At 39.3% G+C, this 72,089-nt stretch overlaps 1 protein-coding gene and 1 pseudogene across 1 annotated transcript; both read right to left on the reverse strand.

Moving 5' to 3' along the window:
- Positions 1-2,705: 2,705 nt before the first annotated feature.
- Positions 2,706-3,098, reverse strand: LOC149245276 (FT-interacting protein 3-like). Its single transcript, XM_089437802.1, has one exon. The coding sequence runs from the start codon at positions 3,096-3,098 to the stop codon at positions 2,706-2,708; it is 393 nt and encodes a 130-aa protein (XP_089293928.1).
- A 3,215-nt stretch (positions 3,099-6,313) lies between these two features.
- Positions 6,314-35,377, reverse strand: LOC149245277 (ornithine decarboxylase pseudogene; annotated as a pseudogene).
- Between the last annotated feature and the right edge of the window lie 36,712 nt (positions 35,378-72,089).

A 72,089-nucleotide genomic window follows, 5' to 3' on the forward strand; every position in this document is an offset into this window, starting at 1 on the left:
AGTCATATCATAGTAGCCATTCATCTCATGTTTACCCCGAGTAAGCCGATGAAAGTGGGTAGTTGTGAGAGGATGTATGTTACAATCTTTATGCATATGGTGAATTTAAAATTTAAAATCAGATATATATATATATATATATATATATATATATATATATATATATATATATATATAATTATATATATATATATATTATATATAATATATATATATATATATATATATTATATATCGTCCCCAACTTGTCGTCCCTTGGAAAATTTGTGGGTGTGTTATAGCCACACCGAAAAATTGTCCCCTCGTCCTTGTTATCCCCAAAGGAAGTGCAACATAGCTATAGTAAGTTGAATGGTATCATTCAACTAATTTAATTCCATGTCATATGAGACCAACAAAGTTATAAATTACTCTAATTACCTGATTAATAAAACCATTTAGCATACCTAAAAAGTATTAAAAAAATGATACAAGATAACTCACTAAAAGTCTATACTGGCAATTTCCCCTATAAGGTGCAAAGATACACCTAACAAATATGCAACCAAATGTCAACTAACAAGAAACCAAATATGAACTAACATGCCCATTAACATGTTGAAATACTAACTTCTCTTACAAAAAATATATAAATTAAATTATTCCAACAAACTTCAGTTAAAAATAAATAAAAAGTAAAAATGTAAATATCATAATCAAGGGTGAATACAACATTCAAACTTCAACCCAAAACACAATGACAAGTGAAAACTCAAATATCACAAACTTCATCACAAAAGAAAATGACAAGTGAAAACTCAGATATCATACTCATTTATGAAAGCAAAATAGTTTTGCATTAGTAATATCATCTTTAATGAAGTCTCCCAGCCACAAATACAAAGAACAACCCTTATATGTTTTGTAAAGTACCTTGGGTTTAAAAAAAACGATAAAGGGGCAAGATATAACCACTGTTGGACAATTGTTTCATTTTATTAGGAAACACACATATATAAACTTTAAAAATATTTTCATATGGTTACCTTATATCTATCCGTGAGCATAGTTCATTTACCACTAGACAATGTATTGACGAAGACAAGCCTAGAACTATCGAACCCTTCCCCAGAACATCCCAAGTTTTTTTCATCTTCGTTATGGCTCATGTTGATGAAGAGCTTCTCACTTGCATTGTCGTTGTTGTTCCTAAAGGGACTCCCGAGTATGCAGCTAAGGTGGACATGTGGTTGTGGGGCACTTCAAGTGGCGATATTGATAACATTGACATCTCTTCTAGTGGATCGAAAGCTGAGGTGGGCATGTGATTGCATGCATTTTAAGTGGCGATATTGACTACATTCTCATCTCTTACATCGGATCGACAAGTAGTTTAGTGCATGAAATATGTAAAATGAAATCACAAGGCATAGAACCCCGACAGCAGCGATAACGCGTCCCCTAGGAAGTAAAAAGCTTGATGACAACAATTATCCCTTTATTGACTATAAAGGCATGAAAGATTCACCTATAAATCTTTTAAAAAGCAAATCTCTATGCAATATATATTTATAAATAAGTTTATCAAATTATATACATTTCATCATTACCATTCATTATCATCATCATAAGCAATCCATATAAAGAAATTGTTTTTTCTTAAAAAAATTTAATTTTTAATATTAATTTTTTCATATATTTAAATTTTAATATCAAATATAAAAATAAAACTTTACTCTAAAGTAAAACTCCTTGAAACAAAAAGTTAAATGAACAATGATATTCTTCATAAAATAAAACTTTGGAATCCCTCTCTTGCACCCTTTTAAAGTTATGAATTATATGATTGAACTATTTTGTTTGAACCTTAAGTTACAACTGCTTCTTCTTATGATTGAACTATTTTGTTTGAACCTTAATTTACAACTGTTTCTTCTTAGTTTTGGATAATAAACAGAGACTATGGTAATCCTGTGGTGGTCTTCCACTTTCTTCTTAGTTTTGGATAATAAACCGAGACTTTGGTAATGCTGTGGTGGTCTCTCTGGTGGAAGGATCTTCTCTGTGGTTACAAATTTAAATCTCTTAAAAACCAAATAAAGAGTTACTAATCTTGTGGCATAAGCGTTTCTTCTAGATCACAAATCTAAAAAAGATCAAAAATTTCAGACATTGATCAGATTCAACCACGTTCCCACACCAAATTAACTTGTTATTAATGCAGTCAGTCCAGTTAAGAAACATAATATTGGTTTATCTTCTGAAGAGACTATGGCAGAAGCACGGGTGGCTCCTATATAGTATCCAAAGCTGGAGCTGTAATGTAGGGAAAAGAGAGCACAGCTGAAATAGCATCCATTTTCTGTGTTGAAAAATATGGTACAGTTGGCTATACAGCGCATCAACTCTCCAGCAGTTCCAGAAGGAAATTAGATTATAAGAAAATTTACAAGCTCCTCCACTACACAACATGAGGAAGTGCCAATACATTAGATTAGCTGAAGGAGAAAAGCCTTGATGACATAGTCTCGGAACAGGAATGCTGGTAATTCTGCACTGTTGCAGCTATAAAATCATAGATAGATCGTCAATTACATCGGTTAAGAAATAACATGGAAATGTAAATTAAAGAAACATACACAACTAGAATAGTATATTCGCAGAACAAAAGCTAAATTAAAAGAACAGAGGTCTAGCTTCAGCAGACATGAAAGACCAAGCTATTTTTACAACAGACTATCGGTACGAGCAGGCAATCTCCTGAAGAAATTGAGAGGAGCAGAAGGAAGCCCGTGGCGGAACCTCGGATGGCGCAGGAGATACAGAACAAAAATCACTGCAGTTTGGAAGGGCGTGGTATAGAGAACTGTGGCAGCTATCAAGCAAAATATGACAAATATGGTAGTCGCTCGTGGATCGCTCCACCTCAGAAGATTTTGAAGCCTTTCTACTTCAGTAGCCATATCCCCCGCCATGGTCTGTATTCGCCCAGCAGACTCCCGGATTCGATCGTATCGCATTCTCACAATGTTAGAGGCTTTGCTAGTGGGGAATGTGTCGAATTCTTCACCGATTTCGTCAGGATGAACCAGTCCGGCCTGGAAGAGGCTTGTGTCCATATCGAGTGAGTGACTAAAACCCTAAATTTCAGGGCCAACACTCGTTGCTCCACTGCTTGCCTGTGTTGATGGCAGGTTTCAATTCTTCGACCTAGCTTTTCCAACGCGGGTTTTGATATGAAAACGTGTGTTGAACCTCTTCTGGTAGGTTTTCTCAAAATGGAGGAGAATCTTCGTATGCTGGAAACTTCGAGAATCAACGAGCTAGATGTTGTTGGGTAGAGATATGGTTGAGCTCTCTCATTTGGAGCTCCTTAGCTTACCTTTAAGGGCCTTCCCCTTGAGATGTGTACCTTCCTCCCTCTTTTTTGGATCCCTAACTCCCTCGCCCTTCCTATAAATCAAATCCCCTCCATTCCCAAATGGTTTGTCATTGATATCCTCCATTCCTATGATGAGATTATGCCTAAATGTTGCCCATCTAACTTGGAGAAGGAGTGATTAAAGAGTATTGGCTTGGACTTGGACATCCACCAAAAGGAGGTCTCCAACATCAAGGCAATGGTTGTATGCTTCCCATTTTCTATTCATTAATATATACATCTAATGTTCACTTTCCATCAATGTCTAAATATTTATGCATTTAGCTTGATATTCCTTGATCTATCAAGTAGTCAATGTTTGATATATATTATGTATGCTCTGGTATCTCGTATTGTCCTTTGATCTCTCTTGCAAGTATTCAGATGTAAGGCATAAGCATGGAGCGAGCCTAGAAGCTAAGGGATCGAAGCCATCACCAAAGGATTGAGCAATTAGCATCATAGTGAGGTTGTAGAAATTTTGAATAATTTAACACATATTCACAGAGATTATCCTGATCATACAATTATAAGCGGAACATGTATAATACATAATCTCCTCTACGTTGATCATTAATTTACAGAAGCAGAAACATTCACAGGTACACATAGAAGCATCAATCAAACTCATTAACACAGTATGTATCTGGGGGAAAGCATCTCGCTAAAAACCCCACACTATCTGTATATTATATTCATTGAATCGTGTAACAATACATAGTACAATACTCCTCACAAGGACTCAGTACTATCTCCACATGCTACACACAATACAGCTCAGATCTGATCTCCAAATCTATTCCACTTCTTGCCTGCCTCTCCAGCTCAACACCTGCTCAAGAACTGATGAGAATGGCTTACCAAACTTGTATTTGACCTGCAAATAATCACTCACACTCTGTTGGACGTGAGCACAAACTACAATTCTTGATATTGGCCAATTCATTGTCATACTAAATCCCTCTGATTGTGCAAATCATCATGCACAACTATAGTCACACTCATTTTAAGTGGCGATATTGACTACATTCTCATCTCTTACATCGGATCGACAAGTAGTTTAGTGCATGAAATATGTAAAATGAAATCACAAGGCATAGAACCCCGGCAGCAGCGATAATGCGTCCCCTAGGAAGTGAAAAGCTTGATGACAACAATTATCCCTTTATTGACTGCAAAGGCATGAAAGATTCACCTATAAATCTTTTAAAAAGCAAATATCTATGCAATATATATTTATAAATAAGTTTATCAAATTATATACATTTCATCATTACCATTCATTGTCATCATCATAAGCAATCCATATAAAGAAATTGTTTTTTCTTAAAAAAAATTAATTTTTAATATTAATTTTTTCATATATTTAAATTTTAATATCAAATATAAAAATAAAACTTTATTCTAAAATAAAACTCGTTGAAACAAAAAGTTAAATGAACAATGATATTCTTCATAAAATAAAACTTTGGAATCCCTCTCTTGCACCCTTTTTAAGTTATGAATTATATGATTTGAAATTTAACTAAAAAATAAAATTTCGTCGAATGAACCCCCCAATGTATTTTATCAAAATTTATATTTTATAAGGGAAAGAAAATTTACATAGAATCTTTTTACTAAAATAAATAGATAAGGTGTTGAGAGTGTCATCCCCACACTAGATGGTAACACATCTCTGTTACTCTCTAGTGGATGGTTCTAGGTATACACATTCATCCATGCTTTCTAACTTGTCCATGGTATTGCTACATCAGTGAAGGGCGGGTTTTGTGACCAGGGATGCCTTAAAAAAGTGGAGTATGGGACAAGGGATGGCGTAAAAGCCATAGGAATTACATGACAAGTGACAGTTTAAAAGCTGTGAAATATTAAATTCTTTTTCATATTATCCATGGAATGAGTTTTGGGGGAAATTCTAGTGTATGTAGTTAGCACAATTTTATATTGATGAAATGTTTTTAAATGTTTTTTTACTGCTTAATTTATTTGGGTCAAGTTTTTTTTTTTCTAAGTAAAGCTAAACTATTATATTACAGCAAGAGCAGAGTTACATTGTGAAAATTACAACGGGGCCGCGGCCCTGTAAAATTTGTCCAAGGACAGACAGTAGACACCTGAGAATTCATGCCAGAATTACATAGGACACATGGACAAAGACTTAGAGCCACACTCATGTAGCTGACACATGGACAAAAACACTTGAAGAACATCGACAAAGAACAGAGATAACATAAAACCGACACAATTACATAGAGACAGAGTGACAGACTCATATATAACCGCATTGGAAGCTGACTGAGAAAAATTCTTGCTGTAAAACCTGGAGCGCGAGCTGGGCATGTCAATCTTCATCAGTGGTCTGCGGTTCATCTTCTGCCTTGCAGCATGGATAACTACATAGATGATAACTACATAGATGATATAGATTGATAACTACATAGATGATAATAAATTGTATTATCAAGTTATCTTTTGTATTAAAATTTTGTAAATATAGATTCAATTATATAAAATTACAAATGAGATTTTCAAATAATTTTGATGAGTAAAATATTTGTAAATTGTAACTTTTTAACATCACCAATCCCAAAAAATAACAAACTAAAAGCCAAAAAAAACATATCTAATAATATATAGGCACAATATTTTTATAAATTTTAAACATTCCATGAACAAATATTTCTAGAATTTTTAAATGTTCCCCCCACAAATATTTTTAGAAATTTTAAACACTCCATAGAAACAACTTACCACCAAAACAAAGCACACCAACTTACAACCAATATAAAGTACACCAACTTCTCGTGCATGACAATAGCATTTTAAGTACATACAATCCAAAACACCTAGCGAGTATAGACGTAGCACAGAAGGACGTAGATTGGACATAGATTAGAAGGACGTAGATGACTAAGATGGCATGTAGGCAGCACAATAGGTTTCAATAGCAGAAGTAGTGAAGCCATTAAAATTAGAACTGGTGGCACTAGTGTAAGCGCCCATGTTGGGAAAAACAAGCCAGTCACCCACGCCGACATCTAGCAACACGTAATTGGTGAGCACAATATCTACATCTGCACAGGTCTCTCCATACACACTTGATCGATGCATGGGTAGTCCTGTACAACGAATATTACGAGGGTGGGATTTGCAGGCCATAGGTAACACACTAGTGACTTCATATTTTCCATGGGGAAAGGCAACTCATGGAGCCATAGACCCCGTCATTAATCTAATACTCCTCACTTCACCTCTCACCCGTTTCCCTATCACTTTTGTGGCCAGAAAAAATGTGGATTCCGCAAAATATTGATCCGGTTCACCGATTACTGAGACCGCCTTTTCTTCTGGGAAATACGTCTTTAACGCAATTCGAACGGTATCCCCGATCTCTGTAAATGTCGGGCCTGTTGAAATGCAATTCCAACTGCAGCGTCGTTCAGCAAAACCACCAAACTTCCCCGCACCGCTTTTGTTGAACGGTGGTATTCTTCCAAGGGGCAGCGATCACAATCATCAATTGACACGTGTCTGGGTAGTCCTTTACAAAACCACCATTCCCCGGCGCGTAAAGATCATTTGTTTTTGTTGTGCGATATTTCCGTCAGTGGTCCGATTAACTAGGGGTAGATATACGGTTAAGGGAGCAGTTGCACATGTTTTTTTTGTTGGACCTCCGTATGACTGAAAAAACCGTATGCAAGGTTGACTGAAAAGAGGTGAAGGACAAGAAATTAATATAACACCATGCTGAAGTAATTAAGGAAATTTACTGTGGTTGGTAGATTTTAGGTGAAGTCTTTAATTTTATTTTTATTCACGGGACATGTAATATGTAATGTTTTTTGTTTTGTTTTTGTTACATATGCAATGTAATACGCACAACAGTGCAAAGAAGGAGGGAACAGGGCAGCGTGGAATCACAATTTTTATTGTGGAGAATATGTAAAATGTAATGTGCAGCAGCGTGAGTGTAAGGAGTAAAAATTTTACACACAGCAGTGTAAAATTTGAAAGCAGAAACATAGTGTTTCAGCAGTGTTAGTTTTTGGAGAAACAGAGTAAATTCTTGTTGGAACTGAAGCATTCTGGTTGTAATCCCTCTGATAGAGGAAGATTTGTTTATGTAACAGTTGTTTTCTATTAATGAATACAAGTTATTTAATGGGTGTGAATCTCTGTTCTCTGGAAACAAATTTTTAGCTTCCATGTGTTAAAAACATAACATTATTCTCTGTTCAGTTATTTTTGTTTGGAATTATCAGAAATTCCCAACATGGTATCCGAGCTTGTCCAAGCTCTTTGAAGGTGTCAAAGAAGCTAAAGGAAGGATTTCTTGCTGCAGCAGCTTCTCCAGCAGAGTGAAGATCAGTCAAGAAAGAATCCAAGGTACTTCTCAAGTTAGTTTTTGTGTTATTGCTAAGGACAATAAGCTATTTTAAATACACAGTCAAGAATTTTGAAGCATAGTTAAGAGTGCAAGAATGGCTGAGCCAGCACTAGCATGGGTATCCATAATACGCAGCTCCCACAATTTAATGGGAAAAGCTATGACTATTGGGCAATAACTATGAAAGCTTTGCTTGCTTCCCAAGACTTATGGGCATTTGTTGAGGATGGTTTTGAAGAACCAGTAGATGAAAATGAGTTTAATAACTTAAGTCAGCCAGAGAAACTTAGATCTGTTGAAGATCAATAAGAAGAAGGATTCTAAAGCCCTCTACTTTTTGTATCAAGCAGTGCATGAGAGTGTGTTTCCAAGGATAGCAGCAGCTAAGAGATCCAAAGAAGCATGGGAAACTCTCAAGATAGCCTATCAAGGCATGGAGCAAGTAAAGACAACAAAACTATAGTTGCTGAGTGTTATCACTCAGGTTGTCCTTAAGCTTTGGAAAGGATACGGCCGAGGTAACCACTAACCAACTTTGGACTGCAGGTTCTAGCCCAACTGCAGTCAAAGAGGTATCTCTCTTTCAGATTTAGCTTTGTTGATGATGATATTAGGCTAGCTATTGAGTTCAAGGGCTTTTGGTTTGTAATCTGGTGGGAAGGAGGATGCTTTCAAATAGAGAGGCAATGCATAGTGTGGTAAGTTTCAAACCATTGGGCATGGAGTCATGGGGTAAGACTGCTAGTGCGTTTTCTTGGTGACAAGAGGAATATGGAGCAAGATAGCTGCATATGAAACAACTTTCAAGGTAAAAGAGATGGGTTGGAGGCTAAGGAATGAGAGGCAACAAAGAATCTCTCAAACAAGTTAGCAAAGGGAAGATGAATGAACTCTATCTAGGAGCAGCTAAGAATTCTTAGACAACAGTCATTCATATGTGAAATAGATTAAACATGAGCCATAAAGGAATTCATATTTATGCCTAAATCAAGGAGAAAACATAAAGAGCCACAAAAACTGAGCATAGAGTGAAGCTAAGCAAATTCTAAACCAATCTTTTGTTCTGTGACTTGAGCATGTATGAAATTGATATAACAGAGGTGAGAGACACTTATTGATCCATATAGCAGCACATGAATTCCATCATCCACTCTTCAACCATTAACAACACATGAAACAGTCTATCGTCCAAGATTTTAGCAGTCTTTGATTAAAGAAAACATATCTGATACAGAGCGAGTCTCTAGAGGAGTCATACAACCAACCAACCCTTAGAACAATGCAGAGGGTGGTATATATAGAAGAAATAGCTACAGACTTCCCTTGAACAGGTGTCAAGGGGAAAAATATACCAAAAAATATCTCTGAAAACAGATCAAAAGAGATCTGTGCAATCACTATCTTTGAACCTAATCTATGCTGGAAATAAATGCATGAAACATTAGAAATAGATGCGCTGGGGAGGCTGGCATCTCAAGTCATGTAGACCAGGACTACGCATGAGGTAGCAGCCTCAAAAATGAGTGGAGAGAGGTCCTCGAGCCGTGTGCTAGCCTCATGGCCATAACTGTGCATGGGCTGAGCAGCGTCACCCCAAAATGTGGCCTCATACAATGTTTTTGCAATAAATCTGCTTTGAAATCCTTTATCTGTGCCTTCAAGTGGTCCTGCTGCCTTAAATGGCAAAAATTGCAAGCTAGTGAGCCATTACAGCTCAATGATGCTTTGTTGAATCTGCTGGGGCCCCTTTTCATTCATCTGCCTTGGAAAATCTTCACTAATACACTCTGTCGTTTCCTGATATTCTTTGGCACGCACCTGGGCTATCTTCGCTTCAAAAATGCACTTAAACTGTCAAATCAACACTTACTGACCGCTGATCGGCCCAAATATCTACTGTGAGGCCTTTTGCCGCTTTTTGGTGGTTGTCGGCCCTTGGCCGACTCAATATGCTTTAGCAACACTTAAAATCACGAACTGGATCAGTAAAGGGTCATTGAAGGCCTGCTGCGTGAAAACCTAGTATTTGGGGCAATTTGGGCCTGGAGCGATCCAAGAATGGCCTGAGAAAACCATGTTTTCTTTATACCTGGGTGGGCACGGGCACCGCACACAAAACCTTTGAAAATGGCCCATTTCCGAATAACACAAAAAATGTGCCCAAAACATGAAATTTTAATGAAAAATTGGCTTTTGGCGGGCACTCTAGCAGCCTTTAATTCCTGGCCGTTGGATCCGGAGCGGGACGATCCAACGGCTATCGCTAAATCACATCGGGGTGGACCGGGGGGCGGCACACAAACAATCGCCAAAAGCGCAGACCAAAAATGCTTATAGGCCCTTTCTTTATTTGAATCGGGTCCGGCCCATCGGCGATGTCAATCGGCGGATTTAATAAAAAAGAGTTAGCAGACCCGAAATCTATATATGCTGCAGTTTATTATATTTCGGCTCCGCCCCGTCGGAGCCTTCCCTTTTCACTGTGCAACGCCCCCTTACGGACCCGAAATCCTTTATATGCCGCGCCTTAATTTTATTTCGGCTCCGCTGGTTGGAGCCATATACATGGGGTGACCGCCGATTAAATATTGGTCGTTGATTCGGGGCCCAAAAATGGATGGTTGTGATTAATTCGACAATTCGCTATCGGTGGGGTCATGGGGCTGCCACATAGAAATGCCGAAATGTGGCTGACCCGATATGCTTTTACCAGTCCATTTTATATGCTTTCGGGTCCGGCCCATCGGCATTATGCCCCATGCCTTGAGACTTAGCCATTTCGCTTATATATGCCACTGCCCTCTCCCGATAGCGATATCGCATCGGAGGGGGATGAAATAGATCCTTTTCTCATCGGGGCCTGCATTTTATTAAAATTCAAAGGAAACATGAATTCGGAGGAGTTATATATGGTGTTTGAACATATGATTGCCCCCTCCCGATAGCGATATCGCATCGAAGGGGGACCCAAAGGACCCATTTCTCATCGGAGCCATTATTTATTCAAAAATGCAAGTCTTTTGAATTCGAAGGGGGTAACCTTTATTCTTTGGCTTGGATTCTAAGGCATCGGAAGGGGTTCGATGGCCAAAAAGGGAGGATTTTATCATTTTTTGAAGGTTTTTCATGGTTTTTGCATGGTTTGCATATTCTTATGCCTTGGAAGGAGTGCAAAGGCACTTAGGAGGAAAGTGATGTGGTTTTGAGAGGATTTTAGTGGCCAAAGAGGGTTTTATGCCTTATAAAGGCAAACCAAGGTCAAAGGGGTGACTTTTAAACATGTGAAGGGGAATTATGCAAAGGAATGAGTCCTTATGCACTTGGGAGATAGTTAGGGGGGATGAAGGGTTCTATGCATTGGAAAGTGTCCAAAATGCATGAGAAGATGGTCTGAGGGAGCAATGAGGGTTCTTGCTGAGTTTCAAATAAACTTAGCAATCCCCAAGGATGCATATCGTTATTTTTCAACCAGGGGGAGGGATAAGTATATAGGGGAGTTATATACATAGTTTTAGTAGGGGATGGGGAAATAGATAGGGAGCTACATAATAAAGTTAGTAGTTAACATGACAAAGATGAGAACAAGCGCTAAGTATGATGTCTTAGGCTACCAATGGGGGAAAAATGACTGATAGAAGAAGTGTAAGCATTCCTTGAGTGAAGCAGATCTCCACCAAGGCAAATGATATGGAGAATGATGAATCTAAGAGGTATCAAGTAGATCCTGACCTCTTTGTGGAAGTTAGTGAGTGATTTGGGGAAAGAGGAAGAAGGGGAGTTAGACATGCCTCGCTTGAAGTCCTCCAACTGAACAACTGCCTTCAACTTGTGATATGATAGATATAACACTTGACAATATGAGATGGATCACAAGCCATGATTCTGCAACCACAAAGATACCTACCCGACCTACTCACCTAGCATTTTCTCTTCTTTTTGGTTTGGGTGCACTTGAACTAGCATACCCAGCTTTTCATTCTTTCTTCTTGCTGTGCTCCTATCTACTTCTACACTTATTTCAGTCGGGGGCTCAGATTAAGCTGTTGAGCACCCTTGTTTCTCTACCTATCTACAAATATGCCAAGATTAAGCTATTTGGACAGATGTTCATTCTCTATATTCTACAACAGGAAATTGAAACCTAGGGAAGCCAAGATTAAGATGTTTGGCCTTCCCATACTTGAAAACTGATCAAAATGGATTACTCATCAAGACTGGAATAGAGCAGTGGCACTTTAGACTAGCACACTCTCAAACACACTTCTTTAGCCAACTGTAGCAAATATGGAGCATTGCAGCATGCATAGTTCGACATATTTGGCATGTAAAAATGTCGATCATGAAAGATGATTAACCTGCTGCAGCAGGAGGCTAACAGTGGCTCCACTTGGGGATGGATTTTCCTTGTGAAAAGCCAAGAGAACCACAGGTCAGACTGCCTTGATCCTCTGTAGTTGCTGTTAACTGAAAACTTCTTCTGTGCTGACTGCTAAATGACAGGAACTTTGAGATTTGAACAACACTCTCCTTCAACTGAAATATTGTGAAAAATAAAGCATCGCCTGCTTTCTTCTGTGTGCTTGATATTGCATACACTTTTTCTTGATAACTGCATTTTGAAGTACACACAAAAAGGGAACCAACTAGAGCAACTCCTCTTAATTTTGTCTTTGAACAGGCTATAGATGTAACACTAAAAACCACTCCTCTGTTTGATACCATTGACTGAAGAGCTGGTAACCTGAATGCAGCATTTTAATTGAATTCGCTGTTATAAATAACAGCGCTGCCCCTTTACCATTGAGTGTATTTTAAAATATATCATAACCTGCCTTGTGCACCCTTTGTAGTAAGTTCATAACCGGGGGCAAAATTGATGTGCTTCTCTTTGAAATTCACCTCAAAAGAACAGAGGCTTCAAATGTTGCGCTCCTTTGGCTTCTTTTCTTCGGGACTACACTCTTTTCCCAAAACCAATGCAAAGACAGAGCTTTGAAATGGGGGATTTGTGTGGGCTGCGCCTTCAAGCTTTGCTGCGCTGCTCTGCTGTGGTCAATGCTTATGGTAGGTTTTTAAAACGGAGGACCTGCGCTACTTTGCCTCCATAACTTCGTTGCTTGGTTCCAAGCAATCGGATTGCTTACACAAACATAAAAAGAGAGCGCTTATATGTACATGCATTAATATACAAATATATACATCAGAACCCTATATCCCTTAGATCACTGGGTCGAGGTAATGCTTCAGCATGCAGCCATTGACAGGGCCCTCTTCAGCTGCGCATGCATCTAGAGTTTTGAGAAAATATGTATTGTTGCCTTGAATAGCGTTGATGACAAATGGGCCTCTCCACAAAAAGTCAAAATTGGCATGCTTTCCCTTGTCTTCTCGTCGTGAGTCCCACCTTAACACTTTATCGCCAATAAAGAAATCCTCAGCCTTAGTCCTCTTGTCAAACGCCTTCTTTAGCCTTTTTTGTAGCATTTGAGCTCTGTCATACACCTGCTCTCTGGTTTGCTGAAGATGAATGGTCTAATTGATCCTTCGTTGAATATCATTTGGTTCAGCTTGAACCTCCTGCAACAGCTTGATAACAGGAATGCCTAAAGAAGATGGAAATCTAGCCTCCATGCCATATACTAGCTCATAAGGGCTCATCCCAATGGATCTCTTTGTTGAAAGTCTGTCTGCCCATAGGGCATTGGTGAGCTTTTTATGCCAGTTCTTCTTTTTTTCTTCTAAGGTCTTCTTGATAATACTTATCAGGCTCTTGTTGGATGACTCGGCTAAGCCATTACCTTGAGGGTAATAGGTTGTGGAATGGCCCAAGGTGATATAAAATTTGTGGCAAAAACTGATCATCTTTTTGGATTTGAAAGCAGCGACATTGTCAGTGATGATCTTCTCAGAGCAGCCAAATCTAGAAAGGATATTGCACTCAAGGAATTGGATAATAATGGTGTCATTGGCTTGCCTACATGGGATGGCCTCAATCCACTTAGTGAAATAATCGGTGGCTGTTAAGATCCACTTATGCTGGCTTGAGGAAGAGGGATGGATTTCTCCAATGAAGTCAAGACCCCATTGTTGAAAAGGCTTCTCGGTTGAGATGGGTTTCAGAGGCAAAGGGAGCAGCTTTTTCTTGCCTTCAAAAATTTGGCAATTGTGGCATGAGGTGGCAAACTTCTTTACATCTGCAAACAAAGTGGGCCAATAGAAACCAGCCCTTAAAATTTTATCAGCAATGGACTTCCAATATAGATGTCCTCCACAGTCCCTTGCATGGAATTCTTTCATGAAATCACTAGTTTCATTCTTGGTCAAGCAATTAAGCAATATACCTTCATGATTTTTCCAAAATAGTGCACCATCTAAGACACAAAATTTCAAAGCCTTCATTCTTAAAAATCTCTTCTTGGTCCTAGACAATCCTGGGGGAGCACACAGGTTTAACAATACAAAGCAAATATCAGCATACCATGGGGATTGAAAAAAGGTGTCACTGATCTGTGGAGTTTCCAGCTCTTGTTCATTGTCCAGTTGGTTGATGTCTAAGGCTTTAAAGTTTGTTTCGGACATCAGTTTGGCTAAACCTTGTCCCTTTATTAGCTTGGTTGGTTTTATCTCTATGTCATACTCAAGAATGTTAGTAATCCACTTGCCTCTTTTGCCTTCTAACCCCTCTTGGGTTAATATGTCTTTTACAATAGCATTTGGCACATAAGCAATCACATGTGAATATAAAATATAAATTCAGAATTCCTTGATTGCTTTAACAAGGGAATAGGCTTGCTTCTCCATGATTGGGTATTTCAGGGGGGCATCTCTTAAGGCTCGGCTGAAAAAAGCAATTGGCTTTTCAGCTCCTTGATCATCCTTTTTGCAAAAGGACAGAAGCTATAGTATTATCAGATGCGAATGAAAATATGATAAAGTCCCTATCAAATTTTGGACTTGTGAGGACTGGGGCTTGAGTTAAGGCTGATTTGATGCCCTCAAATGCTTGCTTGGCCTCTAGAGACCACTTTACCTTGGCGTCTTTCTTGAGCATGTTGTTTAGCATTCTTATTAGCTCAGCCAAGTTTGGAATAAACCTCCTTAGGAAATTGATTTTCCCAAGTAACGCTTGTAATTCTTTTATATTTCTAGGATATGGGATTTGCAATATGGCTTGGATCCTTTTCGAATCAACCCTAATACCATCCTTTGAGATGATATGTCCAAGTAATTTGCCTTCTTCAAGGCCAAAGAGAGATTTCTTGGGATTCAAGGAAATGCCATATTTCCTACATGTGATGAATATTTGCCTTAGGTGTTTGAGGTGTTCTTCATCAGATTTCGAAAATGGGGTTAAGTCATCAAGGTAGACAACTAGGAAATCATGGATTTCCTTGGCGAATGCAATTTCCATTGCCCGTTGAAATGTAGTACCAGTGTTTTTAAGTCCGAATGGCATTTTTACATACTTAAATGTTCTCCACGGTGTGGTAAAGGCTGTCTTGTCTTGGTCATCTGGGTGAACAAGTATTTGGTTAAAACCTGAGAAGCCATCTAGTAAAGAGATTCTAGATGATCCCACTACTCTCTGCAATATGTGGTCCATTTTGGGCAAAGGATAGTGGTCCTTTAGGGAGACTTGATTTAAATTTCTGAGATCTACACAAAGTCTGATCTCGCCTGACTTCTTTCTTGTGGGAACCAATTTGGAAACCCATTCAGAGAATCTGATGGGTGCAAGGATAATTTTAGGGGCGAATGTTCGCCCTTTGGCGAAATTAAGGGGTTTTAAATTTTTAGTGGGCGAATATTTTGTATCATAGTACATTTTTACAAATCACCTCAAATAGCCCACCTTATTTTAAGGGAGAGGGTAAAAAAGGTAAACTTAGCCCTTGAAATTAGGACTTACAACCTTCCATTCGCCCATTTTCAAGAATAGGTTTTATTTAAGTGAATCCATTCGCCCATTTTCAAGAATAGGTTTTATTTAAGTGAATCCTATGGGCCAAATACCATATTTATAAAAGAGGTATGGTAATAGAGTTTAGGCTTCTGTGATCCATATTAGGTTAGATAAAGATTTTGGCGTAAATCACATGAAAGTCATTTGTCGACGCGTTTCGAACCAACCAGTGTGGTTCATCGTCAGGACAAGATAAACCACACTGGTTGGTTCGAAACGCGTCGACAAATGAGGTATGGTAAATTAATAAAAATATAAATAAATGAGAGGTATGGTAAATAAATAAAACATTTTTTATATTTACTCCATAAGTCACCTTATATACATGGAAGGGTGTAAACAAATAAAAATATAAGTAAAGTGGAGGTATGGTAAATAAATAAAACGTCTTTTTATACTTACTCAAAAGGTATGGTAAATAAATAAAAATATAAATAAACTAGACGTATGTAAATAAATAAAACCTCTTTTTATATTTAGTCCATAACCCTCGTTCTATTATGAAGGCTCAAGAAAGAGGTTTTATTTAAGTGAATCCTATGAGCCAAATACCATATTTTTAAAAGAGGTATGGTAAATTAATAAAAAATATAATAAACAAAGAGGTATGGTAAACAAATAAAATTTTTTTATATTTACTCCATAAGTCACCTTATATTTACGAACACTCAAAAAATGGGTTATATTTAGGTGAAACCTATGGCCAAAATAGTATGGGACAAATACCATGGACTAGATTGCTATTAATACCATGCAAAAAACCATTATTAACGCTAATATTAGAATTAATAAAAATAAAAATGGCACATGGTATTGACCCATGGTATTCCCCAAAAGGGCACATGGTATTGAACCATGGTATTCACATGGAATGTAGCCTATTTAATGGGGGAATTAACCAACATGTAGGCTATGCTAAGATTCACTAGGACTTTACAAATTTTTATTATTTAGTGAAAGACTCGCCAAGATCTTACAAGATTTTATAATTGAGTAAAATATTCGCCATGCCTGGTGAGAGATTCGCCAAACAATTATATATACATATTATATTATTGATAAAATTGCCTTCCATTTTTCCTATATACCATGGAGATTCGCCCATTTATTATATTTATAAATTTAGGGGGCGTTCTTAAAATTTTCCCTGGATGGGTGCTATTATCCCTACTTCAAACATTCCTTTTACTTCCTTCTCAATCAGTGGGAGAAGGACAGGGTTTATTCTTCTCAGCTTTTGTTTAAATGGTTTCTGATTCGGTTTCAAGGGAATTGTGTGTTGTATTACAGAGGTATCATAGGATTTTAAATCCTCATAGCTCCAAGCAAATACATCTTGGAATTCTTTGAATAAATCAATGTACTTGGGCTTCTGATCAGGAGGCAAAGACTTAGACAGTTTGATCATTTTGGGCTTTTCTGCTGTCCCAATGTTGTGTTCTTCTATAGCAGTGTTTATAGGCTGCATTTTTGGCTTTTTGGGCACATCATTTGCATCAAACATGTCTTCTAGTGGAGTGAGGCCAGCAGGGAGAAAGTTATCTTTTAGATCAATAATCTCGGCCTCTGTTTTGGCTATTTCCTCCAAATGCATTTGTTTCAATTCCTCTATGTTTTCATTGCCAAAAACTGTTGGGCTTAGGATCTGTCTGGCTGTTACAGCTGTTACAGCCTGCTGATTTTCATTTAATGCTTGTTGTTGTAGGTCCTCCATGGTATCCTCATCAATGTTTAGGCCTGCAAATTCATGCTGTAAGGTAAGAAAATTGTTTATTTGAGCATCATCCTCGAACACTTGCCAGTCTTTAATGTTATTTGGGACAGCAGGCCTATGTTTTATTTCAGCAGTGAAATGGTGATTTGGCTCAAAGGGAAGCTTGCATGTACTAGCGAAAGTGGCTAGGATGTGAGCATGAATGTTATGATTTCTTGAAATCTTGGCAAGCTTGGATTCAGAGAATGCATTGAGTATGTTGGTAGCAGCAGTCCTATAGGCTCTCATTTTGTTGTCATTGGTAACAAAGTTACCTTTCATTTGTTGGATTACTAGGTCGGAGTCACCTAGAATAGACACTTTTGCAGCCCCCAAAGCTTTTAGCAATTTAAGGCCTAACAGGAGAGCCTCATACTCTGCCATGTTGTTGGTGCATCTGAAATTCAGTCTATATGCATGACCTTGTGCATGATTGTTATGAGAATTATGAATCCATACACCTGCCCCTGCCCCTAATTTGTTAACCGATCCGTCAAACTCTAAATACCATGTGATTTCTTGCTTGTGGGTAGTCTCAAGAGTTTGAGTCATTTTAGGATTGGGCAGATTTGAAAATTCTGTTTGGGGAAGTTCTTTTTGTATGCTGATTGCATTTGCTGTTGTGACAATTTGTTGAGTATGTGCAACCGATTCTTGATTGATATGTGCTTGCTGCTCTAAAGCCAAAGGCTTGTTATCAGTTAGAGGGCAGCTATCATCATTAAACAAAATAAAAGAATCCATGTCGGAGTGGATTGAATAAAGGGGAAAATTTTCAGGCTTGCTCTCACTACTTACCACATATTTCATAAGCACTTCTCTGTACAGTCTCTTTGGTTGCCCAAAGACAGAAATAGTAGCGTAGGAAAGGTCTAATTGAAGGGATCCTTGGAGCTTTGCTCCCGATGATCTTGATAGGAGCATACCGTACTTTGGTGGGATATCAGCCACCACTATATCCATGAGAATGGTTTTGTTGGGATATTGAACTAAGGAGACACACAAGTCTTTGATGAGGCCTAGACATTTCACTTGAATTGAGTCAAATGAGTACAGATCTTTGTAAGGTCTTGTAACGTCAAGGTTGAGTTTTTCCATAACTGCTTTGGGCATAAGATTGTGCCAGGCCCCTGAGTCAAACATAGCGTTGTGCAAAACTTTGTCATGTATATGCAGACTGATATAAAAGGGTGGAACAGGTCCATGTGTTGATTTTCCGTTAACTTCTGGACCAAATAGTAGTTCTGGGGAATCATCCAAAACATTTACATCATCTTTGTTTCCCGGGATTTGAAGTGATCTTTGAATTTATTGTCTATATACATCGTGTTTGGCGAGTTCTGAAAGAGGGACAGATATCTTGAGTTTTCCAATCTCTTCCTCTAAGTTAAATGGATTTTCCAATGGAGTCTTGCTGTTGATAATGGCAGTTTTTTCTTTTTCATTTTCATTCTCGGCAATTTGCTCTTGTTGATCGGCGTTATGGGAAATTTCTGCTTGCGGTTTTACATTTTCAAGAGTGCTTTTTGGGATGCTGTTTGAATTTTCTTTTGAGGAAGGAAGTGGCAGAGGCTTCTCAACAGAAGGCTGAGTGTCTGTTATATCTTCTACAGTCACTTGATGTGGGTTAGGGACAGTTATATCAGCTGGTTCCGTTGCAACAACTTTGTTTTTAATCTTGTTGGGCTGTTTACCTTCTTTTGTCTTGCTAGGCTTAGAGATGTCAATGGTCCTAGTTCTGAGCTTATACTCTTTGTGTACCTCATACAATGCGGTATCATGACCCTGTTTAAAATCAAAAGACTCACCGGATTTAGTTTGAAACTCATTACAGTCATGCTGATTTTGGTCTTCTTGGGACAGGAAAGTTTGGTGTTCACCCTTTAGATCCATCAGGTTCATGTGAGTATCCTCTATGGGTTCACTAGAAGTGGACCCTTCTACATAGTTATCTTGAAAAGGGGGTCTAATGTCATGGTCTGGGGTGGGCCTACCAGCATTTGTGTTCTGGGTTTTCCTAAAATTTGGGTTCCTTATGGGATTGGACTATTGTCCTTCCCATGATGCTTTTCTCTCGACATTTTCTACTCTTTCTCCCAGTCTTTGCAGGCCATTGATGATAGCATCAAGCTTTTGGTCAAATGCTGAGGGTTCTTCTTTAAAGGTGGTTCTTCTTTCCATTCTTGCTTTGTTTCTCTTGGCAATCAATTTGGCTTCTACGGTACAACAGCAACATTTTGTGTCTCTGCAAGAGTTGCAGGGGCTCTTTCTTTCAACTGATATGCCATATCAGGGTCAAAGCCATCCGGAAATTTATACAAAGCAAGGTCAGGTGGAGGTCTTAAGTTCTGTGGTATTGCATTGTAGACATTGTTGAATCTTGCACAGTACTCTAAAACAGTCTCTTGAGGGCCTCTTTTAATTGTATCATATTCAGCTAGTATGTGCAAGGGGTCTTTCTTCTTCTCCCATCTAGTAGTAAAGGATTGGTATAGCTCATCAGGAGTGGTTATGGAATTTGCAGCAAGTGATCTGAACCAAGTTCTTACATCATCGGTTAGACTCTGAACAAAAATTCTCATTCTTACACTATCATCATCGATTTATTAGCTTTCGAAATAGTCTTGCATCTTTTTGGTATGCTGAATAGCTGTGAAAGGACCGGTGGAATCAAAATGTGTGATTTTAGATTGGTAATCTTGAGGTAAAGCCCCAGCATTGGCAGGCAGTTGCAGGGGTGCATATCTATTAGCCATATTGATGGGGATAAGTGGAACAACGGGGATAAATGGTACAACCGGAGCGACTGGGATAACAGGGATAACTGGGGTAACTGGAACAGCAGTAGTGGTAGCAGTGAATGAGGGTGTGGAAGGAGTGTTTTGAGATGTGGATGATGAGGAAGGGGAAACAGGGGTTGACCGAAATAAGACCTTGACAGGAGTTGGAACAGCACTTGGCCGAGCTGTTTCAGAACTCAAGTCAGCAAAATCTTCTTGACTTTCTCGCTTCCTAAGGATCTTCGGGATTAGGTTGGGATTCTCAAAAACAGCTGGAGGGTCCAGATCTGGGTTTGACATTGTATGTCGTGGGTTCTTTTTAGGAGCCATCTTCTGAATCCTATTTCTGGTATTTTTATATGGATGTTTCAGTAATAGAAAATGACTAGTCAAAATTCGGGACAACAATCTACAATTTAAACTAGCATGAAGATTGACTGAAGCAGCGTTTATTTACTTCTGTTAATGCAAAGCAAAGAACAGTTTCAAAGGCTTCCTGGCTGGCATTCAAGCTTCATCTATAGTTTAAAGAGTCGACAACAATTGGAATTGGATAGTTTGATTTATGGTCTCAGTGAAGCTTTCTTACCTTCTTTGTGAAATCATCTAAGGAAATTCCCCAGCGGAGTCGCCATTATGTTATCACTCAGGTTGTCCTTAAGCTTCGGAAAGGATACGGCTGAGGTAACCACTAACCAACTTTGGACTACAGGTTCTAGCCCACCTGCAGTCAGAGAGGGCTCTCTCTTTCAGATTTAGCTTTGTTTATGATGATATTAGGCTAGCTATTGAGTTCAAGGGGTTTTGGTTTTAATTTGGTGGGAAGGAGGATGCTTTCAAACAGAGAGGCAATGCATAGTGTGGTAAGTTTCAAACCATTGGGCATCGAGTCATGGGGTAAGACTGCTAGTGCGTTTTCTTGGTGACAAGAGGAATATGGAGCAAGATAGTTGCATATGAAACAACTTTCAAGGTAAAAGAGATGGGTTGGAGGCTAAGGAATGAGAGGCAACAAAGAATCTCTCAAACAAGTTAGCAAAGGGAAGATGAATGAAATCTATCTAGGAGCAGCTAAGAATTCTTAGACAACAGTCATTCATATGTGAAATAGATTAAACATGAGCCATAAAGGAATTCATATTTATGCCTAAATCAAGGAGAAAACGTAAAGAGCCACAGAAAGTGAGCATAGAGTGTAGCTAAGAAAATTCTAAACCAATCTTTTGTTTTGTGACTTGAGCATGTATGAAATTGAGATAACAGAGGTGAGAGACACTTATTGATCCATATAGCAGCACAAGAATTCCATAATCCACTCTTCAACCATTAACAACACATCAAACAGTCTATCCTCCAAGCTTTTAGCAGTCTTTGATTAAAGAAAACATATCTGTTACAGAGCGAGTCTCTAGAGGAGTCATACAACCAACCAACCCTTAGAACAGTGCAAAGGGTGGTATATATAGAAGAAATAGCTACAGACTTCCCTTGAATAGGTGTCAAGGGGAAAAATATCCCAAAAAATATCTCTGAAAACAGATCAAAAGAGATCTGTGCAATCACTATCTTTGAACCTAATCTATGCTGGAAATAAATGCATGAAACATCAGAAATAGCTGCGCTGGGGCAGCTGGCATCTCAAGTCATGTAGACCAGGACTGCGCATGAGGCAGCAGCCTCAAAAATGAGTGGAGAGAGGTCCTCGAGCCGTGTGCTAGCCTCATGGCCATAACTGTGCATGGGCTGAGCAGCGCTGCCCCAAAATGTGGCCTCATACAATGTTTTTGCAATAAATTTGCTTTGAAATCCTTTATCTGTGCCTTCAAGTGGTCCTGCTGCCTTAAATGGCAAAAATTGCAAGCTGGTGAGCCATTACAGCTCAATGATGCTTTACCGAATCTGCTGGGGCCCCTTTTCCTTCATCTGCCTTGGAAAATCTTCACTGATACACTCTGTCGTTTCCTGATATTCTTTGGCACACACCTGGGCTATCTTGGCTTCAAAAATGCACTTAAACTGTCAAATCAACACTTATTGGCCGCTGATCGGCCCAAATATCTGCTGTGAGGCCTTCTGCCGCTTTTGGGTGGTTGTCGGCCCTTGGCCGACTCAATATGATTTAGGAACACTTAAAATCATGAACTGGATGAGTAAAGGGTCATTGAAGACCTGCTGCGGTGAAAACCTGCTATTTGGGGCAATTTGGGCATGGATCGATCCAAGAATGGCCTGAGAAAAGCTGTTTTCTTTATACCTGGGCAGGCACGGGCGCCGCCCACAAAACCTTTGAAAACGTCCCATTTCCGAATAACACAGAAAATGTGCCAAAAACATGAAATTTTAATGAAAAATTGGCTTTTGGTGGGCACTGTAGCAGCCTTTAAATCCTGGCCGTTGGATCCGGCGTGGGCGATCCAACTGCTATCGCTCAATTGCATCGGGGTGGACCGGGGGGCGGCACACAAACAATCGTCGAAAGCCGGACCAGAAATGATTATAGGCCCTTTCTTTATTTGAATCGGGTCCGGCCATCGGCGATGTCAATCGGCGGATTTAATAAAAAAGAGTTAGGAGACCTGAAATCTATATATGCTGCAATTTATTATATTTTGGCTCCGCCCCGTCGGAGCCTTCCCTTTTCGCTGTGCAACGCCCCCTTACGGACCCAAAATCCTTTATACGCCGCACCTTAATTTTATTTCGGCTCCACTGGTCGGAGCCATATACATGGGGTGACCGCCGATTACATATGGGCCGTTGATTTGGGGCCTAAAAATGGATGGTTGTGATTAATTCCGCAATTCACTATCGGCGGGGTCGTGGGGTTGCCACATAGAAATGTCGAAATGTGGCGGACCCGATATGCTTTTACCAGTCCATTTTATATGTTTTCGGGTCCGGCCCATCGACATTATGCCCCATGCCTTGAGACTTAGCCATTTCGCTTATATATGCCACTGCCCCCTCCCAATAGCGATATCGCATCGGAGGGGGATCAAATAGATCCTTTTCTCATCAGGGCATGCATTTTATTAAAATGCAAAGGAAACATGAATTCAGAGGAGTTATATATGGTGTTTGAACATATGATTGCCCCCTCCCGATAGCGATATCACATCGGAGGGTGACCCAAAGGACCCATTTCTCCTCGGAGCCATTATTTATTCAAAAATGCAAGTCTTTTGAATTCGGAGGGGGTAACCTTTATGCTTTTGCTTGGATTCTAAGGCATCGGAAGGGGTCCGATGGCCAAAAAGGGAGGATTTTATCATTTTTTGAAGGTTTTTCATGGTTTTTGCATGCTTTGCATATTCTTATGCCTTGGAAGGAGTGCAAAGGCACTTAGGAGGAAAGTGATGTCGTTTTGAGAGGAGTTTAGTGGCCAAAGAGGGTTTTATGCCTTATAAAGGCAAACCAAGGTCAAAGGGGTGATTTTTAAACATGTGAATGGGAATTATGCAAAGGAATGAGTCCTTATGCACTTGGGAGATAGTTAGGGGGGATGAAGGGTTCTATGCATTGGAAAGTGTCCAAAATGCATGATAAGATGGTCTGAGGGAGCAATGAGGGTTCTTGCTGAGTTTCAGATAAACTTAGCAATCCCCAAGGATGCATATCATTATTTTTCAACCAGGGGGAGGGATAAGTATATAGGGGAGTTATATACATAGTTTTAGTAGGGGAAGGGGAAATAGATAGGGAGCTACATAATAAAGTTAGTAGTTAACATGACAAAGATGAGAACAAGCGCTAAGTATGATGTCTTAGGCTACCAATGGGGGAAAATGACTGATAGAAGAAGTGTAAGCATTCCTTGAGTGAAGCAGATCTCCACCAAAGCAAATGATATGGAGAATGATGAATCTAAGAGGTATCAAGCAGATCTTGACCTCTTTGGGGAAGTTAGTGAGTGATTTGGGGAAAGAGGAAGAAGGGGAGTTAGACATGCCTCGCTTGAAGTCCTCCAACTGAACAACTGCCTTCAACTTGTGATATGATAGATATAACACTTAACAATATGAGATGGATCACAAGCCATGATTTTGCAACCACAAAGCTACCTACCCGACCTGCTCACCTAGCATTTTCTCTTCTTTTTGGTTTGGGTGCACTTGAACTAGCATACCCAGCTTTTCATTCTTTCTTCTTGCTGTGCTCCTATCTACTTCTACACTTATTTCAACCGGGGGCTCAGATTAAGCTGTTGAGCACCCTTGTTTCTCTACCTATCTACAAATCTGCCAAGATTAAGCTGTTTGGACAGATGTTCATTCTCTATATTCTACAACAGGAAATTGAAACCTAGGGAAGCCAAGATTAAGCTGTTTGGCCTTCCCATACGTGAAAACTGATCAAAATGGATTGCTCATCAAGACTGGAATAGAGCAGTGGCACTTTAGACTAGCACACTCTCAAACACACTTCTTTAGCCAACTGTAGCAAATATGGAGCATTGCAGCATGCATAGTTCGACATATTTGGCATGTAAAAATGTCGATCATGAAAGATGATTAACTTGTTGCAGTAGGAGGCTAACACTGAGAAGAGATTTTGAGAATCTTTGCATGAAGGAGTCAGATAATATTGACTCATTCTTCACACATGTGATTGGTTTGGTCACACAGATAAGGTCTCATGGAGAGATTCTTGAAGAAAGGAGGATTGTGGAGAAACTATTGAGGATCCTACCCTCAAGGTTTGATGTGATTGTCACCACCATAGAAGAGACAAAGGATCTCACAAACTTTTCAGTTGATGAACTACTTGCATCACTGATAACACATGAGTGGAGATTGAGTAGAAATGAAAACTCATCTCTAGAACATGTCGTTAATACCTAGATGTTCTTTGGAAGAGGAAGAGGTCAAGGCAGAGGAAACAAGAAAGGAAGAGGCAGCAATCCAAATCAGAACCAAGGCCAAGGCAACAGCCAACAAAGTGGACAACATCATGCTCAAGGACAAAGGTATGATAAATCCAATGTCCAATGTCACTATTGTAAAAAATATGGTCATTATGCAAACGAATGTAGGAAGAAGCAACATGATATGAGTAATAGAACTAGTGCAAATTTCACTAGAGAAAATATCAGTCAAGATAATTTGTTTTTAGCCTATAATATGGCTGAAGAAAAGAGTGAAGATGTATGGTTTCTAGACTCTAGTTGCCGTAACCATATGACAGGAAACATTGCCTTGTTTTCTATGTTAGATCAGAGTGTGAAGTCACAAGTCACACTAGGGACTGATAATAAAGTTTCTATTATGGGAAAACGAGAGGTAAATGTCTTAACAAAGAAAGGTGAAAAGAAAACCATAGCAGATGTTTATTACGTTCCTGGAATGAAATGTAACCTCTTAAGTATTGGACAGCTTGTTCAAAAAGGATACAATGTTTTCTTTGTGGATGATGTATGCACCATCATGGATAAAACACCCAGCAAACAATGTATTGCTGAAGTAAAGATGGCAAGGAATAGCATGTTCCCTCTCAAGATGAAAGCAAATTTAAAAAATGGAGAAGAAATAGCAGCAGAGACACAAGAAGCTTTCCAAAGCGAACCAAAAGATGAAAAATGGTTGTGGCACTTGAGATTTGGACATCTCAACTTTGGAGGTCTTAACATGTTGAATAGAAAAGGAATGGTAAGAGGATTACCATTGATAGAGAAACCAGACAGCCTTTGTGAATGTCACATCTTGGGGAAACAACACAGAGAAATTTTTCCATCTGGGAAAAGCATAAGGGCAAAAGCACCCTTAGAGATTGTCCACTCAAATTTATGTGGACCGATGCAGCCACTATATACTAACATTTATTGATGATTTTACTAGAAAAACTTGGGTTTATTTCCTGAAGAACAAAATTGAACTGTTTGAAAGATTTTGCAATTTCAAAGCACTGGTAGAAAACCAAAGTGAGTTGCATATCAAAGTTCTAAGAACTGATATAGGAGGTGAGTATATCTCCAAAGAATTTCTACATTTCTGTAGAGAAAATGGAATTCGTAAGCAGTTTACCATTAGGTACACTCCGCAGCAAAATGGAGTTGCCGAAAGGAAGAATAGGACAATCATGGATATGGCGAGGAGTATGTTAAAGGAAAAGCATTTGCCAAGTGATTATTGGGCTAAAGTTGTACACTGTGTAGCATACATTTTGAATATATGCCCTACAAAAGCTGTCATGAATAGAGTTCCGGAAGAAGCATGGAGTGGGACAAAGCAAGGAGTCACCCACATGAAAGTTTTTGGATGTGTGGCTTATGCACACATTCCAGATCAACTAAGGAAGAAGTTGGACAACAAAGGGGAGAAATGTATTTTCATTGGATACAGTGAGGAATCCAAAGCTTACAGGTTGTATAACCCATCCACCAAGAAGCTTATTGTGAGTAGAGATGTTCAGTTCATTGAGGAGGAAGCTTGGGATGGAAGCATAGAGAAAATAGTGAATGTTAAAAACTCTTTGTCACATGATGAAGATGATGAGGAGATGGCTGAAATACATCCCCGAACAACAACACCAACACAAGGGCAGAAAAAGACACCCTTGAGGAGAAATTAAAGTGCTTCTCCAAGCACACCACAAGGAGGAAATTCAAGTGCTTCTTCAAGCACTTGTACACCAAATGAAAGAGGTAAGAAGTTCAGAAATTTAAGTGACATTTATGAACAAGAGGCAGCAAATGAAGGTATGAACTCTTTGTTCGCTTTATATTGTCATGTTGATGACCCTGTTCATTTCGAAGAAGAAAACGAGGATAGGAAATGGATAGAAGCTAAAACAGAGGTGGAAGAAACAGTCCAGCAAATGCTCAAGGAATAGGCAGAATATGTGGCAGCTACAGCAGCATCATGTCAAGCAATTTGGATGAGAAGGATGTTAAGGAGCTTATGCCAAGAGCAAGCAAACGGAACTGTGATTTTTTGTGACAATAGCTCAGCTATTGCATTATCCAAGAATTTTGTGTTTCATAAGAGAACAAAACACATTGACACAAAGTTTCATTACATTAGGGAATTAGTAAACAATGGAGAAATTGTTTTACAACACTGCAGAACTTAGGAGGAGGTTGCAGACATTCTGACCAAACCATTGGGGCAAAAAAAGTTTTGAATTTTCGAGGAAGTGTTTGGGTATGACTGATAACCCAGTAGTTGAAACTAAAGGGGAGTGTTGAAATGTAATTCTGACTGCAGCATCGTTCAAAAAAAACCGCCAGACTTCCCCACACTGCTTTGGTTGAATGGTGGTATTCTTCCAAGGGGCAGCTATCACAATCATCAATTGACACATTTCTGGGCAGTCCTTTACAAAACCACCATTCCCTAGTGCGTAAAGATTGTTTGTTTTGGCTGTGTGATATTGCCGTCAGTGGTCCGATTAACTTGGCGCAGATCTACGCTTAAGAGAGCAGCTGCACATGCTTTTTTGTTGGACCTCCAGATGACTGACAAGACCGTATGCAAGGTTGACTGAAAAGAGGTTAAGGACAAGAATTTTTTTTTTGACATAAACGGTTAGTTGGTGTATTTATTCTCGGTAGAAATGCCTTATTGCAGGTTACAATAAATAGGCAGGACTTAGTTTTCTCTTCGGATAGGAACCAGATGGTTTCCCCCCTAGTGAGTCTGTGAATTCTTTGGACTGTTATACGATTTCTCTTCTCTATCTTTCCTGATTTACATAAGCAAACAAACTTCTCCAATAAAATACAGTAAAACATTTTAAGCTAATAGTCAAGGGATGGGATCCCAACCTTCGTCTTCATTTCTTAGCAGGAATCTGTGTGGGAGGAGAGCCGCTTTGTTGGCTTCAGCATCGACTTCTTTATTGTTGTCTCTCTTTACATGTAGAAATTCCAGGTTCTGAAAGGAGTTTATAAGAGTTCTAATTCTGTTCATCAATCTTGATAGCCTTAGATCAGCAGGCAGGTAGTTGTCTACAATGATCTTTATGATGGATTGGGAGTCCCCAAAAACAATTGCATCTTTGATACCCAGGGAAGTGAGCTGTTTGAGACCCTGAAAGAGAGCTAGTGCTTTGGCTTGGATGCTTGTATTGATGCCCACTCCCTAGGAAAATCTTAGTTCAGTTCTTCTCTCTGCAATTTTTATTACTCCACCCGCACCGGATATACCAGGATTACCTTTTGCTGCCCCATCAAAAAAGAGAGTGTATCTTTCCTTCTTGTTGCAAAACTCTAAAAATTCTACAGCCTCAAATCAAATTTTCCATTTTTTTAAGAGAGGAGGAAGTCTGAAAATATCAGTGAAATTGAGGTTAAGGTAAGCGCCCCATACAACTTCTTGGCTGCTTAAATCTTCCCTGTCAAGCTGATCACCCAAATAGTCTCTTAGATGGCATTTGATTTTTTCCCATATGATCTTGAGGTCACTTTTTTTGTCTCTGAAAATTCGCTGGTTTCTTTCCAGCCATATATGCCAACAGATGAGTTTAGGGAGGACGAGCCAGGCTTCTTTGATGTGGACATTCTGGGAGGAGCTACCTGGATGCCTTGACTTCCAATTTGCAAACAAATCTACGGAGCGATTTGGCAAGGCAAAGTCAACATTCGACGGTTTTAAGGCCTCGGTCCAAAGATCAGAAGAGAACTTGTAGCGGAGCATAAGGTGGGGGGCATTTTCCTCATCAACCCCACATAACAGGTAGCGGGATGGCCCAACATATCCTATTCTACACAGCCTGTCATTTTTGATGCCATAAGAGCCCACTGAATACGTCAATTTTTGGAATTGAAGTCCGCGACCATATCCCTTGCCAAGGCTTCGGATCAGGGGGGACGTGAGGTCGGAGGGAGAGGAGATTATAACCTTGCCCAACTATGTAGCGTCTGGATGATGGACCCAATCCCTTGATGTCAGGATTCCTGGAGTTCAATGGTGCTTTGCCTGCTAAGAGGGAGCGGAGGGAGACGAGATCGCTAGAGAGGTTGTGAGGAACCTCGATATTAATCCAATTTTTCCATTTGCCATTTTCCCATTGAGAGATATCCCACAACGACTTAAGGCCCGCTCTATCCATCCATTCTCTCAACATAAGCAGAGAGCGATCTTTAGAGAGGGGCTCACTATCCATGATGCGGTCATCCCAAATGTTGATGCGCTTACCATTTCCAGGAATCTAGTGCGCATGAATATTGATCAAGGGGGCCGCTTTTATGCACAATTTGTGGACCAACGTTCCGATTTTTTGTTTGGCTTTGTCAAGGTAGCGGGTTCTCTGTCCACCGTAATGTTTTCTCCACATCACAATCTGAGCCCAACCCGACTTTGGAGAAATTATCCTCCACAGAAGCTTTGCGCCCAAAGCAATGTTTTGCTTGCTGAAATTCTTGAAATTGAGGCCTCCTTCCATTATGGGCAGGGAGACTGTATCCCCGTTTATAACGAGAATTTTTTTCTCATTACCTTTTCCGCCTTTCCAGAAGAAGTTCCTGATATAATCCTCCATTTTTCTAATAATACCTACAGGTGCCATCATGACTGTAGCTTGGTAGATGGGAAGGCTGTTCAAGACAGCCTTGATCAGCACTGTCTTTCCAGCCAGGTTGAGCCAATTAAAGCCCCAGGTGTGAATTTTAAGCTTAAATTTTTCCAATAACGACATCCAGTCTTTGCTGAGGGCCCTTTTTTGGAAAACAGGGAGCCCCAAATATTTGAAAGAGGTCCAAGAAGTGGAGGCTGCGAAACCAAAGCAGTTGGAGATAGCTTGGAGGAATCTGGGAGAAGAATTCCAACAGTAGATGTGACATTTGCCTTTATTAATTCTGCTTCCTGAGCCTTCACAGTAAGCATCCAACACTTCTTTGAAATGATTAGCCGTGGTCAAGGAGGCAGCACCCAACAGAAGGGAGTCGTCCGCAAATAGGGCATGATTTATAGTTTTTACACCTCTTGCAATGCTCAGTCCCATTATTTCTTGATCATTCTGCTTTTTGATTAGTAGGAAACTTAAGACAAAAGCTTGGAGGACAAAGAGCAAGGGGGAGAGGGGGCACCCTTGTCTCAGCCCTCTAGTGGCTTCAAAAAAGTCAGTTGCCCTCCCATTTACCAAAGGGGCACTCCAGGGCTCACTGATACAAGCTTTGATCCAATTGATGAATTTGAGTCCAAAGCCAAATTTGTGGAGGACCTCAAACAGGAATCTGTGTCTTACCCTGTCAAAGGCACTTTCAATGTCTTGTTTAATAACCATTCCTTTCTCTTTCTCATTCAGCCTTGAATGAATAGCCTCTTGGACCAGAATAAAGTTGTCAACAATCTGCCTTCCCTGGATAAAGCCTCCCTGATTCTCGGGGATGATGTCAGGAAGAATGGTTTTTAATCTATTTGCAATTACTTTTGTTATCAACTTATAGCCTATATTGCAAAGGGAGATAGGGCAAAATCTGGAGAAAGAGTTGGCACCTTTTTCCTTAGGAATGAGGGCCAGGAAAGCTGAGTTGGTGCTTCCCCCAATTTTCTGACATGTTTGAGATTTCCTCACCATTCTGCATAAGACTTTTTCCACTATCTGCCAACAATTCTGCAAGAATCTAGCTGTGAATCCATCCGGCCTCGAGGCCTTATCTGGCTCCATTGAAAAGAGAGCGATTTTTATTTCATTGTTGATGACTTATGCTTCCAAAAACTGCTTCTTTCTGGTTGTGATCAGAGAAGGTACCTCATCCACAGAATTTAATGCAAACCCTTGTCCCTCTTCTTCATTATACAGCTTTTGGAAATGGAGGTAGGCAGCCTTTCTTATACTTTGCATGTCTTTGTGACTTATATTCTCTTCCTTGATTTCTGAGATGGAGTTGAAACATTTCAGGCTTGGGCTTCCTTGTGGAAGAAGGAGGAGTTTCTATCTCCAGCCTTGAGCCAAAGCCTACAGGATTTGATCCTCCAGTACTCTTCCTCGGCCAGACTTGCCTTGAGAAATTTTCCTTCTAGCTTGGCTTTGTTATGTAGAGTTTCTTTTGTGATTTCTTCATTTTCCGACTTCATATGGTGAATCTCAAGGCATTCTTGGATCTTTTTCCTTTCCACTGCTGGGTTAGGAAGGGATTTGACCCAAGATTTCAAAGCAGCTTTCACTCTCCTGAGCTTTTCCTCCCATACAATGAAGACAGAACCATTGACTGGTTGCTTCCAAGTATCTTTTACTAGTTGCATGAAGGTCTATTCTTTAATCCAGAGGGGAGTGAATTTAGATGGAATGGGGCCTTGATTCATGTGTGCCAGTAGCTCGAGCTTGATGGATCTGTGATCAGATACACTGCATGGAAGAATATACATTCTAGAATCTAATCCAAGGAGAAGAAAAGAACTTTGGACAAGAAAACGATCTAACCTTGCAGTGATGTGTCCCGGACCGAGTCTTTTGTTGGACCAGGTGTATTTTCCTGACGAGGGTTTTATGTCAATCAGGTCCCAGTCTGAAGCAGGTCCTCAACCCATTCTTTTGCCGGATCCCTTACAATGCTTCCTCCACGCTTTTCAGCCAGAGAGAGGGTTAGATTAAGGTCCCCTGCGATGATGACATTCTCTAAATCTTCTGAATCTGCCATATTTCTGATGGAACATACACATTGAAGAGGCAGAAGGTCTCATTTGAATCCATGTGTCACAGCTTGGTGAGCAGTCAATGGGTGTTGGCAACATATTTGATCTTTGAAACTTTATTTGCATTCCAAAGGGTGCCCAGTCCTCTTGACGCACCACGGGCTGAAACAGCTTGCCCTTCACTTCTTTTCCACAGATTTCTGACTGTATGGAGGAAGGACTTATCCTCCATTTTAGTCTCCTAGATGAGGAGTATATCAGGAGATTCAGTGCTTATCAGGCTTTTGACAGCTTCTTCTTTTGTTCTTCTCCCCATACCTCTATAGTTCCAGGAGACGATCTTCATCACTTGATTTTTGAGTGGGGAGCTCCTTTAGAGCTCTGATACTGGTTTCTGGTTATCTTCGAAATTTTTTCCAAGAGTTTCTCAAGGGTTGTTTGGCTTCCTTGTAGTTTATCTTTATAAGTCTTCTGTTCTCTTTTCTCACAAGCTGATTTTTGGCCTCTCAATGATCTTCTAGCCGAAGTGTGTGAATCCCCTATTTCACCTTCCTCTTCTGAATCCTCCGATCCTTGCTCTTCCTCGAACTCTTCTGTGGGTATCTCTTTCTGCTTGTCTGAGTTAGGTTCAACTTGCTTTGATCCTGAGGGAACCTCCATGTGGGGCGATGCTTCATTCTAAATCTCTATTTCTTGAGGGTCTTCTATTGCTGAGCTTAATATCGTATATTTGTTACCTTGTTCTTCCATGGGGCAAGCTTGAGTTCCAGGGCCTGGCTGGGGGGCTTTACTGTTTTTATTTCTGGTTCTAGGGTTTTTATGAGTGGTTTTGGTCTTTTTGACCTGTGTCCATCCTTCCTCCTTGTTTTTCTCCCCTTCACTATTCTTTGGGCAGCCACGAGCAAAGTGACCATAGACATGGCACTTTCTGCACTTAAACGAAAGTTGCTCATAATCCAACTTTTGGAGATGCACCCAATTTCCAACCTTTATCTTTATTGCCTCAGGTAAGCCCACCTCAAGATCTACTTCGACGCAGATTCGAGTGCAATCAAATAGATCTTTGCTGTTGGCTCGATCTATAAACTTTCCCAATGTATTCCCAATGTGTTTGAGGGACTCCCAATTCCAGCAGTGCATTGGAAAGTTGGGGAATCTAACCCACACTGGGAAGGCTGTGGGAACGTCGACTGTTGGATCAAAGTCATGCGTCCACTTGTTGAGATACAGCCCTTGAGGACCCATGAAATAGGGTCCATTACGGAATATCAGTTCCTTATCCTCCTTTTTGGCGAATTCAAAGAGGAAGAAAGCCTTCGCTAGAAAGTATGAAGTGACTCTGTTGTTGATCAGCGGTGCCTAGTTCCTTGCTACCTAGCTCTCCGTGGTTTTGGGGGAGGGCCAGAGTCTAGTGAACTACCCAACCAACGCTCTCTCTGCCAATGTGAAGGTGACCTTAATCGGCCCCTTAGGAGGGAGCTCAATCTCAGGAATGTCACCTAGACGTTTGACAAACTTCGCGGCTTTAGTTACTTTCTTCTTTGGGAGAGATTCCAACAATTTTATGAATGCCTCTGCATCAGAACGGTGAGGCGATGACAGTTCCATTTCACTGGCGGCTTAGCTCAGGCGGGGTGAGCTTGCCCAAGCTTCAGCTCTCATAGTCCTCGATCCAATCTAGAGGAATAAAGGGACACCGCACAGGCCGGGGGGTTAACCTGGCGAGGGAGTGCCAGAAAGGAAGAGCACCGCGCAGAGTCGGATCCGTGCAGGAAACCACCGAGGCGGCCATAGGGCCGAGGCAGGACTCGAGCGCAGCGGGTGCAGGAAAAGGATCGATAAACCGAAGGACAAGAAATTATTATAACACCATGCTGAAGTAATTAAGGAAATTTACTGTGGTTGGTAGATTTTAGGTGAAGTCTTTAATTTTATTTTTATTCACGGGACATGTAATATGTAATGTTTTTTTTTGTTTTGTTCTTGTTACATATGTAATGTAATATGCACAACAATGCGAAGAAGGAGTGAACAGGGCAGCGTGGAATCACAATTTTTATTGTGGAGAATATGTAAAATGTAATGTGCAGCAGAGTGAATGTAAGGAGTAAAAATTTTTCACATAGTAGTGTAAAATTTGAAAGCAGAAACAGAGTGTTTCAGCAGTGTTAGTTTTTGGAGAAATAGAGTAAATTCTTGTTGGAACTGAAGTGTTCTAGTTGTAATCCCTCTGATAGAGGAAGATTTGTTATATGTAACAGTTGTTTTCTATTAATGAATACAAGTTATTTAATGGGTGTGAATCTCTGTTCTCTGGAAACAAATTTTTAGCTTCCCTGTGTTAAAAACAGAGCATTATTCTCTGTTCATTTTGTTTGGAATTATCAGAAATTCCCAACAGGTCCCATCGTGAAACCACATCCAATGTTAATGTTAAGAATACCAAGTTTTGACAACCTGAGTCGGGAAGCCGAGTTGAACACTCCTCGAGTGACCCCAACCACAGCGGCATAGAGTCGAGAAGAGCGCTGCACACCACAGTCGACGTGAAACAAAATGACGGCCACAACCAGGCCCTACCACTACGCTGCCCGCAGCAACGGCTCAACTTCCTCGGGCATGGATCCGTACTTGCCACGGCCCAGCGGGCACCGCGCGGCATTGGTGTTGTTGTCGAGAACCTTTACGCTAAGCATCGACAAGCACTACGGGTGGAACTTCTTGATTTTCGTGACTTCTTCGACGGAATCGAACGTTGTTAAATTCACTTTGACATTAGCGGTGTATTTAAGTTGCATCTTCGCCTTGCAAGGATTCGCATACACGATTCGATCAGGCGAGATGCCGAGCTTCAGGATGGCTTCCTTATCCGCTCAGCTGCCACAGGCGAAGCTGGCGCAGAGTGCCGCCATGGTCGACAATTTGGGGGCCCGATTATAGTTGATAGCGTAGAAGGGTTGCACATTGGGGAGGGCCTCCTTGTTGGCTCTTCGTTAATGGTGGTGTAGAAGGTAAACGTTCCCTGTGTGTTTTGTTGCATGTGTTTAATCTAGGGATTTGTCTCTTTGTTGACACCTGCAGATTTTGGTAACAGCCAGAGGTCTCAAGTTCAAAACACACTGGGCTCGCGTTGGGGGGAGATTGTTGGCTTCCAGTTAATGGCGAAGTAGAAGGTCAACGCTCCCCATGTGTTTTGTGGCATGTGCTTAGTCTAGCGATGTGTCTGTTTACTAACACCTGTAGGTTTTGGTGTAACAACAATCGTGTCTCCAACACTACTGCCATTTCTACCACAAATTCATGATGACATTGAGGTCAAGCACGTGAAATGGGTCGTTGACACCGTCGTTGTCAATAATGGACCGCGCCATCTCGATCACCGCTTCCTGCGACGATGACCGGAGTGCTTTCCGGTTCTTGACGCTAGGGCTGGCCAGCACCCTCTCCAGTGCCGACGACGAGCTCTTCCTCTCCTTTTCTCTGGACTCCATACCTTTATTTAAGCTCGACCGCATTGCTCTAAGAAGCTCAGAAGGCATGTCGATAGACACACGCAGACAGAACAATAAAATGCAACATAAAATGATGACGCTATATAGTGGACAGACCAATTGAACACTTCAGCCACACATCATACCTAGCATTCATCTTCATTTGTAATGGAGAATTGGCAGTATTTTAAAAGTTCATCACAAAATAATAATGGATTAAGTCTTTATTTCCATAAAGTGATTTGATTGGAAAGTGGCATGGAAATTCATAGTTTTTAAATTGTGAATAAGTTTTATAGCTCATAAACCCAAAAAGACAACGAAAACAATAGAATAACTCAAAATAAATCAGACAAATTTCAATAATTATATTTAATAATAGCAATATTTAATAAATAAATAATTATATAATTTTTTACTTTAGAGTCTAGTAACTAGCTTGAAACATTGTTGCTAGTAATTTTTGGGGTTTATGACTTGTTTTTTCTCTCTTTAAATTAAATCATAAACAAGAGATTTGAACTTTGAATCTTTATATTTTATAAATTCCAAATTACCTTGATCACCAATTTAAACTACCTCTCTGAAACTTAATAACTATATAATATAATAATAATCATAAAATATTATTTAATAATAAATATTATCAATTATTATAATTAATATAAAAATAATATAATTTTATCTAAATATATTAATTAGAATAAAAATTAAAAATATAAAATATAATAAATATTACTAGTAAATAAATACATAAAATGACAAATAGTTTGGAAATGTTGAATTTACACTCTTCAATATGGAGACCATTAAACTTTGCATTTTTATTATTATTTTTTATTTCATTTTTTAAAATAGGTAGTATTAATTTTCATTTAAGTTATAAAGGGTTAATTATATTTTGGAATAGATTTTTTAAAATTTTAATATGGTTATCAATAATTATTAGGTGGATGAAAGCGATTTAACCTCCAAGAATATTATAAAATATTTTTAGTAATTGTTACAAACCAAAGGTTGATATTTATTACAAAAGTAATTATTATCTGCCTTTTCTAATGAAATTAATGAATTAAGAAAAATGTCATATAAACATGTGTCACATGGATATGATTTATGTTTTTTTGAACATGTGGTATTATTAAGCCATGGTATTGAAATATAATATTGTAACAAAGCATATCTACATATTAAGATTTTTTATAATAAAGTGGGAGTGAATCTTCATATTTAAGAATCATATATATAATATATATATATTATATATATATATTATAATATATATAATTTAAAATAAAGTTCCAATTTAATTAGTTATTATGATTTTTAAAATTTCTACAATGTGAAATTAATTCGAAAAAAAAACTTATCTCTACAATATTATGATCTTATCTATACAAAGTGATTAATCCTAAATAAAAACTTATTATCAATATGGATATCTAACAATGTGAGATGAGGTAAATTTTGATGTCTATTAGCATTAACCTACCATTAAATTTATATGGTTGTGCTAATTATAATTACATCCATAGGTGTGTGTATTTTGGAAAAGGATTTCCAAAATTTTAATTCAATTATCGATAATTATTAGGTGGATTGTAAGATTAACCTTCATCAAATATTCTTAGTAGTAGTTGAAAATGAGAAGTAAGAATTTAGCCTCTATTGAACCACATTAATAAATGTGGTTGAAAAATGGGGATAGATGCATGTCAAGCACATATATCAATTATCAATAATATTAAGAATTTATGTTATTAATGTTATTATCAATAATAAGAATATAAATATACAAACCATCTTAACAATAATTTATATTATATTATTACTATTATATTTAAAACACAGTAATTATTATATTATTAATATTATATTAAATAATAATAATTAAAAATAATATTAATAATAATAAATAAATAAAAATAATAACAACAATTATATTAATAATCATTTAATAAATAATAATGAAGTAATTATGAAATAAAAATTTAATAAAAATCAAACAACAATTTAAATATGATTAGAGAATAACCCGAGATGGGCAGAGATTAAAAACATAATCACCCAAGACCATAATCAATTTGCAACCAGATAAAGATGACAACAAGCGACTCCCGATCGGGATGTTAATGGCGGCGTATAGGATAATAAATGCAGAGCAGGTAAGGGAGCACGGCAAAGCGAGAGAGTTTCAGGTAATGATGATCAAGGAAAAGTGGATCACCGCAAGGGATATCATCTCAAGGCAAGCGAATGATAGAATTACGACGGAGGAGGATGGAACTGTCAGGATGTCAGAGATTGGACAAGAGTATGACAATATGGAGAGAAGGTGAAGATAGGTGAGTAGGGACATAGACAATAAGCGGCAAAAGAAGAAGGTAAATAAAATAGAAATTAGGTGGAGGAGATGGTGGCATAAGAAAGGTTCATGCAGCCGGTTGAGGCAAATTCATATTGAAGTGTTGAAGACAGAGCGAAGAAACAAGGAGGCCAGTGACCTGGAAGGGAGAACAGTAGTTCAAAGGAGGTCGAAAAAACGAAGAGCCAACACAGCAGAGGAGAAAAGAATGGCTACGAGGAGATGGATGAGGAGTGATGAAGAAGGAGGAAACCGAGGTCAAGGAGACAAAGCAAAAAAAAAGGGAAAGGAATAATGGAAGAAGCCACAGCTAAGGAAATCCTCACAGTTCAAGACGACTCAAAGGAGGATGTTGAAATGTTTGACTCGGACGGAGAGGAAGGAGAACCAAGGCACGTATGGAGAAGCCTAGTGGCAAACGCAGGGAGGTTTAATGTCTAGGGTAGTAGGGAAGAAGATGCCCAGGGTAACCATGAACAAGAAGGAGAAGGGGTATTCAGAAGCCCATCAGGAGAGAAAAGAAGGAGAGGCAGAGGAAGTTATAGGAGAAGGGGAGGCGCAGGAGGGAGACGCGGGCAATGCAGAAGAGGGGGAAAAGGAGGGGCTGGAAACAGGGAAGAACGCGCAACAGGATCAGTTAGGAAAACAAGGAAATCCATAGGGAAGAAAGTCCAGTTCGCCGAACGGGCCTACTATGAAAACACTAACCAAAATATCAGAAAGATTATTCAGCAGCTAGAAGAGGAGGCAATTCAGGGTCAATCAGACTCAGAATTGGAAGACTGGGAATATCTCCTCCCGGATCCAGGCAACACGTGAGGACGCATGACATTATATAAGCAGACCCTTCATGTCTACTGGATAATGAAGAGACTGCTAGCTAAGGCAATGGAGCAAGTACCCATGGAAATGGCTGAACTATCTCAGGGAATTCCAAATCTGAAGAAGGAGTTACAGAACATTCAAAACACATTGTTAATACAGGACAAGGAGATGGAAGAAATACAATAGAAGTTAAAACCCAGCAGCCCCGGTATCAAGAAAGAGATGGAGCAGCAGGCAAGCATAGCGGACCAACAGATGAAGACATGTTAATTAGAGGTTTTTAAAAATCTTTTTGAATTATAGTTAGTTAACTGTAGCTTCTTTTGTAATACAGAATGCAGACAAGAAACTATGATAATCTCTATGAATGTTTAGTTTATAAAGCAGGGACAGACAGAATCAGGACTTTTTATTTTTGGATGGCCATTAAAAACTTAAGGTGGCCAATAAACCTGGTTCCCCCTCGGGGCGGGTTGAGGTCACCACGATTATGTAGTGGTTTCAATTCGAATTAATAGAAAAGGAAGGTCTCTCCCTAGCTTACAAAAAAAAAAAAAAAAACAATTTAAATATGATTGATACGAAATTCAACTTTAAGTATTCCACGAGAAGTGAGTTATTAAACACTAGCCTCTTCAAAAACACACCAATATGGATGACAAAAATTCCACCAATTCAAATCAACAGGATAATGATCATGACCATTCTATGACCATGGATGATCATGATTGTATGCCCAAGATATTTATATTAAACCCTAGGAGTAATATTATAAACCCTATGAATAATATTTTACCATAGGAATACGAACCCTTAGATTAATAAATCCAATGGATTGATATTATAAACCCAATGGATTAATTCTAAAACCCTTGTATTTATAATATCAATACTTTGGGTTTATTATTTCTGGAGGTGACATTGAATAAATTGCAATGCAACGTAACATTACGACAACGAGTATTACATAAATTGTCATGTTGCAACAATGTTCGTCATAATGCGAAGTTGGATTGATTTTTGCACAGCCACATGCCACTAAAAATGTCATACTCAACTCTCTTTCTAATTATTTCATTATAAATCTCACATAGATCATCAATGCTATCATTTAAGCAATGCAAGGAATTAAATTGTTTATAAATTGTTATTTTAGATTTAAATGGTTTATAAATTATTATTTTTTAGTATTTTTTAGTGAGAAAAATGTTCAAAATATAATGCAAAATCTTAAAAAAAAATGAATAATAAATAATGAATTTTTGAAAAATAAATTCATATAAAATAAAATGAAACGAAATAAAAAATTTAAATTTTATAAATTCATTTACTATAATCTCATTTGAATATATTAAATTTTTTAAAATATAACAAGTGAAACATTTTAGATGGAATTTTAAATCTATAAGGAAATAGAAGGAATTAAATTGTTTATAAACTAGCACAACCACATTAATAAGTGTTGTTGATAAACATCGATAGGCCCATATCAAATACATATATCAATTATCAATAATGTTAAGAATTAATGTTATTATCAATAATAATAATATAAATATAAGAACCATATTTATACTAATTAATATTATATTAAATACTAGCTATTACTATATTATTACTATTATATTAAATAATGATAGTTATAATTATTTATAATAACAATAATAAAATAAATAAAGATATATAATAACAACAATTATATTAATAACCATTCAATAAATTATTTAATAATCATTTAATAAATAATATTGAAGTAATTTTATTATATAACCATTCAATAAATTATCTAATAATCGTTTAATAAATAATAATGAAGTAATTATGAAATAAACATTTAATAAAATTCAAACAACGATTTAAATGTAGTTCATATGAGTTTCAACTTTAAACACTCCACCATAACACAATTATTAAATGCTAGCCTCTTCCAAAACACACTGATAACAAAAGTTGCACCAATTCAAAACAACAGGATAATTATCAAGACCATTCACACTCTCCAACATCGTTGATCATGGATGATCATGATTGTAAACCCAAGGCATTTATATTAAACCGTAAGAGTAATATTATAAACCGTAGGAATAATATTATACGCTATGAATATGAACCCTTAGATTAATAAACCCAAGGGATTGATATTATAAACACTAGGGATTAATACTAATACCCTTGCTTTTATAATATCAAGCCCTTGGGTTTATTAACTTTAAGATGCCACATTGAATAAATTGCAATGCAATTTAACATTGGCATAATGAGTATTAGATAAATTGTCATGTTGCAATAACGTTTGTCATAATGCTCCCTTGGATCGATTTTTGCACAACCACATGCCACTAAAAATGTCATACGCAAATCTCTTTCGAATTATTTCGTTAGAAATCTCACATACATCATGAATGCTAACATTTAAGCAATGCAAGGGATTAAACTATTTATAAACTATTATTCTATAATATTTTTAATGAAAAAAATTAGTGCAAAATCTTAAAAACAAATGAATAATATATAATGATTTTTTCAAAAATAAATTCATATAAAAAAATGAAATGAAATAAGCATTTGTAAATTCATAAATTCATTTACTATAATCTCATTTGAATATATTAATTTTTTTAAAAATACATGTGAAACATTATTGATGGAATTTTAAATCTATAAATTTACAATTTTTAATATATGATATATTTCAAAAATTGATAATTAAATTAAAAAATAAAATCCCAATTTACAATTTACATATATATATATATATGAATTTCAAGTAATGTTATTATTTTATATTTGGGCTACATTTTTCTATCAAATTTATCTTTGAGATACAAACATTTTTTATTCAAATTTTGCATTTTAAAAAAAATAACACTAGAAGAAATTATATCACTCTAAACAATTCTTAGATTATTAAATATATCAATACTGATATTTAAAGGAAAACTAATAAGATCAACTTGCAATTAGATTTTTTTTTTTTTTCTTATTTAATGATTGCTAATTCATTTTAGATCTCAAATTCATTCATGTTATTTTACCTGATTCTACACTAATCCTACACTAAAAACTGCTACTTTTATGTGTTTTTAGTTGAAAAGTAAGGAAATATTCCTTAGAGCACTCTTTCAAATCTCGTAGAGTTTTGTCCCATAAGTTAGTCAAATCTTATCCTCCTCATTTGTGCGGGACACATATTCCTCTCGAATCCAATATCAAATGCCCAAACTTCTCATAGATGTTTTCCATGTTAAATTTGCCTCTATCACACACATCGAATACCCAAACATCTCATAGAGGTTTTCCATGTTAAATTTGTCTCTATCAGATACCAATGGCAGCGTACAAATATATGTATATTCATATACCAATAAAGAAAACAAGGAAGTAAGTTGTTGCCACAATTATAGGAAAATACGTTGTTATATATGGTATGGAAAGTTGTTACGAGGATTATAGGAATTTACAAATATATGCATGTTCAGGTACCAGTAAAGCAAACAAGGAAGTAAGTTGTTGCCATGATTATAGGGAAATACGTTGTTATATATGGTATGGAAAGTTGTTGCTAGGATTATACGAAAATAGGTTGTTATATATGGTATGGAAAACTTTGTTATTAATTGAAGAAGATGTAGCTTTCACAACTTGTAGCCCACATTCCTATATGTATGTTCAAATACTAGTAATGAAAACAAGGAAGTAAGTTGTTGCCATGATTATTGGAAAATACGTTGTTGTATATGGTGACCTAGGAAAATACCTTGTTATATATTTTCTTATATATAAATGAATGTTATAAATTTTAATGAGGAAATATCATGGAGGATTTTATTAGCATTGGAATAATCGCACATCCATAGGAAATTGGTGCTGAGGAGCCACGTTGCACAAATCTATTTTTTTTTAATTTATTAAAAGTAATGGACCATTTTGCTAAATAAAATTTGGTTATATATAAATGAATTTTATAAATAATAACGATGAACTTAACATGGAGGAAATTTTTAGAATTGGAATAATCTCAAATCCCTAGGAACTTGTTGGGCATGAAACCAACCTAATTTTGTGACTTTATTAAAAGTCAATGCAACCTAACAAAATCTATCATACACTACAATAATTGATAAGTATTAATACTAAGCATATGTTGAGCATATTCCCTTGAGAATAAATCTAGCCCTCGATTAAAAGAAAAAAAATCAACAAACCTCCTTCCATCTAAAGTTCATATATATACGCCTATTGACCAATTGTTATTTTAAATTTAAAAGGTTTATAAATTATTATGTTATAGTTTTTTTTAATGAAAAGAAAATTCAAAATATTGTGCAAAATCTTAAAAGCAAATGAATAATAGATAATGATTTTAAAAAAATACATATTTAAAAAATATAACATGTGAAACATTATTGATGGAATTTAAAATCTATAAATATACAATTTTTAATGTATGATATATTTGAAAAATTGATAATTAAATTAAAAATAAAAACCAATTTTATATTTTTACTCCATTTGTTTTAGATATAACCAATTTACAATATAATGCATTTCAAATTTTAAAAATAAAAATACATTTCAAAACATCAACCATAATTTCTAAATTTCATAATTTATTAATCATCAAGGAACTTAACATGGAACTTATTAAAATAGACAATGTACTTCATAAGTAAAATATTTCAACCCCATATTATGTAAACTATTTCAATGTCAACTAATATGTATAATGAGAAGCAATAAATTTTCATAGTGAATTTTTTTTAATAATTTCAAGCGATGTTATTCTTTTATATTTGGCCTCTATCTTTTCGTTAATTTTATCTATGAGATGCAAGCAAGTTTTTTCAAATTTTACATTTAAAAAAAAAGTACACAAGAATAAATTATATCGCTTTAAATACTTCTTAGATTTGTGATTAAAATATATCAATGCTGATCTTTAAAGAAAAATAAATAAGATCAACTTGCAATTTGAAAATTTGTTATTAAATGATTGCTAATTAATTTTAGAGCACAAATTCATTCATGTTACTTTACCTAATTCTACACTAATCCTACACAGTAAACCTGAGACAACCCAAATTCATTCCTCAGCTACTTTTATACATTTCTATTTGAAAAGTAAAAAAAATGTTCCATAGAGCACTACTTCAAATCATTAACACCTAAACCACACTCAATTACTAAATTTATAGCGAACACATAATTGATCTCATGGAGATTCATGGCATAGGCTGGTCAAACCTTGTGCTCCTCATTTGTGTGGCTACACATATTATCTCATGGAGATTCGTGGCATAGGCTGGTCAAACCTTGTGCTCCTCATTTGTGTGGCTACACATATATCAAGGGCCCGTAAGTGAGCTCGTGATCCAATATCAAATGCCCAAACTTCTCATAGAGTTTGTCCACGTTAAATTTGTCATTATAGACACCTGTGTACAAATATATGTATGTTTAGATACTAGTAAAACAAACATGGAAGTAAGTTGTTGCCATGATTATAGGAAAATGCCTTGTTATAGATAGTATCAAAAACTTTGTTATTAATCTAAGAAGACCTAGTATTCACAACTTGCAACCCACACACAATCTGAGCGATTATTGGAAAATGCCTTTTATATATGATATGAAAAACTTTGTTATTAATCTAATTAGGAGATGTAGCATTCACAAATTGCAGCCCACACACAATCTGATCTTTGAACACTAATGGATAGAATTTATTTGCACCCTATTGAAGACGTACAAAAATAATTTGTTATAGTTTTTCTTATATATAAATTGTTACACAAAAATATCGTCACCATGATTATTTACAGTCAGTATGGGTCTATCATCACTTGTACTGACCTCCTAAGAAAGTCTCAGACCTTAGCTCTTCAAGTCAAGCTTTGAAAATGAGAGAAAGACATTGAAAATCAACAAAGCTCTGGTTCCGCACTTTCTCTCAATATTGCTTGCAGTCCCGCACCTCCTGTTTACAAAAATTGTGGACCTGCCCGCTCTGTCCCTAAAGGTGTGGGTGCGGACCCCTGTGAAAGTCAAAAAGGCGCAAGTTTATTCTAAAAGACTCACTTTGGGTTAATTCTAGATGATTCTAGAAGGAATTTTTATGTGGATTGGCCGCTCTTAGGTGGTTCATGTATCCCAAAAGAGAAGGAGCTAATCCCTTGATGAGAGGAGCTATCCCTTTGAAGGAGGGATTTATCCCTTTGAAGGAGGACCTAGTAACATCCCTCCATTGCACTATAAATTCAGGCATTGGGGTGGTTGCTAGGGAGGTTAGAAGCTGAACATTTTTTAGGGTAAATGCTGGTGAAATTAAGACTTCCTAGTTGAGCTTAAGAGGAGAGATCACATACCTTTTTGGCTTCATTGGGAAGAGAGTGAAACTTGTCAAAGTAGAGGAGACTTCTTGCTGGACCCTGGGAGGAGCTTGTACAGCGTCAAGGCACAGGTTGTAAAGTTCTTCTTGATTTGAATTAATACAATAAAACTCATTTTTCTCAACAAATTGTCTCATGTCATTTGTTTCATGAATTCCTTCACTTTCATGTTAAATATGTTTTATGATATTGGATTTTCAGGTGCTATTTAATTTGTTTGCTTGTTTGTGTTTGCAGATTCGCAACAAGGGAGCTCATTTGGACCGAAGGAGCGAAGGCTTCCACAAACTTGCATTGGACCCAAGGTAGGCCTAAAACACTTGTTTGCCTTTGTCTATAAATGCATATTTAGAGAAAGATAGTGTGTGATTGGTTTGCTTGTCATTAGGTCTTCTTTAGATTCTAGGAAGGTCTATCTTGTCCGCAAGATCGACTCATTCAGTGTGACAAAATGGCGACCATACTGGGGACTTGATTTTTACTTGTTTTTACTTTGACCTGAGAAACTGTGTTTTTGTTTCTGTTTTTGGCTTGTTGTGTGTGGAATTGGGTGGAAATTGTAGATCTAGGGTTATTTTTCATTTTTCATAACTTTGGGAGAGGACCGCACCCTAGTCTTTTGACACAGTGCGTACTTATCTGCACTTTTTATTATAGCACAGAGTGGTACCGCATCTGTGTTAACTGTGGGCCTGCAGACCCTGTCAAAATTTTGAAAAACCTAAGATTTCCTCTGTTAGTCAGCTTAGTTTTTGTTTAGAAGTTATTATCCACTACCCAGACCTGCATATAACCTGTCAGAAGCTTTCCTTAGGTTGATTTCATTGGTGTTAGGGTTTTAGGTGAAATTCCTAGGAGTTTTGCTTGTTGGGTTTGTTTTTCATTTTGATCTTGTAGTAGCTCTAAGCTTAGAAGCTATAGGGACCTCAGATCACCCTGGTTTCTACCAGCCTTCTTATGAGTCTGACCATTTATGAAATCTACCCTTTTTGAGGAATCCGCTTTGTGTTTTCTTTTTACAAAACTTCGAAAAGCTTGTGTTCAAAAGTTTGGATTTTCATTTTTTAAAAATAAAACAAAATTAATTGTTTTTGACTGATTTGTGATTCTACATAAATTGGTCCTTAGTTTATATCTAGCTAAGTAAAACATCCTTAAAAAAGACATCTTGTAGGCTTTGACTTCAAATAGGTTTTTATAATTTATAGATCTCAAAGTTAGTCATTTGCATAGTTTTGAGCATTTTATAAAATAAAAAAAATCTCTTTTGGAAAAAGTTTGTTTTTGTAATGGTTGAGTGCTTTGAAACGAAAAGGAAATTTTTTGTGAAAATAACTAGTTGCCTCGTTTTGAGTGCATTGGAAAGGACAAAAGCTCTTCTTTTAATTTGTTTGTTAAGAAAGATTTGTGTTTACAAAGTATTTGCATTCTCAAACTCTTTCTTAGCTAGAAGTTCATCGAAGGGAATAGATTGTTTAAATCATCTTAGGTGCATTTTTAGTGATTTTGAGTTGAGTCTTCATACCACGAGTTTCATCTCCGCACCTTTTGACTTAAACACAAAAACCAATAAAAATAACGCTTAAAGTAAAATTCATCTAGCAACATTTTTATTTCTAGGGCTCTGATACACCAACATAGCTTAGGCTAGTGTCTTGGAGTAGGAGAGTAATTAACTCTCCAAGACAGTAAAAACAAACAAGTAGTTGTATCTTGTGTTAGGGAAGAAATCCAATTCTTGCTTTTATGCTCTGGGAAAGCTCCTCTTAAAGGAGAAGCACGAGATCATGTCCGAACCAGTGTGGGAATCAATCCTTCCTCATTGGGAATGACGCCAGATATTCACGTATTAAAAATGGTAAACCTCGAATTAACCATTGTCGAGGAGCCTGGGGTCACTTGTTGGTAAACCTTGGATTACGTCAAGGAGCCTTCAAGGGGATTGAGCTTGCTACTCTGCCCTTGTGTGAGTATCAGATCGTAGACTATTCCCCTAGGTATATTTGTTTCAGTTGGTAACCTCAGTGGCCATATTCTTTAGGATTCTTCCTAAGGTGATAGTGGTGGGAAGATCCCACTGTACCTGGAGCAGACGTCGGCTAGACTCACTTGGATTTTCTGGGGGGTTCTCTTCACTCGAGACGATTAAGTGGAGGAACTTGTGCTAATCTATTCATTAAGCAGGTTGCTGGGGTAACTGTTCCAACCGACATTTCTGTATTGAACTCTGCGACGTTGGATTTCATCACCAACTAGTGTTTTCAGTACGGAAAGTTACTATTTGTGTGTGTTTGATCTCCTAGATTCTTTAGGCGTTTGATTCAACTTTGTTTGGTTCTTTAGAGACTTTAGGTGGTTTTCATTGAGATTTTACTTTGTTTGCATGTGAAGTAGTTGAAAGTTTTTAACCGTGGCTGAATTACTGAGGAAGTTCCGTAGACTTCGGGGCCAACCTCTTGAGTTTTCACCAAGCCAGCCTGAAGGGTTGAAAGTCCTCGTAACTCCTAGAGATAGTAGAGTTGGGTCACCTGAAGAAGGAGAGTCTTCTTTGGTGGTACATCCTGATTTTAAAGCTTTGGTAGCAGATTATAATCCACAATCAATGTCTGTTTCCAAAATTACTGGTAGCTTTTCATTTACTAGTGATATAGGTGAGGAACCTCAAATATCTGAACCTGAAAGTGAATTTGTTGCTACTCCAACATCGGGGTTTGCTTCTCCAGCTTCTAGTGGTCCTAGTTCACCTAGGGTAGAAAGAATAATTACCCAAAATCTTCCTTCTGGACTTATAGATATCGAAGAACTTGCTAATCCGGAAGAAGAAGTAGGCATCCCTATCCCTGAAAATCAACCTGCTATTGAGCTAAGGGAGCATGAATCAATTTTTTATAGTCCACCTAGGAGCAGTGCTTGGTATCTTTCTTTGACTAATTTCTTAGAAAACCCAGGGTTAAGTTTCTCACCACCTCGTGTTCCTTATCACCCAATACCTAGAGGTTATTATCCTCCCTTAAATATGTCAAGAAATTCGTCCATGTTTACTCAATCACTGAAATCTTTTTTCTACGATGGTCCTTCTGTTCCCTCTGGGTATCAATCACTTTCTGGTACTTTTTCGGGAACATCTCCTCAACCCATTGAACAAGGGTTATTAACTGGAAGCAATGGTACTAAGACGTTGATCGTAGAAGATATTCTCATAATGTCAAGTTCTATTCCCAATCCTCAACCTCAAGGTGGCTAGTTACCGCCTGGGGGGCAGCCTCAAAATCCTCAATTATCGCCTGGGGGGCAACCTCAAGGTACTCAATTTTCACCTGGGGGGCAACCTCAAGGATAGTACATACCTACGGGGTAGTATGTTCCTCAAGGTCAACCCCAGACTCAATATGTACCCCAAGGTCAACCCCAGTATCAATTTATACCTCAAGGTCAACCCCAGTATCAGTATGTGCCTCAAGGGTATCAACCCCAAGGTTAGTACTCGAACCAAGGTTTCCAACCACCCTCCTGTCAATCATATGTTCAAGGAACGGGAACTGTACCTTTGAATTATCAATCCTACCCTCAACCCGGTTATGGTCCTCAATATTCTCAACTTGTTATGAGTCCGTACCTCAGAAATAATTTAGTGTGGGATCCATCGCAAACTCAACATGTGTTGCAGCGAAATGTATAGTTGTCATCTCAAATTGGACAACCCTTAGTTTCTGGTACACCCCAACAACCTGTCCAGTCTAATATTCAAACTTCTGTACCTTTGGTAGTTTCTCACCCTGGGCCTAGTACGCCTCGTACTCCGCCTCAAACGACTGCTACAACTGCCGCAACATATGTTCAATCTACCCCACCTACTTCTGGAGTATCGACAGCTCCGGTTTCTATTGTTCCTGTATCTACTCCTCAGACATATTTACCTCCATCTGGATTGACGATTCAAACTTCAGTTCAGATGCCTGTAGGATAGCCTGGTTGAAGTACTGTTGTCACAAGTCAACCACAATTTACTTATCAATCGTACCAGGGACAGTACCAATTTGGTCTTGCTGTGCAGTAGCCAGTCTATCAGTATCAACCATACCCTAGGTACACATATCAACAACCTCAACAACCCCAGTACGGTCCGGTTAATCCTGGTTTTTCGGGTAGATACAATATCCCAAATGCAATCCCTATTCCTAGTTATCCTGGATATCCTCCTCCTGGGGCTGGTCTCATGACCCAGAGTTTTAGAGACCCTAATCGTCAGTTACCTTTTATCGCAACTTTGGACTTGCCTGACTTTTCATGCTTAACGAACGATCCCATTAATTATCTTCCGTTTTGGCCGCCAATGCCGAATAAGTTGCCTAGTGATATTCCTAAGTTCGAAGGCAAATCAGGAGAGGACCCGTCGAACCATGTGATGACTTATCACCTCTGGTGTGTGTCTAACTCCATTTCAGATGATTCAATCCGTCTAAGACTTTTCTAGAGCACTCTAATTGGTCTTGCAGCCAAGTGGTACATTGAGTTACCGTGAGGCACTTTTTATAATTTTAGTCAGTTAGCTACCTCATTTTTAACTCATTTTCAGTTGCCAGTCCAATATGACAATGGCACGGAATTACTAACTTCATTAAAGCAATCGACGTCCACTTACATTTCAGATCACATTCATGAATGGAGACGTCGGCGGCGTTTAGTGAAGGTTTTTATTCCGGATCAGATCTTGGTTGAATGGTTTGTAAAATCTTTGTTTCCAAAGGTCACAGAAGATGTAGCTAAATCCGGAGTTGTTACTGAGGAGCAAGTAATTGCTCAAGCACAGTACCTTGACTCGGTTTATACTCAGTCAAGTACGTTACACGAGAAAATCCCCGATCTTCCCGAGCAAAATCAAATCGCTGCAGCTCCTTCGGGATCTCATGCCGCTGATGGTATGATTGGTAAGGTTAACACTAAAAGTAAGAAGAAGTCTTCCAAGAATTCTTCTCCTATAATAACCTTGCCTGATTCCCCGACAGGAGATTCCTCCGCGGAGATTTCCGCCGATATTCACGTTGTAGAATCATCTACAGCCAAATAAAAATCCAGTGGGAAGAAGAAAGGGAAGAAGAAGAATAAAACGGACAAAAATTCAAAGGAGAAACCTGAAAAATTGGAATCTAATGATGAAAAACGCAAACCTCGTTATCCTTGTCTCATTTGTGATTATGAACATTTTACAAGAGACTGCCCTCATAGTGCAGAGGTTGTGAAGATTGTCAAAGGTTCCCAAACGCCTGCTATTTTGAAGGATCCTTTTCCAAGTCAAGACAGTAAGATGATAGGTTCTTCCTTGAGTGCCAGTGAAGAACCCATACTGATGATGTCCCATGTTAGGATTGCGACTCGATCGCATGATTATGGTAGTAAAAATCCTGTTGATGGTAAAGAAGCAGAATCTTCTCATTCTAATCCATCAACCTCGGCTCCCGGTTCCGATCCACTATAGATTGAGAAACCTAATACAAACTTGGTAATCAAACCGCCTGCCAAGGGTATACTTAGAAAGTTAGCTTTCAATCCACATGCGAGAGCGGCTTAGAACTATAACATTGTTGAGGATTTAGCTATTTCACCCTCAGCAATGTCGGCTTTGGAAGTGCTGCAATCATGTCCAGCACAGCATAAATTACTTTTGTCGGTTATAGGAGCTGTTGACGTTCAGGACTCGAACCTAATAATTTTCGATCTAGAAAATAGTATACCGCGCTTACCTCATCAAATGGCTTTCCAGATTCCAGTGATAGTCAAAAACAGGCCTATTCATCGGACTGTGATTGATGAGGGAGCCTCAACGTGTATTATGTCGATATAGTGTTGGAGATCACTTGGTTCTCCTTCGCTAAATCAATCCCCGACAATTCTAAAGGCCTTTGATGGCCGTGGGTTTCATCCTTTTGGCATTATACAGGATTTTCCTATAGGGGTTGAAGGAAAAACTGTTAATCTAGATGTGGAGGTGGTTGATGCTCCTCTAGATTACAACCTTCTCTTGGGTCGAAGTTGGTCTTACGCTATGACAGTTGTTATTTCATCGGTCTTTCAGGTTATAAGGTTTCCTCATAATGGAAAGATCATAACGATAGACCAGCTGGCTTACTTTTCATCCGACCTAGCCTCTTCTGAAAGTATTCAGCATGTCGGTAAAATGACTATCCCATATAAGGATGTTGGAGTAGGACTAGTTAAAGATGCCGGTTTACTGGGAACTTTTCCTTTTCCTCCGATCAACGCATCGTCTTCATTTGCAACCATTCATATGATTACATCAGACACCATTGTTTACGATGATCCTTGGATCGTTCATTCTGAATCTGAGATAGACTCATTTGGTGATGTCATGCCTTTGAGTCCATATGAAATTGCATATGAGGCCATGCAATCGTTTACCGACCTATCTTCAACCGAAATTGACTTAATGAATGTGGTCCGCGAAGAATCACTTTTCACATCAAGCTCGGATTCAATTACATTTTCTGAACTTGTTCACTCTGATGAGAAAATTTGTGAAATCCTATGTGTAGATGATTTATCATGGGAAGATCTCCATCATAGATCTTCGCTTTTACCCGAGAATGATTGTTTTGAAAATGATTTTTCATCAATATTTACGACTGAATATGTCAAGGAACCTCAGAATCCAATGAAGCATCCTGATTCAGAGTTAAATTTGGGAAACATCTCTCGAACTATTCGTATTGACATTTCGGTTAAACCTGGAATTGTTGAGAACATTCATATAGGTGCCTCATGTACAGATGATGAAATTCAAATATATAAGGCCCTATTTCAAGAATTTCGCGACGTGTTTGCCTGGTCCTATGAGGAAATGCCAGGAATTGATCACGCGATTGTTGTTCATGAAATAAAGACTTACCCGGACGCTAAACTCGTCCGGCAACGTTTGCATCAGATACACCCAAGAAAAGCTACTACAATTAAAGCAGAAGTTGAAAAATTACTCAAAGCAGGTTTCATTTATCCAATCCCGTTAACGAATTGGGTATCGAATATTGTTTCGGTTAACAAAAAGCAGGGGACAATAAGAATATGTATCGATTATAGGGACATTAATCGAGCCTATCCAAATTATCCAACTCCCTATATCGATCAAATCATTGATGATTGTGCCGGAAACGAAATATTCTCCTTCATGGATGGTTTTTCCGGATATAATCAAATCAATATTCTACCTGTCGATCAACCAAAAACGGCTTTCATTTGTCCATTGGGGACACTTGCTTATTGCAAGTTACCTTTTGGGCTCAAGAATGCCGGAACAACTTTTCAAAGGGCCATGTCTTATGCGTTTCATGACATCAAGCACATTGTGCAACCCTATCTTGATGATTTACCTGCTCATTCATTACATCGAGCTGATCACCTCGTCCATTTACGAGTAATATTTATGAGGTGTAGGCATTATCGGATTCGGTTGAATCCACACAAGTGTGTTTTCTTTATAGAAATGGGTCGGTTGCTGGGGTTTGTTGTTTCAAAAGTCGACATTCGCGTCGATCCCTCGAAGGTCGAAGCCATTGTCAAATTGCCTCCTCCTTCGAGTCTTCGCCAACTCCAAAGTTTGCAAGGGAAAGCAAACTTTTGCGACGATTCATTCCAAACTACGCCGAGGTTACAAAGGGTTTTTCCCGGTTGTTTAAACAGAATACTCCATTCTATTGGGATGAGATAGCTCAGAAATCTTTTGATGCATTAAAACATGCGTTGACCCATGCACCGTTATTGCATCCTCCCAACTACAACCAGGATTACTTCCTGTATCTCGCCGCCTCTCGTTCCACCATTGGAATGGTCTTAGTTCACGAAGATGAATTCGGTACTGAACATGTGATATATTACCTTAGTCGAACTTTAAATCCAACTGAGCTAAAATACTCACATGTGGATAAATTGGCATTGGCAACGGTTCAAGTTGTCCAACGTTTTCGTCACTACATTTTACTACGTAAAACTACAGTAATTTCTGATTGCAACCCTATGATCTCCATTTTGACCAAGAAATTGCTAGGGGGAAAGTACTCTAAATGGATTGTTATCGTGCAGGAGTTCGACTTGGAATTTGAAAAATCTAAGTCTAAGAAATCTTTAGTTTTTGCAGAGTTAATGTGTGACTTCGCGCATGCTGACACAGAAACTATGGCGGAAGAGCCCATTGCGGATGAATACTTGTTTCTAATAAGCACTTTAGATCCATGGTATGGAGATATCATCGTTTATCTCCAGACTCAATCCCTTCGGCCGGAAATTTCAAGGTCGGAACGTCGGAAAATACGATTCCAGTCCCAACAATTCAGGATTATTGGAGATACTCTTTATCGCCGTGGGGCAGACTCTGTTTTTCGATGTTGTTTAACTCACGAGGAAGCTGAAAGGGTTCTAAATGACTGTCACTCTAGAGCGTGTGGCGGTCATATGTCTAGGTATGCCACATCTCAAAAGATATTGCACGCTGGCTACTTCTGGCCGTCTTTGTTTAAAGATTGTATTACTGCAATCTGAAAATGCCACAACTACCAAATTGTTTATCAAAAGATACGCGCTCCACCTACTCCTCTCCACCCTATAATTGTCGTTGGTCCTTTTTCCAAATGGGCACATCACCACATTACATTGTTTCTCATTGTAATTTTATATCATGTTTTCAACACTACATTTTCTTCATGGTGAGATAGTTGGATTTTAGATTAAGGAGCTGTTAGTGCCAGCCTTTGAAGCCTTCCATCAGTGATCAAATATTCTCTTACAAAGTGGTCTCAGGGTGTCAAAGTCAAAGTTTGTCATTTCAGTGAATCTTCAAGTAAAATTTGGTCACTAGGTATTAGGTCTAGATTTGTTTTCACTCCTTCCAAAGTCTTCCAAGTATTGGTCCATGTCACCATTTGGCTGAGTGTACCATCCTTAAATAGTTTTCATCATTATTTCATGTTCCAATGGGTCATTTTACACCTTTTTCGTGCTTCATTTGTACTTGGGTAAGGCCCATTTCCCTCTCCTAAGGTTTTGAAGGTAATTTTCCTTGGATGGCCAAATGATTAACAAAACTTGTATCCTGATGCTAATACACCTTCCCCTATCCTTCATATACCTTCTTAAATGCTTCCCATCATTCATATCCCTCAAATCCATAATTTTCCCACAAACCCTAGTTTATTGCTACAATTTGACAATTTTCTAGCCTAGGCCTATATTTTTCCCATTTGGACACCTTCCCCTCACTCAATCTTTCAAATTCCACTTTCCCCTGATTCCTAACGTCCCTCCCTACTTCTTAAAATTTTCTCAAGAATTTATAATCCCCTTATCCCCTTCATTTCCATTCATTTCTACAAATCCCCTATTCCACATATTGGGATAGGTTTTCTTCAAACTATGTTTCTGAGAAAGAAAAGATGAATTTGAAAAAACGCGGAGATGTTTTTGTCCATCCGTGACCCAAGAAGAAAAAAATCTTTCAGCTTTTACACAAGTGTCATGGTTTGGGAGAAATGTCAAAAACATCATTTCCCTTAAGAGGATTGATGCACTTCTAGAGTGACCTTGGGAAACTCAAGATTTCGCCTAGCCTTGTTGGCCAAATGAGTTGCTTGATGAGTCAGCGGGTAACTAGACAAAGAGAGATTTCCAAAGAGCTATCATGAGCTTAATTTGGAGTTGAGGAAGACCTTCAAAAGCTGACTTCAACAACATTCTGCATTTAGGCAGCCTCATTCTGCACATTTTGACTAGTCTTGGGAGATTTGACTTTTGACAGGGAAAATGAACTCCAAATTGAAAAAATCAAGATGTTATGGAAATTAGAATCAATAGGATTTCCAATAATCTATCACGTGCTCAATTTGGACATAGGGAAGGCCTCCAAAAGTGGTTTTCAAAAGGCACTGCACATTGGGAGGCTCGCGCTGCGCATCAGAGGGGTGTTACGCATCAGGAAGTTTTCTCGTGTGTTAATTTACACTGGTGTTGCACATTAGAGAGGCACTACGCATTGGCTAGTAAGACTTCAAAACCTCCAAAATTCACCTCAAATCATTCTCATTGCTGCATTTCTCTTCTAATCAAGTAACCTCACTTTTGATCTCACATACGGTTTTTATGCTACAATTGTGGTTTTAGCCTCCTAAGACTCAAAACCCTAGTTGTCTTCTACCTAATTTCTCACCATTTCAAGATCTTATCGCTTGTCTCCATTTTCCCAGTATGATTTGCCTCACTTACTCTCTCATTTCATCTCACCATTTTTTTCATTCTTATAAAATCTCTTCATACTCATCTTTTCCTCACATAACTTTCCATCATTCATCAAATCATCCCAAAGAGACAAAAATGGAAAGAGATAGTGACCCTGATTTTGAGGAGGACACCCTTAGTGACAGTTCTAGGGAAAGGAATGGGCAGCAACTTGACAAAGGAAAAGGAAAGGTTAGATAGGAGGAGCTTGGTGATGATGTTGAGAGGGATTTTCAGCTTGAGGAGCATGATTCTGATGTGCCACCTCATCATACTTAGGTAATAAACCTAGATAGCCCTTCTTTTGATCAAAGAATGCTTTTGAAAGAATAGGAGGCTTACATTAACATGCTAGAGGAAAAGATATCTCGAGGAAAATATATTATCAATTACCTAGAGTATGAGAATAAGCAGTTAGAAGGTAAACAAAGCCAAATGGAGTTAGAGATTCTAAAAATTCAATGGCAAAGCAACAAAGAGCATCTGGTTCCCTTGACTCCTATTGAATAAGAAGTGGAGCATGATAGAGAGATATGGATTGAAAGGTTAAATATCCACCTTTAGGGCCTTCTAAAGAAAGCAAATAGAGATAATAAGATGCTAAGGCATATGGCACATCATTATTTGACCCGAAATAGAGTATGCAACAATAGGATCAAGCACCTTAAGGCAAGATTAAGGAGGGCCTTAAAAGGAAAAAAGAAGGATGAAAAGCTCAACATTTTGGTTGATGTGACTTTATCCCAACAAAGTAACCCATGATGCAGCTTTGAGCCAAAATTGGCCAAATTTTGAGACAATTTTGTCATTTTCCAATTTTTGAAATAGAAACATAGGAAATTCCAGCTGGTGGTGCTGCGCATTGAATTGGTACACCCTCTTGACAAATGGCTTATAGATTCAGATTCAACATCAAAAAATAAGAAAATCCAAAAAGTTTCATCAATTTTGGAGAAGATCTGGGCCACCACAAAGGAAAAAAACACCCAAAAAATGCCCTTTCTGCCACTTTTTGGACCCACAAGCAGTAGTCTTGGGAGAATAAGCTTTTGGAGGGTCAAATCATCTCCAAATCGGAAAATTCAAAGTGTTCCAGAAACTAAACAGGTTGGGCTTTCCAACACGCCATCTGGGGCCTAATTTGGGTGAGTGGAAGGCCTCCAAAGGAATCCTTGAAGCGGCATTGTGCATCAGGCAGATTTTGTCAATTTTTCCTAAAACTCAAAATTTCAACCAGTTTGTTTGGTGGTTGACTTTTCTTCTTGTTTAGGTAAATTTTTCATGTAAAATGATGTACTATGATGTAAATATTGATGGAAAACACTTTATGGGGTAGATACATCAAATCAAACGTGGTTTTGAACTGAATGTATTAGTTTCCTTAGTTTTAGAGGCAAGTTGTTCCACTGCATATTTTCTTGTTCCTAATTTAGATGTTGTTGAAACAGTGTCTTAAGTCATGGATTCAAGCCCTGATGACTAGCATGAGTTTTTTTATGCCTATGGTATGTCTCCTCTTAGTTATTTGTAAAGGTTGGACTTTTGTGGAAGCTCCGAGCTCTATTGAACATCCCTAGAGCAGTTGGCAAGGAATAAAATCAGGCTTCATAGTTGTTTTTGTGGGATTCTTGTGATATTGAGTTTATGTATTGTTTCTTCTTTGTAATGAGTTTTTCTGATGTTTTATATGTATCCAAATCTCTCTCTCTCTCTCTTCTAAACTAAACGAATCAAGGTGAATAGACAAAATACACTAATTTACAGTGTGTTGTCTTAGGAATGCATTTAGTTTTCTATGTTTTCAACAGTTTGAAGAGAATTCATGCTCCTCATGCCCTTTTCAACCCCTTAATAGTCTAAATCTACCATCTTAATCAATTTCTATTACATAAGCCCTTGTCTACCTCACCCCACAGAACATGACTGTATCCCTGAGTTGATTTCGTAGACTCAATCTGCCTTCTTCAATTGATCCAGCAACCAAAACCTAAAAATTAAACCAGAAACCCTGAGCTACTATACCTAGCCTAAAATCTACATTAAATTTAGTCATCTCAAGCCCTAATTGCCAATATCCTAATTTAGATTGACAAGGAGAGAGCCCTCTCCCAACCTGTTAGGGCTAGCTACCAGGTTAAGCGTGGTTTGATGTTACCCTAGACCTGCCTTCCTTTAGCCTTGAGGTCGATCTAGGCTCTAACATAGTGGCGAATCTACTGGGGAACGTAGTTTTATGTTCTTCAACAAAATGTATGAAGATCTGATTGTTGATGGTGGACAACGATCAGACATAGGAAGGATAAAATAATTCACCTGGTGACTCCAAATCAATTTCAAGATCAGATCCAAGGACTCCACTGGAGGATGAACCTGACTAGCAAAAACATGAAAGGGCAATATGGAAAGATCAGGTATTCAAATTGTAATTTCATCCAAGACATTGTTTCTTTATTATAAATTATTTCTTCTCTTTTCCTGAGAATGTCAAGAAGGCTTTACAAAGTATATTGTATTCGAGGAAAGATCCTAGATCTGCATTTGATTCTTTCCCTTTGAAGATTGTGGATACAAAACATGTGCATGCCTTTGATCTTGATCAAGACCCTTCTTCTAAATTTTATGATGATCGTCTTCAAACTGATGAGCCCCAAGAGACAAAGACTGATTCTACACCTTCTGTACATATTCCTATACCTTGTATAATTCCAGATAGATACAAGCCTCTGATCTTACCTCCTATATCCCATGCTTTCCCTTAAAATCATTACCTATATCTACCAAGATTTGATGGTGAATGTGACAACATCACTGTTGAGAGTCATGTATTGAATTTTGAGTCTTTTATTGACCTTTTTGAAGTTGATGAAGAGGATGTCAGTGTTAGGCTTTTTTCTCTTTCTTTGCAAGGCAAAGTCAAGAGTTGGTTCAAAACCCTGACTGATGTGAGCATTTCAGATTTCCAGTAGTTCATCAAAGTTTTCCTCGACAAGTGGGTGGTTAGATAAAACCCTTTCTTGATTTTAGAAGAATATAACCGGCTAAAAGACAGCCAGGGGAGACAGTACAACAAATTTCTGCCATATTTAACCAAGTCTATTTTTCGATGTTGGTTAATATAAGACCTCCTCCTGGATCTGCTCTCTTGCACTACCCAGATGCCTTTGATCTGGAAATGGATTTTCTTGAGAGAAAGGAACCTTGCAACACTTGAAGAGATGAAAAATGGTGTAGTAGATGTAGACGCTAATTTGCTAATTAGAAGGGTAAAGTTGAAGGAAGAAGAGATGAAGAACATAGATCCAGAGGAATCGACATATTTAGAGGTAAAGCTCGACATTTTGGTAAGTGCAGTGGAAGAGATGATGCAAAAGATCACCACAAGGAATGAGTATGATGTTCAAAACCATGGCTCGCTGATTGAAGAAGAACAAGTGGCTGATGCGAAACATTTTCTTTCTTATCCTAGTTATCATAGACTTGATAATGATTGTTTTCTAGATCATCTTGGAGAAGAGAGATCTATTGATATGACATGCATGCTTGATGATGTGATTTTTACTCATGGTTTTCTCAGTTTGATCAGCATGATGATGATTATGTCCTCCAAATAGAAGCTAGTTTGTGGAAGGAGGAAGTCCACTTTAAGCAGCTCGAATACAGTGATCAGCTGATGCATATTAGCTATGGAAGTGAGGAGGAAAGTGCAACAAATTTTGAAGTAAGTGAAGGATCTTTGCCTTTTTGTTTTGCTTCATTTCAGGTCATCAAAGACAACTTCCATTCAATCAGAAATCAACCGTCGATAAGTTTTGATCTGGGCCATCTAGAGGGCAATCAGATCCTTGTTCAAGACTTCTCGTATCGAGATTTGCAGCCCCCAAATGCCATTGAATGTCAGGTTGCAGATGAAGACTTGGAAGCTGGAACATATGATCAAATGATGCAAGATGATTCTGTGCCATTTTGTTTTGAATCATTTCAATTTTTGAAGGGTCATTTGCATAGTATATATTCAAATGAGCAACTTGTAGAAAACCAACAATCTCATTGGAACCAATCGAAAATAGGTTGCAACAGTCTTTTCAAAGTTTTTCACGATCCAATAGCTAATCTGTTGGATGATGTCTATAGTCAAAGTCCTTCTCCACTAGTTAACTGTGAGATTGAAACAAGTATTGATACAAACTTGATCCGGCAGTCAGTTTCTTTGTCATTTTCAGCAGGAGTCTCGTCACAAAGCTTAGACAAAAGTTTTCATTCATGGTATGAGGAGGAGAAAAGTAATCCATCGGATGAGCTTAGTCCAGGAGCCAGAAATGGACCCATCGATGCTCCCCACATTTCTTGAAACATGCATGAAGCTATTGCGCGACAGCAAGGCTGTGAAGGGGCTGCAAGAACTCCTAAATAGATGTTGTGGGACCATGTAAGGAGTACTGTACGTAGTTCGAAAGCTTGGAAAGCGCACAACGTGAATGGGATGGGAGATGAGATTGACCACGTAGATTCGGGAATATGAGATGGACCAAGTGATTCTGGATCTAGGATCGGATGCGAACGTCCTGCCAAAGTAGACATGGGAGTGCATAGGAAGGCTTACACTACAATGGTCTCTTATCCAATTGTGAATGGTAAATCAACAAAAGATCCTACCTATGGGGAGATTGCAGGGAATCACAGTAGATATCGAAGGAGCAAGCACGCTAACAGATTTTGAAGTGATAGAGATTGTTGATGACAATAATCCCTACCCCGCCCTATTAGGAATAGTTTGGGCCACTGACATGAATGGGGTGATAAATTTGAAGAAGTGCAAGATGATTTTTGAGAAAAAGTCTTTGTGCGTGGTTGTGCCTTTGGACCCTACAGAAAGGTCGCGCTACATGGAGCCAGTGCGCGACTACGACAATGAAAATGACTTGGACTACATCTGCAAGATAACCGTGCGAGAGGAAGACTGGGTGAATCTGAATGTGGATGGATGAATCTCATTGGAGTGTGAAAGCTCCTGCACATTAGACTCGGATGAGGAAATAGAACGATGGCAGAACCGGTTACACGAGGTAACGACATTGAACTGTAACATGATGATGAGATCGCTGCGTTGCGTATCGACAGAGGTGAGGGATTTGCATACGTATGATGGGTTAACTGAGGTGGATGACTTCCTGAGCAGATTTGAAAGAGAAGTGTCGGAATAGCAATGTTTCAAAGCTTTAAAATGGGTACTACGTACTATGCTTGCGAGGTTGTGGGGTATGCACTAAAGAAGTTTTGACGACTGGCGCGACTGCAGAAGAATGATGTGCAGGTGGTTAGGGAAGCCTCAGATGCGATTAACCGACAATATTTTAGGATGAAATGGTCAGCGCACCCACCTATCCAGATGGATGCAAGCATACGGTGTGAAACCTGGGCGGATGCACACAGTTTTCATGTTAGGAGACATGGTCAGTAAGAAGGTGCGGGCAAGGAAATGGCATGAACAACCCCTCCGGTTGGAAACACAGAGTATGGAAAGACCAAGTGCATAGAAGGATATTCACACAGAAGCCTTTAACCAAGTATGCGAAACACTGAACAAGGTCCACAATGTGAAGCGAGCTGACTGGGACCTGTGTGTACCAATGGTTCTATGGGCTTATAGGACCGCGTGCAAGAACTTGACAACGCAGGCACCCTTGAGGCTGGAGTATGAAGCGAATGCTATAATCCCCATGCAGCATGAAATGCCTGGTCTGTGCATGGAAGCATCGATAGATATGACGGTTCATAGAGCCTTGAAAGAAGGGATCGCATAGCTGAAAGCAGCAGAATGCTTGGGACTTGAGGAAGAAATCCAATAGGGATATTTTAGGCTCCAATAACTTGAGAAAGAAAGGGTGCGATTAAGGAAGAAAAGTGCTCTGGTAGAATCAGAAGTCATGAAGCTGGAGGACGAGATAAAGGAATATCTCCTTGATAAGAAGACTAGGGTGATAAAACATGGTGTACATGATCATGCTGACAAGTTTGAGGACTATTGTCACAAATTGATTAGTCTGATGCCTTGGCTTGGACCACATATTACTAAGAGAAATAACCAGGGTGGCGCACTGTAGATGATAAGGTACACGACACCACCAGTAATGGTAAAAGGTGGGTATTTCCCAGGAAGAATGATGGATGACTGGAGGAAATCATATACAGGTGGTGCAGCCACCTGACTAGCTGAGGGAAGTACAGCCTTAGTGCTCTAGGCAGTTGAAGGGAGGCACGGGTCTATAAACTATTCTGCCCAGGAGCTGCGTGATGTTGGAGCTACACGCAGAAGCAAAAGAGTCACAGGCTCCACAACCGCGCATGGGGTGTTGTGATGCCTCGCGGGTTGGGCAATCAAGTCACTATTCATGATGTGATGCTCAACTTGAGACCAAATGGAGGTAGTGGCATGCATTTAAGACGTCATTTATGGCCGAAATTTGGTAAAATATGCCACCAAGGGAGCATTAATGAATCAGATTTGGGGGGATGGTCGAATTCAAATTCAAAAGGCGATATAAATTAAAAAGGGCTACCCAAAAAACAAAACTTGGTCATTTGTGAATTGAGTAGTTGTATACCCCACGTAGCTTAAGCAAAGCCCTATTTAACCTGTGCAGAGCAATAATTGAATCCCTGATTCCTTGAGTGATATATTTCTAGACAAACACGATGGCAACATATGAGGAAGTTATCGAAATTACAGATATGATCGCCGAAGAGGCCGCGCATGCCCTAACTGTGGGAGATGCCCCTGAAGGTGTCGGGATTGTGGCAGAAATCCTAAATCACTACGCACGCCAAGAACAAAGAAAGAAAAACAAGCGATGGTTCCCATACATGTGTCCCCATGAAACCCACTGCACACCAGGCTGGCGATGGAGGAGAAGGGGGAAGCCATGAACATAGAAACTGATGAGGAGGAGGAAGACCTGGAGGACCTTATCGTCGAATAAGACAAAGACAAAGGCATGGAGGAGGAAACTGAGCCTATGCACCCTCCAACAAAGTTGCCCACCTATATCCCCCTGTGGAAGGGGAAGGCTAAAGTGCCCAACGATCTTGACGAGAATAAGAACTCTCTCCAGACCCTGCTCCTCCTATAAAACATCATTTTTGAGGGCATGCACCTAGGATGGGTGCCTAGCTTTGAAGATTGGGACCTCACTGACCACGAGAAGCTACCTCACCTTGAGACTGTGTAGCTCACGAAGCCTAAGCAGAACACCGTGATGAGGGTTACTGAATTAGAGCTATGAAAGTGGTTGCGTGGAGTGGAAAAGGCAGTGCTACTAAACTATCTTTGGGTGTCGCATTTCCACCACGCCCCAATAATAGTTTTCATCATTAGGAAGCTGCTCTGCCTAGTTCATGGTGGGTGTTTGTGGCTGGAGGAGCCAATTCCCATCATGGAACACTTGATTCACTGCATCACTTGGCTTCCATGCAAAGGAGAGGACCCAAAATATATCTCGGATAGGAAAAGCAATGACCTAGCCATCATGGAGGCCATGAGGAAGAAGTATAAACTAGAGGGTCTATGCCATATCCAACATCAATGACAAAGCAGTAAAAGTGGCAACCCAAATACTGGCAAGTAAGGTTATGCGCAAGTGTCGTGCGAACGAGGTACTCGTGTTGGTGATAGAACTTGCTGAGAAGTGTGCAGAGGGAGTCTAGTTTAACTAGTCTGAGTTCCTTTGCAAGGAGTTCTTGGAGAATTTTCATGCGGCTCAGGAACAAGGAAAAACATTCCACTATGCATGGCTCCTGCTATCCATAGTGCTCATTGTAGGGGAATTGCTAGAGGACAGTTGGCTCCCCATAATTCACAAGGATCTGTCGAAGGCTACGAAGTATGCTTCGCTCTGGGCCACAAAGGATGCAAACCAGATCCACAACAGTAAGCTATTCTGGGTGTTCATGGATATGAACCTTAGAATGGGGATCAACCGCAAGCTGCAGTTAGCACCCAATGTCTACAATAGCCTGCAAAGTTTTGTAGAGTTTAAAGCAGACCTCCACAGTATAATCATCAGAGCATGCAAGGACCCAGCCAAGCAATGGAGGGAGCTACCCTTTGTAGCCTCGAACGATGTAATCTTTGATTTAGTAGAGACATGGCTGCCGGAGTGGCGCACTCCAAACACTGCGGAAATAGAGAAGTCTGCGGCGTAGAGGAAGAAAGAGGAAGCCAAAGTGCGCATAGCACAATTGGTAGAGGAGAGAAGGAAGGAGGCATTGGTAGCAAAAGTGCAGGAAACGTGGGACGTTGCATAGATAGTAGCTGAATAGAAAAAGGCTGCAGCAGTCGCAACAACACAGGAGGCAGTCGCGAAGGCGCGCGAGGGCCAAAAGTTGCCTTCTCATGGATAGGAAGCAAAGTAAGAGGAGGGAGGCATGGCCCCACAAACCACGTCAACACAGCTAAAGCGCTAGCACCCAACCGAGCGCACGGAGCCGTGCAATAAGGTCAGGCTTCGAAGTTTTCCATTAACCTGATCACCCTTACCGAGGTTATCTACAAAACATTGGCGGGATAGTGCGTGATGTCACCTATGAGGCGCTCCATAATTTTATGTAGGAGAACAAGATTGTGTTGGGGGCCCTTAGAGCACAGCTGCAAGAGTTGCAGGTGTGCACTCCTTAAGTTGGTACTCTTTCGACCAGCCTCACAGTAGGGACAATTGCAACAGAGCATTTGGTACGTGCTCGAATGACAAATACCATAGTGCTGCCAGAAGGGGCACTGGTGACAACACCTGAGGCCGACAAGCCTACGATTAGCGCATTGAAGGGTGTCGGAATCAACATGGATACACTCCCGCGGGAGACGTTATACATTCTGCAAGATGGGTTTACTGCAGAACTGTGAGCTAGGGAGAGTTGTGCATTGTATGTACTAAGCAAGTAGAATATCAACATGGAATAGTTGAGCTTGCCGCGTGAAAAAGTGGTTTCGTAGAATTGGCAGCTGGTATAGGTACTGGACGAAGCTTGTCAAAGCGTCCCTGAGCTTGCCATCCCAGCAGAGACACCAGTAGAGGCGCACATCCACAGGCTAGCAGCAGGGGTGCGTGAGGCGTAGGAGGAACTGACAAATGTTAAACTTGGCCTGAACCTTCAGATCGTAGACTTGCAGTTGAAGGCGCAACCGTCCACTCCTCCGAAAGTAAGAGAACAGTGCACCAACGCTATTATAGCGGGACTGGACGAGATCGGTAATGCAGTGAGAGACTGCACCAGAATGTTGGAGGAGTCATTTGAGTTCCTCATGAATCTACAAGAGGACCCCAACATCTAGTGCTTAGAGACAGAGGTGCCTGAGCTCTAGCAGCAGTATGACAGCATCAAAGGAACCGCGCAAATGGTGGCGCTCACTCAAAGGCTCGCGCGGATGCAACAGGCCAAAGTGCTGAAGGAACAGGTGGACACAACATGACAGAAGGAAGCAGTCCTGAAGGTGCGTGTTCAGCCTTCGATCGACGAGGCCTTCACCATAATAGCAGCAATTGAAGGCAAGCTACCACAAATGCAGGCGACACAGACATAGATGCAGGGAAGCAGTTTCAACACCGCGGTCTCGGAACAATGCTTACAACAGATCAAGCAAGTAGCAGCTCAGTGCGCTGCCGACCTTGCAGAAGTTCAAGCAAAGTTGGAGGGACTCCGCGCGAAGATCTCCGCACCGATAGAGTGGCTCGAGCGCGAGTCACAATGTTTTTGTTAGGGGCTTGTTGGGCATGGAATCCCCCCAGGGCATGTTTTGGGGCTTAAATTCCAAGTTTTGACAAAATCCTTTGGTAAAGCTCTGTGAATTGTGGGCATGGAGTGTGAAGTCATAATAGAGTCACAGGGTTGTTCGCCCTCATTTTTGTAATGTAATGTCTGATTGATAGACCTACCCATGGTCCGAGGACCATGGAATGATATATATAGAGTGAGGCTCTAAGTGTAAGAGATCATGACTAACAATGGAGGCATAATGAGTCTAAGTGATTGAGTCGAAGTGTAAAGTGTGTCTTTGGGTTGTAGAGTAGGAGAACGTTATGTAGTTGAGTGCGCAGAGGCCTAGTATTCCCCAGCTGAGTGTTCGGACCCCTGTAGCTGAGTGCGCAAAGAAGGTCGAGTCTGTAACCATGCGAAGAATTAATAAAGAGAAGTTTACATATTTTTGTGTATCTTTTCTTGTTTTAATGTATGATTGGGTATAAATTGCAAGTGTAATATTTATTTGTTGCATGAACTCATATGAATGTGTTGTATAAATAAACATAATGTATGACATCCATTTACGTGAAGATAATTAACTGGTATAGAAAGATAAGTAAGATCTCGGGTGCGTCTTAGGGGAATAGCACAGAGCGCTGCTGTTATAGACATTTTTGGGCACTGCAACCCCAAGCATAAAATCTCCATAAACCAAAGGCTCCTAAGTCCCTAAAATTATTGTTCCAACCCCTAAAGGAACAAGGTCAACTGATTACAGATTCTCCCAGAAGTTCTCCATGAAAAACTACTCAGAACTGGTCAAAACAAGATCATTTCACCTGCTCCATAGGAAAAGTGCATTGCATATCACCTAAGTACACTCAGTGGGTATGTTGCATTTCAAAAATCCCTTCTATGGGGTGCGATGGGCGAGAAGAGACAAATGGAAGTGTCAATCCGCGAGGTGGAGAAGCATGGAATCTTCCAGAAACTTCTCCTGTGACACTTGCCTTTCTGAATTCGACCAAGGATGAGTAAGAGATAATCAATCTCCAAGTGGAAGCAAGAACTATCAGAGGGAAGACACTAATCAAATCACAAGCTGACTCATCTCCCTTACAGATATCTATATATGGATCCCTCATCCCAGAGATCTAGAGGCTAGAATTTTGCATCTTGTAAGGAATTGTTGTTGGTTTCTTGAGGCAACATCATAGTGTTGGGTGATCTAAGCTTTGCATGAGGTGAAGAAGGGCTTGCTGAGAAGATGATGCTGGGTCAGAACAACTGGTTGTAACTCTCTTGGCTCTCTCTTGATTATCAATAAAGCTATTCATGTTTTCCTCCATACTCTTGTGTAATCTATGTTTTGTGCATTTGTATGGTCAATTTACATCTGATCCTAGATTGTTTATGATAATAGATCCATGTTCTCGTATAGTGTTATGCTGCTTTGATTCTACAGGTACTTTGTAAATCTAGGTATACAAGGAAGCAAGTAGCAAAGGACTATCAAAAGAGAGAGGAATCGAGCAAGGAACCAAGCGCAAGACAGAGGTTGGTCTCCTTTATTCTTCTCTCATCTATCTTTCATAAAGGAAAACGAAAGTAGTTTTACTTTGTTCTTTTCTAAGGTAGCTACAACACCTTAGTGGGATTAGCAATTCTGCATAGACACTTTTCCCTGTAACAAAATGGCGACTCCACTGGGGAGCGACTAGGATGTTTGTTTATCTACATATGTTTACTTTATAAACTTACAGACGGAGCCTGAAGTTGAGCCAGGTAGCTTTCAAACTGCATTTGCTATGCAAATGAAAAGTAGATAAATGTCGTTTCATTCAATCTCCGGGTTTTGTTTATGAATTAAACAACTGATTTACAAACTCTCTAATTGCCCTTGTGGTGGCTCTAGTAACCTCCTTGGATCTACCCCTGTTGTTGATTTACTGATTACCACTTGCTCAGCCAAAATCCCTGAACTTAACTGCAAACTATGACCCGGAACCCAAGCAAAGTCTTGTCTCTGGTCCAGTGCACTCTCTGTCCTGTGAATCTCAAATTCAGCGCACTTCCGAAGTGTAGAAGGTGCGCTACATTTCAAATTCACTGTGTTATAGGTGTGTTTATCAGACTAGGCATTCTTCCTAGATTTTGGTTTCTATGTTCACTCTTTTCAGATCTATTTAAGAATTTTGCTGCCTGTAGTCAGTACACCTCTGTTTGAAACCCCTTTCCTTGCTGTTATTCTGCCTCCATTGTGCAAAGAACTGTAAATGTTTTTGTGTATTTGTTGAGTCATTTTCAGTTCTCCTTTGCAAAAAAGTAACAAAATTGTACTGTCGTTTCTTGATTTGAAAGTGTCGCAAGTGTCGTTTTCAGTCATAGAAGAGAGTCTGATTTCTCTTGATAGTCGATTACCCTGTTACTGTTGTATTTGATCCGAATTAGTATTTTTTCTAGTGTCGAAAGAAAGTCTTCATTTCCAAATCGCAAAGTGTTGTCATTGTCTTCATTTTGATTTTGAAAAGAAACTTGTTAGTAATTGTCGCTTGAAAAGTAATTTAGATTTGTGTATTAGCTTTCTTTTTATCATTCACATATTAAGAAGGCTGAAAACAAATACATGCATGTGCATTTGCATTTAGACTGTTTGATTGGTTTAATTTAGGACAGTGCATATAATGTGTGCTCTTTGCTCTTTGTTGAAAGAATTCTGTCTTTCTTTCCTTAGTAGCTAGGATTTCCATTGCACAAAGAAGATAAAAGACTGTTTATCATCTTAGATTGCATTTTAGAAATTGTACATCTACATCACGCAGTGAACCTGAAAAGAAAATTTATTAAGCAAGATAAACTATAAAATTAATTTAATGAATCTAACAACGCTTTGGAACCTAACACACAACATCTAGAAGTCTAGGCTAGAGACGTATTCCGACGTCGTAAAGCCTGGTAACTGTTGTGCTCACTGTTGGTTGGGTGATTCCTCCACTTTGAGACGATAAGTGCCAGTACGGACTTGTGCTCCCACGTACCGTCGAGTATATTTTGGGGGACCACAATAGGCTTAATACTTTATCCATAGGAAGCCATGTCTGCCACCCTATTGATCGCAATGCACTGAACACAACATTCGGGAAGATTGATTGTCGTACCATAAAAAGTATTCTGCAGTTTTGCGATTGGTTTGGTAATCCCTCTGCCTAGATTTCCAGAGTAGTCCCTTTCGTTCCTTTTCAAACTCCTTAATGGAGAAGGTCCATCTAAGCACTTATCACTTCAGGCTCATTAAAAATCGAAGGTGACTAGAGTCATCTTTTGTTTTTTCTCGACTCTTTAAAATTGAAAAAACAAGTTGTGTCAAAGTGTCTAAAATTCATCTAATTTAGAAACATACCTCCTATTTGTTTTTAGTTGATCGAGTAATCTGCAATCATGGAAGAAAGTCAATTGAAACCCACGCCGTTCGTGGAGGCTTACGAGTCAACCGTATTTGTCTCCGGAATCGAAACTATTACGGACAAAGCGAACTCATTTAACTGGTTCCAAATCTCCTGGTAAAGTTAGAACAAGTGTTCCAATAACATCAGAGACTCCGGTTACTCCAAACATTTCTGGTATCCCTGCCTTTACAGAAGAAGTTCAACAGCCACCGAAGGACAGTAGTATTGATCCTAGTCTAAGGGTAAACACTTGTGTTACTGAACCAGTTTCATCTACAACCGGTTCGGAGAGTGTTGTTCCCCAAACATCTGTCGCTGCAGATTACATACCTTCTTCGGCACCAGAAATATTTTACGGACCTGACGGTCTACCTCTTCCACCTAGTCTGATTGCTATAGAAGAGATTGTGGAGGATCCTCCATCACAATTTGGAATCGGGATCACTCTGTATCCTTCTTCATCAGAAATTAGTCTACCACCAGCGGAAGCTCCTGTAGAATCACTAGGTAATCTTTTGGATAGACTAGAAATGTCTGAACAACCGTCAACATCTAGGACTGTGTCGTCCGACACAGCGACGGTAGAACTTCCTGCTATCACTCCAACAATGTTCGTCAGTATACCATCTGTCCCAACTATCTCTCAATTGATAGAAGGAGCCCACTCAGGGGTTATTTCGATAGTTTGCTCCGTTCCTGTTTGTTCATCTGGAATAGTATCCAGAAACTCTTATGTTGAGTCTCAACAAATTGATCCTTTGGGATGTCAATCTGGGCAATCCGGTCCTCAAGGGAAAACCATTCCTTTAAGTACCAGATTACCGCCATATGGGGGGCAGTATACCCTTTCATTGTCCCCTCCGAGAGGAAAGCCATACGGGAGTTCACAACAAAATTCAGGTTATGCTGGAATTACATCTAGCGGTTGGGTACCGATACTACCTCAACAACCAAGAGTTGTATATTCGATGCAACAATGTTTACCTATGTCAAATATACCAACTACGCCAGCTATTGTGACGGTGTCGCAAGTACAAGCGCTGCCTATTGTATGCCAACCTCAGGTTTCTCAGGTTGTAATGCAACTACCTCTTGACCCTGCGACTCAACGATAATCGCCGACTGGTGGAATGACACAGGTCCAAACGGGTACAATTACCCCTCATCTTGGTCAATGATCCGTATTTAAACAGGAACACAACAAATTACAGAGATAACCATATACACAAAGATGCAGCGGAAATAATACTTCATTTCATTAATTTAAAATACTGAAATATTCTTACAACCAGAAATGGAAATAAACCAGCTAGGACGATGGTAGCTTATCTATGAGAAGAGATGTGGTGGCTACATGCCTCTAAACTGTGTTACAATGAGGCTCGAAGGCCTATTTATTGTTGAGAAACAATGGAAAACCCTTAACATTCCAAAACCTAACCCTAGAAGATGAAACGCCAAACTGTGGGCCCCGTTTCGGTAAATTGGTACACCAACTTCCTCGGGTCGTAACTTTGGCATACGATCTCCATTTGACACGTACAATAGCTCGTTAGAAATATATATCCGAGCACTGCCACTTGGGAGGCAACATGGGTCCATGGACCCATGTTGCCCCAGATTTCCCAAAAAACGTCATTTAGGGCCTCAAAACGGCTCCGGAAGTTCAGGACCTGAAAAACTGCTAAAAATAGTAAGTTGTGCTACAATTAAGGAAACTGAAAATGTTGAGATAAACAATGGTGGGGGTCCAGGTGGACTTGGCAGGTGGCCACCAATATCCACCTGGATCATTCCTCCCCCCTTAGGAAGCAATGGTCCCCATTGCGTTCAGTTCCTCCATGAGATGAGGAAACTTTTGCTGAACTTGTTCCTTGGTGAGCCACTTGCCCATCTGAAGGAGTTGGCCTGCTTTGACAACTCTATACAGTTGGGTATTTTGTTCGTGAGCGTTCTTGATCTATGTGTCCATGATTTGATCAGTTGCAGCTTGTTCCATGCAATCTGGATTTAATTTTGTGGGTGTGAGCTGTTCTGCAATGTCGGATGTGTCTAGCAATGGTGGAAAGTATGGCCAAAGACGGTCCACATTGAACACTGGGTGAAAGCCAAGGAATGGGGGAATGCTGAGGTCAAATGGATTGTCTCCCATATCCTTAGTAATGGTGTAAGGACCATATCGGAGTGGTCTCAGTTTCCGATAGGCTCCAGTAAGGCGTTCCTTTTGCGAATGCAACCAGACTTTGTCGCCCACCTGAAACTTGTGTGGCACCTGATGTTGATCATGTCGCTGCTTGTACTTGGCATTTGATTTCTCCAGAATGTCATGGACCTGTTGGCGAATATGTTGGATGCGCTCAATGAAGCTAGTGGCCTTATCTGTTTCAGACTAGACATGAGCTGAATTTATGTGAGTAGCTGCAAGTGGCATGGCCACATCAATGGGGCATAGTGGCTAGAATCCCAAACCCACCTGAAAAGGGCTATGGCCAGTGGAGCTGTGAAGAGCTCGGTTGTAGCTGTGTTGAACATAGGGGAGGCTCTTGTCCCATGTGCGTGGATGCTTTGAGTTATATATGTGCAGAATGTGCACAATCATCCTATTGACAACCTCTGTCTGGCCATCAGTTTGAGGATGGAAGGCTGTGGACTTCGTGAGTTTGGTGTCTAGCATTGACCAGAGACTGGACCAAAATTTGCTGAGAAACCGACTGTCCCGATCTAAGATGATAGGCTGTGGGATCACAAAGTGCACCCACACTCGTTCAAAGAAAAGTTTAGCAGTGGCTTCTGCTGTGATATTCTTCTTGCAGGCCACCATAATGGCCATCTTCGAGAACCTGTCGACGACCACAAAAACACAGTCATTTCCATGCTTAGTGGAAGGAAGGCCTGACATGTAATCCATGGAGATGGATTCCCAAGGTTGACTAGGGGTAGGCAATGGGGTATAGAGGCCGTGCTTCTTGATGGTCGGTTTGGCAATGGCACAGGCAGTACATGATCTGATGTACTTCCCAACATCCTGTCGAAGATTCAGCCAATAGAAATAATTTTGCAGTACTGCCACTGTTTTCTCGACCCCGAAATGCCCAGCAGCCCGACTGTAGTGTGCTTCCAAAATCATCTTGGCACGCTCGCTTGAAGGAACACAAAGGTGACCCGGGTGGCATAACAGGCATCCTGGAAGTGAAAATCTGGAACATGCCGACCCTCTAAGAGTGTCTGGTATGTGTAGCCGAATTCTGGGTCACTTTTGTAGAGAAGTGGCCAATCAGAAGTCTCGTTCCCACAAGAGTTGAGCACTGTGGTTAACGCCATGATCGGTGGTCGACTGAGGAAATCTGCAACATTATTGGTGCTACCCTTCTTATACTTGATATTCAAGTGGAACTGTTGCAGGTATGCAGACCACTTCTGATGGCGATCATTCTGCAATTTCCCTTGGGTTTGTATGAACTGCAGGGGTCGGTGGTCTGTGTGGATGACCGTTTCCTTACCCAAAATGTAATGCTTCCATTGTTGGCAAGCCTGTACTATGGAATACATCTCTTTATCATAAGTGGGGTACTTCCGGACTGTGTCTGAAAGTGTTTCACTGTGGTATGCCACTGGATGTCCATGTTGAGTAATGACTGCCCCAATAGCATAGTCAGATGCATCTGTCTCGACCTCAGATGGTTGTTGTAAATCTGGTAATGCAA

The sequence above is a fragment of the Pinus tabuliformis genome, chromosome 7 (assembly GCF_031772625.1).
Source record: "Pinus tabuliformis cultivar Carrire ecotype Pingquan chromosome 7, CPIR1, whole genome shotgun sequence".
Classification (NCBI taxonomy): Eukaryota; Viridiplantae; Streptophyta; class Pinopsida; order Pinales; family Pinaceae; genus Pinus; species Pinus tabuliformis.

Excerpts from the sequence above, each read along its gene's own strand:
- LOC149245276 (XM_089437802.1), bottom strand. The coding sequence starts at position 3,098 with ATGGACACAAGCCTCTTCCAGGCCGGACTGGTTCATCCTGACGAAATC.